Consider the following 72,089-nt stretch of genomic DNA (forward strand, 5'->3'; position numbering starts at 1 on the left):
CTGGGCACATTAGCACTGCCAGCCTGGCACTTTGGTAGTGCCACTTTGGCATCCTGGCCATGTCTAGAAAGGGCAGTTCTTGGGTGCCAGGCTGGCAGTACCAAAGTGCCAACCTGGCATTGTGCCCATACCAAGGATTGGGCCCAGGGGTGCCCTTCCCATAAGAGGTGGGGTGCGGGGAGCCCCATGACCCCCCGACAGATGAGCTAGGGCATTTGGGGGGTGGGGGGTCTGCGTAATGTGTCTGGGGGTTGGGGGGGGGGGCGGGTCATGAGATTGGGGCGCCATTTTTAAATGTCATCCCAAACCTTTCCTGCACTGAGGAGTGGCTAAGTGAAGCCTCGGCAGGGCGTTACCTGTCAGAGCATGAAAATAAGACAGAGTGCTGGTAGATAATGGGGTCGTTCCTGGCACTACAAGTGCCAGGAATGACCCCGCTAATCCGAAACAGATTGGCACACTGTTTTAGTTTTGTTACATTGCACCCATAATGTCTCAAGTGGGATGTGATTCTGCAATAGGACAGCACTTACGGAACAGTCCCAAGTAGCTACACATATTCATTCATGTGCAGGGACCTATCCTCTGATGGCAAAAAGATATGTCCACACATTTTGCCTTTATTGAAGTTACCTTCACAGATTGGGGAAAACAGGCTGTATTCTCTAGAGTTTTTAAGAATGAACGATGACCTCATTGAAACCTGCAAAATATATAAAGGCATATGGACAGAGTAAATGCAGGTAAGATGCTGCCCTGGTTGGAGAATCTAGAACCAGTGGACACAACTTCACAATAAGCAGGGGGGTGAAGATACTTGGAACCAAGATGAGTAGAAATGTCTTCACTCAGAAGCCTGTGAATCTTTGGAGTTCTCTACCATAGAGAGATGTGCAAGCTTAGTCATTGATTATGTTTAAAGCATATTTCTAAATAACAATGATGCCAAGGGATAGTGCGGGTAAAAAGGGATTGGAGTGGCGAATCAGCCATGATCGGATTGAATGGTACAGCAGGCTCTTTTGGCTGAAAGGCCTCCTCCTGCCCCATGTTCCTAAAAGCCTGGAGGACTGGTGCTCCCTGGTGCAATCACCATGGCAACACCTTGAGCAATCAGAGTCAAACATGCCAACTTTGTCAGTTTTACCTAAAGAGCAGCATTATTATTAAAGTAGCAGAGTAACTACTTTGGTTTTGGAGTTCTCACCTGTCTATATTTTTTAATAAGTTCCGCAGGTTTCCAAAACTGGGCAACTGTTAAGGGAAAGTCCTAGCAGACCATTTTCACACAGTAGTTTCAGTCCGGAGGGGATTGGACTCTGTCGGTGGAGAAGGTGGAAGGGAAGTCACCTTTGAACCAGCAAAAACAGTTTTCACAGAAATGGATCATACGTAATTAATGTTTCTTCAATTTCCTCTCCCCTCCTAAGGTGCTGATTTGTTCTATGGAATGATTCCACAGGTATCACCTTTCATGTCATTTGTGAGCATTGGCAACCTATTCAGTCACGGTGCTGGGGGAGGGGTTCACACCTTGAGCCGAATCCTATTCTCACAATTCGCATTCACTTTCCAGCAGGGGACACTGGATCATCCTCGCTGGGAGCCCCGGCTGATTATATTTTGCAACCTGGCGAGCTTTGAGCTGAGGCTGCTGCACTCGGAGGAAATACGGCTTTAATTTTGATGCCAAGCAGACTCTCAAAAGAGCTTGCTCACAGAAGACACTTCCAATTCCTCAATTAAAGCAGAGTTTTCTCAACACTGTCCTGCTCAGCAAATAACTGCCCTGCCTGCCTGTCCAGCCACAGGCACTACCCCCAGAGTAATTCAAGTGGTTTTGGGACCTCTTGGTTAGCACTGCTGCCTCACAGCGCCTGGGTTCAATTCTGACCTTGGGTTACTGTCTGTGAGGAGTTTGCACCTTCTCCCCGTGTCTGCGTGGGTTTCCTCCAGGTTCCCCAGTTTCCTCCCACGGTCCACATGATGTGCAGGTTAGGCGGATTGGCCATGCCAAATTGCCTTAGTGTCCAAAAGATTTGCGGGTCAGGTGGGGTTACAGGGAATGAGGCGGGGTTTGGGCATAGGTAGGGTGCTCTTTCAGAGGATCTGTGCAGCCTTGAAGGGCCGTTTGGCCTTCTTCTGCACTGCAGGAGTTCTCTGGTTCTATTTGATCAGGTGCTGCGTGAGAGACATGCCTGCCCTTTCTGTCGTGTGCGCTGAGCCATAAGCAGCTGAGTGTCAAGCTATCAGCAGGGCCGATCTTCAAAGGGAGGGGGCAGCACCGAGCTTCAGTGCGAGAGACAGCGAGCAGGGAAGTTTTAGCAGAGACTCCTTACTCGCTGCTGCTACAGTCAGACCGGGAAGATGGGCTGGCTATTCCTAGGTGAACCTCTCCCGACATCATCATTAGCATCACCCGTGGATCTGCTCTAGTCTTGATGGTGAACGCTCTGGCCTGGCAATTAGCCAGACTTTCAACGGGGAGAAAACAAAGAGATAATAGAGAGAGAGAAAAAGTTCAGTGACTTACTTAGTGGAGGAGGAGGAGGTGGGGGCTGGGGGGGGGGGGGGGGTGTGGGTTTGGAAGTTGAGAATAAAAAGTGGAGCTGGTGTTTACATGGGTTTCTTGCTGGGGACTAAGGCGCTCCTGCGACTGGATGAAACTGGGGACCGAGTGATCTCAACTTAATCAATGCATCGCCATTCAAACTCGATAGCTGTGTGGCTGCAGTTGGAATTATGTGTCATTATCATTCTGTTCACAAAAGGCAAGTAGTCGGCTGGACTGTCAAATAGCTACTGAAGTGTCTAATCTCTCCCATTGAACAAATCGCAGGAAACATCCTTTCTAACTTTGTTTTAATGAGAGAGTTGAAGAAATGTATCTTTCTGAGATTAAGTTTGTATTATTCTATTTCATCTGGGTGTGCGGGTTTAATGTGCATTCTCTGATATTTGCCTCGTCTCGAAATATCTTAAACCGAAGTGAGAACACGTCGAATATATAGTGGAATACACAGGTTCAGTTGCTTTAACGAATAGATCAGCCTTGTCTTAATGTAAAGTGGAACATTTCAACTGTAGTTTGCACCAGACCTTGCGCTGTTACCCCGCTGGTCAGTGATTAAGGAGTAAAGGATGGAATGAATTGTGACAGGGGCTCGCTGTGGAAGCTCACTAATGAATGCTGAGGGAGTTTCCTGGAGTGTGGAACCAGATTAAAAAATACGATTAGATTATTGACCAAGAAGAGCTTGAACTCCACTAATTGCATGAGAATATTTGTCAAAGGTTCTTGGAGCAAATTAGAACAAGAGAGCCTTTTTCAAAATTCAGGCACTATTTTGTTTTCTGCTTCCCCCCCCCCCCCCCCCACTTGATGTGGTTTTATTTTCCCCCTTCTCAAATTATGAAACTGAAATCCAACTCTTATAAATTTGATTCTTCACTTTATTAACTCCGACTGCTTCTCCGAGGAAATCTGGAAAGGTCTTAATTTGTTACAGATGAAAGCCTCGCTAATTCAAACTCTTTCCAATGACCCGAGTTAAGCCAGCCAGGCTGGCAATGATCTGATGAAAGGGGTTGTTTCGGGGTCAGTCATTGTTATAAACATTGATTCAAGTTTACAAAGCGTGTGGAAAAAAAATTGGGTCGAAGACACGAACCATTAACGTTTCCTATTTCAGCTACTTATCCACTAGGTTCTCGTCCTTATCATCATTAATAATAGCCCAGAAACTGCACGCTGTGATACTTGCACACTAATGTTTTGCACATTTATGTGAAATTACCTGCTCCAGATTGAAAGCATGCAGCAGCACTGTTAAAATAGCAAAGTAACTCTATAGGAACATGCTAAGACTTTGAAACCAGTAGCACTCATTGTAACATCTAAATTAATTTTGAACCACAAGTAATTCTGCTCTTTAAGTCCCAATGGAGCTGGCTGCCGCACCTCCCTCCCTTCCTCAAATTCACCTTGCAACCAAACATTTGGAGGCTCCCTCCCTCCTTTACTCCCATATCTCCTTCTTTGACTTGACACCCATAGGTTTCTCATTTTGCAACTGTGAAGAGATGTTCACCATTTGTCTACATTAAAGGCATTATATAGTGCACGCCAAAAGCATTTCCCTCATCTATCAAATAATATACTTAAAATCCATTATTAAATCATAGGTATAATCACTGGTGGTGCAGGACAGGTTGGAGCAAGAGGACGTAATCTCATTATATTTGGATGTTACATGTTCCCACTCTGTCCCCCACTCCAAACTCTATAAATGCCCCATTGCCTTCTCCAATTTGTGAAGTATGGTGGAGCCTCTGAATGAAAAATTTGAAAACTTATTCTCCATTTCAGTTCATAAAAAAGCTTTACATTTTGATGTGGTGTCGAACTTTCCTTGAGTTGGTTTTACACAGACTAACAATAAAGTTCAATTCACCCATTTTTAGGGCTGTGCATTCCTTAACTAATTGTAAGTTCTTGATTCCAGTCTACCTATAATTTGTCAAATGCCCCTCTGTAAAACATGCACTCAATAAATGACAAAGATGTACAATGGTCCCAGGTTCAATTCCCTGCTTGGGTCACTGTCTGAGCGAAGTCTGCACGTTCTCGCTGTGTCTGTGTGGGTTTCCTTTGGGTGCTCTGGTTTCCTCCCACAAGTCCCGAAAGACGTGCTGTTAGGTAATTTGGACATTCTGAATTCCCCCTCTGTGTACCCGAACAGGTGCTGAACTGTGGCGACTAGGGGCTTTTCACAGTAACGCACTGCAGTGTTAATGTGACAATAAAGATGATTATTCTTATTATGAATCAGGAAATTTCAGTAAATGAGATCCTTAGCCTCCAATGAACTCGGAGACCATGGAGAATTGATTATAATATTTTGTTTAAGAACGCGTTATTCAATGCTGGTGAAAATACAGAAGTTTTTTTAAAAATTGCATATTCTGGAAGAGAAAATGAAACGACAATTCCAAGAGGTAGCTCAGTGATGTGCCTCTCAACCAGAAAGCTGCTGATCTTGACTCCTAAAGCTGTGGAGACCTCTCGACACTTGTGTGGTCTGGCAACTGTGGAAATAGCAAAAATAGGCCTCCCTAACACTGACCATCTTTGTCCAGTTTCTGGAACGCAGGTGCAACATCTGGCTGCATTGGGTGGCACACAAGTTGAAAGCCCGCTTTACGGGACCAGAACTGTAAAAGGGACTCTAATTTTGTGCAATCAACTTGACTTTGTAACTATTTAAATTTAAGCTGTGAAATTGCACAGCAGACACCGTGCTGCATTTTCAATGCTCTGTATCGGTGGACCAGAATATAATGAAGTACCCAACAGCAAAAATGGCTCTGGTCCCTCATCCCTATTCTTGTCACAGACTATTCACATGCTTTGTCCCACTCATTTATTTTCACACAGTATTTCCCATTCTCATAGTCCCAACATTTAAAATGTCCTACACAGCATCTAATCACTTTGACCTGCGTTAATCCATACGACTCTCACTCCTGTTTCTAACCATTTTCTTCAACATTTCATCTGTGCTCAATGATTTTTACTGCAGTCAGTTCCTAACCACTGTTGGGAAAATTATCCTCCTACTCACTGGTCTCACTTGAGGCTGATTAATGTGATACTCCTGCCCTTCAGCTCTAGCTTCACAGTCCAAGTTAAACTAACTGCTCACATCCACATTCGTTGCCATTTTTAAAACTGCTCTCCTGTTCCTTTTTCTTGCATCTGTAATTGGCCACTCATTCACTTCTTCATTTCAACCATGATGTGGGGTGGGGGGGGGGGGGGGGGGGGGGGGGGGGGGGGGAGATATGGAATGGAGGTCGGTGCTTGCAAGCAGCTACGGTTTAATTTAGCCTATCACAGCCACCCGATAGTGGAGGAACCCAGAGCTACGTTGGCACAAAACTGGGTCAGAATTTTATGTCCCAGGTTCGGCTGTGCGTCGGACCCGGAAACGCATGAAATTGCGCAAGATGACGTCGGGTGCGCGTCCTGATTTAATCGCGCTCATGTACAATATTTTGGTCAGGAGCCGCTCGCGAGAGTCGGAAGCGCATCGAGAAGCCAATTTGAATGATTTAAACAGCAATGAACCAGAATTTTAACTTGCCCATCTGGTTGGCGGGCAGGCCGATTGTCAAGGCGGCCTTTACGTTTAAGCAGCAACCTTAATCAAGGGCGGGCCGAAAGCTCAGTGCTCAAAATTTAAAAATGTGGCTGGGGACTGAGGTCTGTCTATGATTTGTTATGGGAGTGGTGTTTTCAGAACCCCAAAATGTATCATGGAGTTCAACCAACCTCTCCCTTTAATGTATTGTTACTTTTGAAGCACACGGCTTGGTCTCCAGGTGTGGTATTACAATTATGGACACGTGGGTTTTTAAACACTAAACAATGTTTATTCCATGAATTCAACTTAACCTTCTTAAATAAACATTGGATCCCTTAACACCCCTTACTTCAAAGATAACCCCGAAAATAATACAACACTAAATAATCCCTCAAAATGTTCCTTCAAACCTCCAAACCTTTAAACAGAAACACATCAGGTTAAATACATTACTATTATGAGTTTAAATCGCCCAAATGATTCAGAGATAGTCTTTAATGGCAGAGATCATGGCAGATCCAGCTTACTGAAAACACAGATGCACCCAAGCTCTTTTCCTCAACTGGCTTTTCCTTTCAAACAGCTCACAACAAACCAGCCTGGCACTTTTCAGCTGCTCTCTCTCAAACTGAAACTAAACACTGCAAAATGGCTGAGCTAAAAACCCAGCTCCACCCACACTCTGACATCGCTTCAGTAATATGAGCGGCTCCATTTCTTAAAGGTACATTGCTTAACCATCCATTTCTTAAAGGTACTCTCACATGACAGATTGCACTTCCCAGACACTCGTGGCATGGCTTTTCCATCAATATTTATTTTTCACAAGGGCGACATGGTGGCGCAGTGGTTAGCACTGCTGCCTCATGGCGCCCCGTGGTCCTAGGTTCGATCCTGGCCCTGGGTCACTGTCCGTGTGGAGTTTGCACATTCTCCCCATGTCTGTGTGGGTCTCAGCCCCACAACTCAAAGATGTGCAGGGTTGGTGGATTGGCCATGCCAAATTGCCCTTTAATTGGAAAAAAAAGATTTGGTTACTCTAAATTTAGAAAAATTGTATTTATTTTTCAGGTGAGCAGCTCCCTGGACAGCTCCATAGTCGTTGTCCCCCTGAGGGAGCACATTGGAAGCGCCAGCCTGCACTCCCCCTTTTCTCGCCGCACGCCATTTCCGGAAGCGCTCAGCCTTTCACATGCGCATTTCAGGCTGGTGGCTGTTAATTGACCATAAATCGATCTGACTGGGACAAATCAGTTTACTAATCTGGGTTGAAATGAGTGATGAAGTTAATTGGCCAACCAAAGGGAAATTGTGCTCTGGGTTTGATCATGGGCGGGAGCGCACTTCATCTCCTCTTCTGGGTCCACCGGGTGCACGTGCCTGACAGGCAACGTATTCAGACCTAGGAGTAGGTCATACACCTATCCTGTTGTGGAGTGCGGAGAAGAAGGGTTTAAGGTGCAGCCGGCTACAGTGTAGGGGGTGCAACATAAGTCAGTGTTGTGCAGTGTGGGTGGAGACAGCACAGGAAGGTGGAGTGGAGGTGACACAGTGCATAAAACATAAAGGACAAGACTTGGATTAAAATAGAAAACAATTGTAAATAAATAGCTCTGTCTCTGCCAACAAAAGTAACAGATGAATAATTATCAGGATTAAAATACCCCAGTCCTAAACGAGTGGCTAGATGAGGCTTTGGAGGTTTGTGCACTCTCTCCAATGCCTCAACTTTACCTCTGCATGCTCCCGGCAAAGTCTCTCGATATGTTTGGTGCCTTTCCGAATACCCCTTCTCCATTTTGATCAGTCACTAACTAGGGACTCCTATGAGTCAGTGGGAATATTTGATTTATCAGAATCCTTTGAGGTTTCTAAAGGTTTCCACTATATTCCTGGGATGATATATAGACTACTCCTGTTGCTTATGATGCTTATGAGGGAAAGCTAAGGTCTACCAGTATTTCAATTTGTTATTAATGCAAAAAAAATTCTTCCGTGGTGGAGCTCAATGGAAAAGGATTTCAACTGCACTCACCAGTTGTTGCCTGACTTATGATAATAAATACTGAGTCAAACACTTAAAGGGACAAAACTTCCACTTTCACAATAAATAGGAGAATTTTTCATCATAATTATTAAACCATTTATCAGACCCAAGGAATACCTGGTTAATTATTGAATCATTTGGGAATGAGATTTAATTGTTGAGTTATGCCCATGCTGATGTACTTTAGTAGGAGTCTAAGCGTACAGGAGAAGTAAAGGATAAGACTGGAAATAAAAGTAATGTCGGCGATGTCGCGGTTCAGTGCGTGTGTATGACATGTTATCGGCCCAGGGAATAGTAGCCCAAAGGATTGCACTCATGGGGCTGGGGTTTCTGCATCTCCCCCATCCCCCATGGCAAGTTTTCCTGTGGCAGAGGTCGCTTCCCATTGGTGGCCGGTGGGATCTTCCGGTCCCGCCGATGCCTCAGCATTTTGCACGGCTTGTCTGTGTCACTGCCGAGGAACCTGCCATGGAAGGACTGGAAGATGCTGCCGGTGGAAGGGGTCAGGAAATCCTGCCCATGATTTTCACTTGCAGTGACTTAGCAGCTGTTCAACCAGGGGCGTTGAGCGGAAGATCCAGAATTTCCCCTCGGAGAGGGAAAACCAAAATGACTGACCAACTTACCACCCACAGATTGGAGAATGGTGTTGGCAACAACAGTGAGGTGGTCACTTACACTTGTCTGAGCTCAAAGATGGTGCCAGGATTTTCAGCTTCTGTCCTCGTCAGATCATGACCTCCTGCCCATTCAGCTTAATAGGTAGACAGAACTGAAATATGCCAGCCCATTGGGTGAAACAAGATAGGACATGAGAGTGAAAGGGCAAATAGAAGAAAAGATTTCAAGCTAGAATATTTAATGGGAGTCAAGGTAATGCACCTTTTTTTTCCACTCAAGTGCCTGATCATTGCTCACTCAGAGGTGATTTTGCCCAATTGCCTCAGTCATGAGTCACTTTATAATGATGTGTAGCCACTATTGGTGAAATAGGCCTAATAATATTTAGGGGAAAAAGAAATAGGAAAACATTAACCAGAAAGAACATGGATGTCATCCAGGAAATGCTGGTTGATTCTCCTGCCCCAGACTTCATTAACCCCTCCCTCCTCTCTCCACTACCACCACCACAAGATCCTACTGTAAAGAATATTAAGGGGCCTTAATAACTTGGCACCCCAAAATGAGCACAATTCCAGTGATGCTTTTAGAAGTGAAAGATCCAAGGATTGAAATAAATCCTTCCTGAGGATTTAACAGAATAAATAGGAAGACTATGGTTGTTAATCAGCCACCACAGTGCATCTTGCCTCCAATTTCGCTCCATTCCAGGGCCCAAAAGTAAATCTGGAAAGAGTGAAGAAGGGGACGGGGTTGGGAGGGATATGGTGGGCTGACAGAGGCCTGGGTCTATATGGAGCCAGGGGAGCACTACTGCTCCTGGGGTGTGTTTTGAGTAGACTCCCTTAAAAGACCCTAGGTTTAGCTGCTCTAAGCCCAAAACTGGGCAGGTCAGTTTATTAATCTTAGGAAACTGAAATGGTCTGAAGCAAGGTGTGATGAATGTAAGAAATTGCCTTTTTTTTTCAGTAATGTTATTGAACACCAGGTTAAGATGCACACAGACAATATGACTGTTAGACTGGTGATTAAGGTGTTGTAAAAATGAGATAATCATTGCTTTGCAGGTGAAGTGTTCTGCTAATAGATCTTGAGAACTATTTACTTGTTTACAGATAGCTAGCTAATGGAATATTGTTAGGTTTGAAGGACCGGAGTGTAGATAATTTATGAGGGCTATTGTGTTTGGTCCTGACTAAACAAGTCAAGGGATACAGAATCATAGAATCATAGAATTTGTACAGTGCGGAAGGTGGCCATTTGACCCATCAAGTCTGTTCTGACCCGAGAGCAACATGGTGGCGCAGTGGGTTAGCCCTGTTGCCTCACAGTGCCGAGGTTCCAGGTTTGATCCCAGATCTGGGTCACTGTCCGTGTGGAGTTTACACATTCTCCCCGTGTTTGTGTGGATTTTGCCCCCACATCCCAAAGATGGGGCTGTTTAGCGCAGGGCTAAATCGCTGGTTTTGAAAGCAGACCAAGCAGGCCAGCAGCACGGTTTGATTCCTGTAACAGCCTTCCCGAACAGGCGCCGGAATGTGGCGACTAGGGGCTTTTCACAGTAACTTCATTTGAAGCCTACTCGTGACAATAAGCGATTTTCATTTCATTTCATTTTTCATGTGCAGGCTAGACCACACTAAATTGCCCCTTAATTGGGAAAAATGAATTGGGTACTCTAAATTTTTTTAAAAGTCTGTACTGACCCTCTGAAAGAGCACCCTGCCCAGCGGCGTCCCACATTCTATACCAATAATTCAGTAACCCCATCTAACCTTTTGGTTTTAGACACTAAGGGGGAATTTAGCATGGCCAATCCACCTAACCTGCACATCTTTGGACTGTGCGAGGAAACCGGAATACCTGGAGGAAACCCACGCAGACACGGGGAGAAAGTGCAAACTCCACACAGTCACCAAGGCCAGAATTTAACCCAGGACCCTGGCACTGCGAGGCAGCAGTGCTAACCTATGTGTCAATGTGCCGCCCTATCTTGTAAGAAGAGACAAAAGAATGCCTTATGCTTTGGGTTTTGATACTGTTGTTAATGGGAGGAGCCAGGTCTGTCTGAAGAGTCAGTAGGTCCCAGAGTTCTAATCGGAACAGAGGTGTTTTACTTTGGTCTTGAAAAAGGTTCTCTCTCCAAAGGTTCTGCACAGTGAAAAGCAAGTGAAAATTGTTAACTTTATTCATGAGTGGTATTTAACATGTATATTGTTTCACTAAATTGGAATTTGGTGGCAGGTTTAGGAATTAAATTAAGATTTCTTCTTTTATTTATGAACTGTTATAACTGTTAATTGTAAAGCTATTTCTCTGTTGCTAATGTAGCTAATTCTGTGTTTAAGTTAAGTTTGTTTTATTATAAAAGATACCTATTGGTCAGTGTTGTCACTCCTGTGGTGCAGTAGCATTTCCTCACAGTTTTACAAAATGAAAATAGTTGTGTTCTCATTCCGGATCCTCAGAAGGATAGTCTTTGACCAATTTACCAGGGCTCAAACACCCATGTCGACTAGGTGCAGGCATCTGCCCTGCCAAATAGATTTTTCTTTAGTCATTCATGGGAATGTGGGTGTTGTTGGTTGGGCCAGCATTTATTGGCCTTGACCTGAGCCAAATAGCTATGGTTCTGGAGTCACATGTAGGTTGATTTCCTTCCCTAAAGGGCATTGGTGAACCAGATGGTTAGAGAATAGCAACGGTTTCATGGTCATCATTAGACTTTTAATTCCATCTGTCATGGTGGGATTTGAACCCAGGTCCCCAGTGAATTACGCTGGATCTTTGGATTACTAGTCAGTGATATTACCACTACACCACCACCTTTTATCCCATTTTAGACCTATAAATTGAATACAAGAATAGTTAATTTAGACCCCTCAATTCCTCCTACTATCAGGCTTAGAAATGCAGCAGTTCTACATCTATAAATGGTCTACAAACCCATAAACGTACTTCTCAGCAGATATCAATCTGAGTTCCTTTAAAAAATGCCAATCTTCTGCAAATTGACAAGCTGCTATGGGAGTCCATGGTGAAGTCATGTTTTCTAACCTTAATCCTCCAAGTGTTTTGAATGATGTGGTGATATCCTCTTTCACTATGATCATTATCGAAGCTTGATATTGCAGTTTGTTTACTTTAACCATAAATTTTATACTTCGTATAGTTTTAAAGCCTATAATTTGTGAATTCTGTGCCTATCAAGATTAACAATTTTAGTGTCTAGGGAACAAAAGTGTTTTCATTGTTTGCATTAGTTGACATGAAGCTTTTCCAGGTCAGGCATTGTGTGGGTCAGATATAAAGTTAAGCTCACTGCCAATCACTGGGCCCTAACGCAGCCTCTGAAGATACTTCCATTCTGGGAGTTCTGAGTCACTTGATCAATCCAAATGTTCCCTGGACCAACTGGTCAGTTTTTTCAGTGAAGCTTGTAGGCTTGAGCAGAATACCAGGCAGACACCATCATAACACAATTATTTGGCAGCAAAGATATTGGCATTCATTCTTTGAATCTTTACCAGGAGCAGATTGTATCAAATGCACAGTTCTGTAGGTCTGGTGTCTGCTGTCAATTCCCCATGCACAGATATTGGAACATGCTGTTTGCTGGAGGAACCTCATATGACCCTAACCCAAATCAGAATGGAGAAATGGGTCAGTGGTTTCACTGCACTGGGTTCCCTGCCACACAGGGGACGACCAACCAAGGGATGTCTGGATTCCATTCTAGTTTGCTCTTGGCAACCTTGTAGCCTCTTTATTGCCAAGTTACTAGATTGAGCAGATAATTTGGAAAGCTCCTTTGTTCACATTCCAGGAGAATCTGTTAAGATTGGTTAACATAGATCTGTCAACATAGACCCCACTAGGACCTGGAGTGAGACGACTCAAACTCATTGTATTCAGCATCCTTATGGCCATCTGGAAAAGGAGACTTTTATCCATCTGGGGAGAAATTAAATTGGGTGCTAGATGCAGTGATCTAATTAAAATGTGCACCCAGTGCCTTTTGAAAACTTGTTTCGAAAGAGTTTATCTATTCCAACAGACTTTACAAGCTAATATTGTCATTTTCAAACATCATTGTCTTTAGGTGTTGGGACCTGGCGTGCGCACATTTCAAAGTGATAGTTTTGAAGGATTGTGCCAATCTTGTGATCAAATAGTCCTTTGGAGTTGCTAAATTAGCTGTGTTTAGCCAAGGCAGTGGATCATCGTATAAACGGGCCTTAGCTCACGTGGGTTATATGTTTCCGTTACTATAGTTGTCTATTGCCTGTACAATAAAAAAAATGGTTAAGGATACATCTGTCTGTTTGTTCTACTGTCACAGTGATGCCAGCAGCCTTCTGGTTGAGCGGGATCTGAATGACTGGTTCACATACGTGTAAATAACTTCATCATTGGTGTGCAGGAGGTCCTGTGCACCTCCTGCACACCTTGTGTGACAGCATTTGTTTGCACTGCTCCTTGTGTGAAGAAGGGTTTCCTGACACCACATTGAATGACTGAGCTCTAATTTTAAGGTTCTATTTTCTTGTTCTGCACTTCCTCACCGGAGGAAGTAGTTCCTGATTGATTAAATTGATTAAACAAGATGGCGCCGGAGCGAGGCGCCTCGCTGCGAGCTCTCCCCAACAGATCCACTTTTTACTGAACTTATACTCGTTCTAATCTTTTATTATGTATTTTCTTTTATTCCCTTTTCTTCCCATGTACTTAATGATCTGTTGAGCTGCTCGCAGAAAAATACTTTTCACTGTACCTCGGTACACGTGATAATAAACAAATCCAATCCAATCCAATCCGATCCACGGCACGGCCAAGATGTTACCTGGGCACCTTGGCACTGCCAGCCTGGCACCCTGGCAGTGCCCTGCCTGAGAGTGCCACCTGGGCACCCTAGAAGTGCCAGGGTGGCAACCAGATGGCACTGCCAGGATGCCTGTGTGGCACTGCCAGGCTGGTAGTGCCAAAGTGCCGGTGTACCAGCCTGCCCACAGGCCGATCACCCGGGGGGCCCCAGTTTCCTGGGAGGCCCCTCAAGTGCGGTTCCATTTGGTTCACATTTGTGGAGACCAGTGCTAAACAGCTCTGGCTCTGGGTCTCCGAGGCGCTGCGTAGATCCGGTGCAGACATATTCAAGTGAGGCTAACTGCTCACGAATATGCAAATCTGGGGGGCATCCAGATTGTGTCACCTTGCGAGATTCCGTCAGATCCTGCAAAGTATAACGAGCCGGATAAATCCAATAAAATGCCTCGTGAGTCAAGCATGGCGTGGCCGTTAGATTGCGCCCAAAGTGTCCTTCTGAAGTACAAGAACTAATTGCGACAGCCTGCTGCTGCTCCGGCTGGGACCTTGGCAAGACCTGGCATCAGAGCTAGAACTTTTCTTGGCTGGATGATTGACTTCCAGGTGCTGGGTTTGCCAACCAAGGCAGGAGGGAGCCTTGTGCAGATTTTTGAACAAGCAATGCATTATCAGAACAGCGAGAGATAACCTGGAATGGTTGCAACTGGAGTCAGCACAAGATACTTGTGGAATTTTGGAGGATTCCTGCTGTTGTCACTTTCAGTTTCTGAGATAGACATGCAACAAGAAGCAGGAAATAACATTCCTGGGGCTTCTTTCCAATATCATAGTGGTTTTCCTCTGAGATACAGTTAAGAGAGATTACTCTGCAGGGACATCACTTTACAGGAAGCTGGATAGCTTTTACAGAGACTTCTCCTCCACATCTTGTGGTGCCTTCATTATACTCCCTAATGAAGAGAGGCTGTGTGAGGAGTGCACTGATGATTAGAATGAAGTCATGCTGTGGGATATTGGTAACAGATGCATCAATGTATTCGTTCAAAATTCCACTATTTTAACAGACATTTTGAATCAGTTAACACTTCTATTAGGGAACAAGAATGCGGAATTTTGCAGCAACTGCTTAACCCATTGAGTGCCAACAGCACTCTGCATGTACATACCTCCATTTGGGCTGCATGGTTTTAGAAGACGGCTCACCATCACCTTCTTAAAAGCAATTAGGAACATACAATAAATGCTGGCCGATAGTGATACTCACATCCCATGAACAAGTTGAAAAAAAAGCTGATATCACTCAATCCAATTTAAACCACAAAGTATGTAGAAAGACAACAATAAATAGCTATGGTGGCACAGTGGTTAGCACTGCTGTCTCACAGCACCAGGGACCAAGGTTCAATTCCAGTCTCGGATGACTGTCTGCATGGAATTTACACTTTCTCCCCGTGTACACATGGGTTTCCTCCCGGTGCTCCGGTTTCCTCCCACAGTCCAAAAATGTGTGGATTGGCCGTGCTAAATTGCCCTTTAGTGTTCAAAGATGTGCAGGGTAGGTGAATTGGACATGGTAAATTACCCCTTAGTGTCCAAAAGGTGAGGTGCATTTACGGGGATAGGGCAGGCAGTGGATGGGGCCGAGGTAGGATGCTTTTTTGGAGGGTCATGCAGGCTCGAAGGGCCGATTGACCTCCTTCTGCATTGTAGGGATTCTATGTCACACAGAAATAATCTACGTGGGCTTAGAAAGGAGTGACGGAAATTGAAAGAGGCACATATATTTGTAGAATGTTGCCATTTCCCAGGGACCCATATTGGTGCCCATGGTCTAAATCTCTGGAAGGAGTATACAAATTTGCTGCATTTCGGAGAGAGGGGGAGAAATTAAGAGAGATAAAATAAATGTAATTTACAGGCTTTATATTGCCTCATATTTATTTATTTTGTTCAGCGACTTGCATGAGAATTGCTAATTGCCTGAGAAAATTCCTCCTCATCCCTAGTTTCTAATTCTGTTTTCAGATCAGTCACAGGCTATCCTCTTCCCCTTCAACTCTTTTCACCCATGTCTTATAATAACAAAAAAACAAATGGAAAGAAACTAGTGGAAAGATTATGGATGTGCAGTTGCAAATGAGCAAGATTGTGAAAGATTCTTCTGACACCACAAGAAAGCCTGCTATTGTGCTCATTGAGAAAATGGAGATGACCGAGCTCAAAACGGGAAAGGCTTTTTCAACATGGAACTGGCTCGGGTAGCTCTAAGACGAGTAGTTATCATTCACAACATTTTTTTCTTCAGTCACCTCTTGAAAGGATCCCTGCAAAATTGTCAGGGAAGCTTTATTACATGTAACAGTGACTTTATTTTTTGATTTGTCCTCACGATGCGGGGACACAGGCAAACCAGGATTTACTGTCCATCGCCGTTGCCCTTAGGAATCAATAGCACAACACAAGCCTGGTTGTGTGGAGCTAGATGGCTCCTGTCCCTGTAGGACATTCATGAATCAGTTGGGTTTATGCCAATTACAAAGCGGTTTACATGATCACTTCAACTTGCAATGATGTGCGATGAACTCTTACTCGTAGATCAACCAGTGCAGCGTTATAACCATTAGGCTATTGCACCATATTATAACTTACTTTTTGTTGGAAACCATTACATTTCTTTTTTTTTTTTTTTAAATTTAGATTACCCAATTATTTTTTCCAATTAAGGGGCAATTTTAGTGTGGCCAATTCACCTACTCTGCACATTTTTGGGTTGTGGGGGCGAAACCCACGCAGACACAGGGAGAATGTGCAAACTCCACACAGACAGTGACCCAGGGCCGGGATTCGAACCTGGGACCTCAGCGCCGTGAGGCGGTTGTGCTAACCACTAGGCCACCGTGCTGCCCAACCATTACATTTCTTATGTGTATTGATATTGTCACAGAGGGGGCGGCACGCTAGCACAGTGATTAGCACTGTTGCTTCACAGCGCCAGGATCCCAAGTTCTATTCCCGGTTTGGGTCACTGTCTGCGCGGAGTCTGCACGTTCTCCCTGTGTCTGCGTGGGTTTCCTCCGGGCGCTCTGGTTTCCGCCCACAAATCCTGAAAGACGTGCTTGTTCGGCGAATTGGACATTCTGAATTCTCCCTCAGTCTACCCCAACAGGCGCTGGAGTGTGGCGACCAGGGGATTATCGCAGTAACTTCATTGCAGTGTTAATGTAAGCCTACTTGTGACAATAATAAAGATTTGTTATTATTTGTTATTATTATTAGGACACCTCCTTCATGTCCTCGCAAACAGTATTATTCATTTCCCTTTAGCTGAGCATGTTTATATTTGTAGTGTGAGCTGTAACTTTGGGGGAAATCCTTCTCGCTCTTCCGAGGAATCAACTAAATTCATAGCACAAAAATTGCAGCAGCGAACACTTAACATCTATTCCATTGAGAGGTGTGCGTCTATATCATCTTTTATTAATGTGTTGGGTTAACTGTGTTGCGATCAGGCTTTTTAAAAATGCTTTAACCAAAGAAATGCCTTGAGCATCTCTGACCCCCTCGGTTCACGGGGCAGCACGGTAGCATGGTGGTTGGCATAAATGCTTCACAGCTCCAGGGTCCCAGGTTCGATTCCCGGCTGGGTCACTGTCTGTGTGGAGTCTGCACGTCCTCCCCGTGTGTGCATGGGTTTCCTCCGGGTGCTCCGGTTTCCTCCCACAGTCCAAAGATGTGCGGGTTAGGTGGATTGGCCATGCTAAATTGCCCGTAGTGTCCTAAAAAGTAAGGTTAGGGGGGGGGGGGGGGGTGGTTGGGTTACGGGTATAGGGTGGATACGTGGGTTTGAGTAGGGTGATCATTGCTCGGCACAACATCGAGGGCTGAAGGGCCTGTTCTGTGCTGTACTGTTCTATGTTCTATGTTCACAAACATAAGAAATAGTCCATTTGGCCCCACAAGCCTGCTCCGCCAGCTAAGAGAATCATGGGTGATCAGGTTCTGGCCTTAACACTGTTTTCCTCCCTGTCTTGCATAATCCTTGGTTCCCTTGTCGACCTAAAATCTGTCAAACTCAATCTTGAATAGATTCAATGAATCAGCCTCCATGGCCTTCTGTGGAATGGAATCCCAAAGACTGAGGACCGTCTGAGAGAAGAAATTCCTTCACATCTCCTTCACTTATTTTAAAATTGATTGTAGATTCCCCCATGAGGGGAAATGACCTCCCAGAATTTATCCAGTCAAGCCCCTTCGTATTCCCTCATGTTTCAATAAGATCACCTCTCATTCTTCTAAACCTCAATGAAGAGGGGCTCAAGCTGCTCAAACTGTTGGCCAGCCTATTTGTGAGTTATGAATATTTATTTCATATGTCCATTATCCTCTATTTGTTAACACATTTTGGAAATGTTAAACATTGCACCTCCAAAAGAGAAATTATAACCTTGTTTTCAACCCAACACTCCTAGAAAGAATGGTGTATGTTCAGGTTCAGTAGCTATTTACACCCTGCTTGATTATACTCTCCAGTTGCAGATATTTGACCTGAACCTAACCTGTTTTTGGTTTGGTCAAACCAGGGTTTGAGGTTGGATATCCTGATCTGTGTTGAGTTAGCTTGCCTGAAAGGGGGGTGGGGGGGGCGGAATATCGGGGCTGCTGCTCAAAATGGCGTCCTGATCTGTGAACAGTCGCCAGCAGGAAATCTCTAAGTGCGGCCTCAGCGGGTGAAACATCCAAAGCCGAAAGAAACGGTAAAATGCTGTTGAATAGCGGGGTGATTCTTGGCGCTACAGCCGCTGAGAAACAAGCCGCTGAGACGCTGAGTGAACTTAAATGTTGTCCGCTGGATCATGGCCCATGTCTTCATAGAGATTAAGGTTATGTTAAAAATATTGGAATGTTTCAGATACAAATTTCTGGATCTTGGTTGAAAATTGTGTGGAGTGAAAAGTTCAATGGAAATTCCTAATACAGGATTAAAGTAACATTTTCGTTTAACATAGCAAAAGTAAACTGATTTGAACAATCATCTCTTATTTGAACGATCATAATCAACCAGAATTCAATGTTGAAAAAATGAAGTCAGCTCATCTCCTAAAATTAATAATGTAGGCAAGAAGTTTAAATAAAGAAGTTTAAAGTTTTAAAGAAAATGTAGGAGATGTGCAGCAGGACAATAAGTATAAAGGTGTACTCCCGGAGGCTTCTTAAGTTGAACAAACAACTTTATTTACAAGTTTGATTCAGTAGTTGCATTCTGCAAGCCAGTCCATTATACACTCTCCGTCTCCGACTAGGTTAATTTGGTTTGGAGAGATTCCACGCACTAGGTGTTGATTGGTTGTGACCCTTACTCGGTCAGGTTGGTCTTAAAGTGTGAATCACCACAATAAGCATTTGAAAGAAAAATGATTAGAGCGTTGGGTGTAACCACTGATAATTAAGGACAACCAGAATGTTAACCTTTTCCTCTTTTCGTAGGTTTGATGTAACCGTCCAACAATTTTTCAGAATGTTTCTTTCTCGCCCACCAATTGTGGTTTTCCTTTTTTCTCTCCACTTTAAATGTTAAAGTGACTGAAATGTTGGTACTGAACCAGAGTGCCACAGAGTGATGAGGCACACAATGGGCCCATGACTCCTCATCCACAAATTCTTGACTGTAGGCTGCTTTATTGCTATGGGGGACCGCGTCCAGTCCTTGGCGGATGGGCGTAACCTGAATATAAATTTGGTAAAATAGCTCAGACTATTGCCTGGAAAAACTCTTTCTTTGATTAAGATTCTATGGCACGGAGAATGATGATAATGGCAGGTGGAGTGCAAGACCCATCAATGGAGATCTGGCGACATTAGAATAAAATAAGTGTTTTTCGGCATTATTGAGGCTGACGTCTTTCCTCTAATTGAAGGGACCACTGTCAGTAGTCCACACTTAGTTTGTGTAGCTCCGACAGTTCAAATAATGGCTGCTCGCAGGAAGTGTGATGTGACAGAGCCCACAGTTGGATATTACTTGGTGATCTCACCATATGGCATGTGTGCCCTCCTGCTGCTGGTAGAATATCAGCAGTGGTGGGTAGGCAATGGGCACAGTGCCCCTTGCCATGCCACCCGATTTTATTCTCCCTCTTCCTGTGTTCCATTTTGGTATTTCTGAAGTATTGGTAAATAACTTTTGCCACTTTTTAATATTACCAATTTTGCTCCTGTTGCCTCAGTTTTCTCTTCAGGCCAGAGCTTTCAAAGGTTTTGGTGAGAATAGCTCCACTGTTATCAGCACTATTGCTCCAAACCAGCTGACAGGGAGATTACACCGTAAGTCTTTCAAACTCTTCCCTCATCTCAGTTTTACTTTCCACACCCAACAGCTGGCAGCTCCCCTCTGATTTGTTGAATCCTGAGGAGGAAGGGGCGCTCAGCTCAAATTGTGAATCACTGCAGCAGCCCAAAGTTGAAATGTATTTCATCGTGTCGGAATTGTTTTAATGTTTTCCCGTTCTTTTGGAGGCGATGATAACATTCCAAATGATCTGAAAATGCCATTCAGTGGCTCTGTATTTTGAACCTTCAACTAACAAGGTTGCGGATGGTTCCAGCTTGCTCGTTGTTTGAGGCTTTGGATTTCCCTCATCAAATGCTCTCACTCATCAGAGCCTTTTGTCTTTTTCAGGTGAAATCCGATGCTATTGTGATGGGCCACAGTGTGTTGCGACAGGCTATATGTGCAAATCCCAGCTGTCTGCCTGCTTTACTAGACTACTGGACCCTCAGAATGCCAATTCTCCCTTGCTGCATGGCTGCATGGACACTTTCTCCAACACGACCGAGATCTGCCATTCACAAAATTCCTACCACCATAAAGGACACTGGTCACTCTTAGAGTGCTGCTGGGAAGATATGTGTAACTATAAAGGGCTACAGGAAGTTTTGCTGCATTCTGGGAGTAGCATGTCAGGTAATGAATCTTAAAGCCCTAAAAGTGCCTGGTTCGTTCGAGAATAACTTCAATAGGATTTTGTCACCTCATCCAGAGAATAAATATGGGATCACACTCCACTGGCACATGGGACAATATTGCAATTCACTGTGAAACGGAATGTTCCCTGTCGGATTTTCCCAAACATTTTCTACTGTTTTTTGATTAACTTTTCTAGTTTTGCCTCATGCTTCTCCTCACCATGCTTTATTGTCAATTTTTTAAAATGAATTTAAAAACTTCAATAATTACATAATCTGTAGATGGTATGAGCTTTGGTGTGTCAGAGTAAGGTTGGGAATTCTACGATGGGCATTTATTTACGGCCAAAAGAAAATGTAGTGATATAGGAACAGGAAAATAACATGTTGTCCATTTGACTCATTCCATCTGCTAAGTTCAGTTCTCGATCCAATCGAGTCATTTGTCCATCAAGTTCACACACATAGGGCAGCACGGTGGCCTAGTGGTTAGCACAACCGCCTCACGGCGCTGAGGTCCCAGGTTCGATCCCGGCTCTGGGTCACTGTCCGTGTGGAGTTTGCACGTTCTCCCCATGTCTGTGTGGGTTTCGCCCCCACAACCCAAAAATGTGCAGAGTAGGTGGATTGGCCATGCTAAATTGCCCCTTAATTGGAAAAAATAATTGGTTAATCTAAATTTTTTAAGAAAAAAAAAGTTCACACACATCACTAGTACACAGTCAAACATCATCAATCAGACAGGTTGTGAAAAGGTTAGATGTTGCCACATTTAGATGTGGCCTCTTTAACTTAGAATGCTGCCTGCTGGCTCTATTGTTAATGTCGCAGAGTCATAGGTGCAACTACTGGGCCAAGATGGGGATGGATTGGAGATGGCTTTCCTCTTCCTCCAAATATCCTAACATTGCATATGTCGCCCTCTCCCCCTTGGTACAAATTAACCTTCATGTTCCCCCTAACCAGCTCGTTTAATGTGTTGCACCCCTATTCACAAAACGCCTTTACATTTACATCATCATACAGTACATTAGTTAGGGTTTCCAACCTCCAGGATTAGCCCAGGTTCTCCAGGAACTGAAAATCAATATCCAGGACTATGTGAAACTATGGAGAAAAAAAACCATCAGGACTTTGAAAAATATATTGTTTTTTTTCATTTTCTTTGAACATTTCGCTTCACCAGATATTAAAAATGGGAAAAAAGGCTGTTTGGCTGGCAGTTAATTGTCATCCATAGAATCATAGAATTTATAGTGCAGAAGGAGCCCATTCAGCCCATCGAGTCTGCACTGGCTCTTGGAAAGAGCACCCTACCCAAACCCACATCTCCACCCTATCCCCATAACCCAGTGACCCCACCCAACACTAAGGGCAATTTTGGACACTAAGGGGCAATTTAGCATGGTCAATCCACCTAACCTGTACATCTTTGGACTGTGGGAGGAAACCGGAGCCCCCGGAGGAAACTCACGCACACACGGGAAGAACGTGCAGACAGTGACCAGCTGGAAATCGCGCCTGGGACCCTGGAACTGTGAAGTAATTGTGCTAACCACTTTGCTACCGTGCTGCCCTTAGTGTTAAATTATCCAGTTGGTTAATGAGTCTTTTTCTCTGTCCAGTTGAAAGGCAGTGCGTCACAAGGATAGATTATGTTGGGTGACCAATGGCTGGAGAGTGGGGGGGCAAGTCATGTGATGAAACCTCCAGGAGTACATTTAATCAAAGTTGGCAACCCTAATATTACAGTCTAGGATTCAGTTTCCCACTAACCTATATTTTCTGATCAGAACAGATTTAATTTCTTTAGTTTATCTTCATAGCTCAATGATGTAAAGTTAGGAATTATCCATTTAATTTCTCCAAATCCTTTCCTTTGCCTCTATATCCTTTTATATAAGTACAGCGACCACACTGTACACAATACTCCATGTGTGGTCTTGCTAATGCTTGATAACGACCTTAGTACTGTACCCCTGCTGCAGGAATGACATTCCACAGTTCCCACAGCTGAGTGGGAACACGGTTGTTATTTTCTGGTGTGCTGCACAAAAAGCTCTTCTTGGGGGAAATAATTGCGGCTTCATTAGATTCTATTTAGAAGTTAGAGGCAAACCTCTCTTCATTCCCTGACAGTACTCCTCCAAAGCAAGATCTTCGTTATGAGGGGACACCAATACTGTGGAGGACACAAAGACGACATCCTGAAGTTGGTGTCCATGGAGCCTTCAGAGGAAAATCAATGGGAAATGTAAACCTCTGCCTCCACGGGGGAGACTGCCATTTTGTTTTCATAACTCTGAGCTGTATGGACCATTCCCTCATCAGGTTGGTCTAAACCCGGAATGAAGACAAATTGCATTTATTTTAGTGTTTTTAGGGCTGGTTTAGTACAGTGGGCTAAACAGCTGGCTTGTAATGCAGAACAAGACCAGCAATTCCTGTACCGGCCTCCCCGAACAGGCGCCGGAATGTGGCGACTAGGGGTTTGTCGCAGTAACCTCATTGAAGTCTACTTGTGACAATAAGCTATTATTATTATTACTCATTACCTCAGGACATCCTGAAGTGAATTGTAGCCAATTAATTATTTTTTTAAGGGTAGGCACTCTTGTTATGTAAGAAACTTGGCAGGCGGTTTGCACACAAGGTGCCACAAACAGAACTGTGGCAATGACCAGATAGTTTGTTTAGTGACCTTCGTTGAAGAATTAATATTGGTGAGCACATCAGGACAATCTTTATACTCTGCTTCGAAATAGCAACATATAAACTTGAATCTGCCTTAGAGCTCAGATGGGGCGTCGATTTAATGGCTCATCTGAAGTTCATACCTCTAACACTGTAGCACTCCCTCACTACTGGACTGGAGCACCCACTTGAGAGTTTTTCGCTCAAGGCCCTGGTGTAGGACCTGAATCTACGAGCTTGTGATGTGGAAGCAAGAGTGCGCAAGAGTCATGGCTAATAGTTAGAAAACACAGATTGCGATTACAACCTTTCATAAACTGCACAACTTGCACAATCATTTCTGCCAGTTCTTTGTCGCCACTTTAGGAAATCAATAGGATTAATTCAGAGCACCAATTGCTGAACAGCTTCCATGAGAAGCAATGAGCATCTTCACCATCCAGTGCCCCAACTAGTTCCCATTGGTGCCATGAGGCATTAGTTTAGATGTCCTCGGGAGCGGCACGGTGGTGCAGTGGTTAGCACGGCTGCCTCATGGCGTTGTGGACCCGGGTTAGGTCCCGGTCCCAGGTCACTGTCTGTGTGGAGTTTGCACATTCTCCCCGTGTCTGCGTGGATCTTACCCCCATAACCCAAAGATGTGCAGGGTAGGTGGATTGGCCACGCTAAATTATCCCTCAATTGGAAAAAAAAATTGGGTACTCTAAATTTATAAAAAAATTTCAGATGCACTCGATGCCAACCAGAGTAACATTAATATATCCTGTTTACACTAACGAATCACAAACTGGGTAAATCCCTGTAATAGTACATTGCCTTGTCATCTTGCTTATATCTATGGTTTACAAACTTTTTTTCATTGAATCACCCCTTTTCTAACGGATTAATTGTCACGCACCCTCATTTGAAATGTAATACGCAATATCAAAGTGGGGATTGTAACGAGTATTTTAATAATACATTCACGAAAACAGGAAATTTTGAGTAGCAGTTTGAGTAGCAGTATTTCACTGATGTGGACAGCAATGAGACAAACCCGAGATAAAGAATAAGTGTGATCCCGCTAACATTCCAGTGCCTATTAACAGAACTGCTTTAATGTGGTTGATGATTGGATATATCTGCCATTCGACAATCAGTTCACAGACCTCATCCAATAACAACTGCTATTGGCCAAATTAGTATCAACACCAGTCTTGCCCTCTTTAGTTGTTCAACTTCTGCAAATTCCCCATAACCTACAAATTTCATCTCTGCCACCCATCCCGTTTCCACCCCCCTCCCCCAATTCTATACGAGCACTCAATTGAATGTGATCTTCTCAGGAATATAAACCTGAGCAAATCAGTCCAATTTCTCAGTGTTATTTAATCCTGCTAGGAATTCACATGATTTCAACATGTTGAATATTTAAGTAGATTGAGAATTTTTCCATGATTACAAGAATGAAATCACCAAGGCATTAATATGAATAGAAAACCCTGGACGTATTCAATGGGCCAGATGACATTAGAATGCTATTTGTTCTCTGCATGGGCAGAATCTTGTGCCCACCTCCGTGACGGGTTTCGTGACGGGAGTGGGCATTTAATCAGACGGGAAAATGGCAGCACGGTAGCAGTGGGCAGCACAGTAGCACAGTGGTTAGCACAATTGCTTCACAGTTCCAGGGTCCCAGTTTCGATTCCCGGCTTGGTTACTGTTTGTGCGGAGTCTGCACGTTCTCCCCGTGTCTGCATGGGTTTCCTCCGGCTGCTCCGGTTTCCTCCCACAGTCCAAAGATGTGCAGGTTAGGTGGATTGGCCATGCTAAAATTACCCTTCATGTCCAAACAAAAAGATTATGTGAAGTTACGGGAATAGGTTGGAAATGTGGACTTAAATGGGGTGCTCTTTCCAAGGGCCGGTGCAGAGTCGATGGGTGGAATGGCCTCCTTCTGCACTGTTGATTCTATGGCAGCAGCCACCACCTCCCCCATGGCACTGTTCAGTACAGGCCTCGGCAGTGGGGTCCTCTGTCCTCAGGGTCCTTGATCCCGAGGGAGGGCTGGTAGCTGACCTGGCAAGTGCCTGAATGGCACAGGATGTGGCAGGCCTTTCCCGAGAAGAGGTAGCAGCTTGGGATGTCTCGCTGGTTCACCAGCCAGCAGCCAAGACCCTCATCACCTTCACAAGATTCCAGCCCATGATTTTAATTTGAATGTACCCAAGTAACAAGTTTGCAGGTAGCCTCCCACCTCCCCTCCCACTGATAGTAAATGTGAGGCTCACTGCTGAAAACCATGGCAACCCATGGTTGCCCATCACCCTGAGGAAGGACAAGATTCAGAAGCTCTGGGATGGACATCTTGTCAGTTACTTGTGTGACACAAACACCAAATACTTTTAATTTATACTAATTCTGGAGTATCCGTACTGCCACTTGAGAACTATTGGGTTCGGTGGACAACTAGAGGACATTTAGTTGTCAAAATCCGACATGGAAATAAAAATGAGCCAACCCAAATATTGACTTGAGTGCCTCCATACCCAAGAGAAAGTAGAAAAGTAAATAAATAAAAAGCTGGAAATGGAGACATGTTACTAGCTGTTGAAAAGTATTACACAGGGAATGAGGAGCATTCATAACAAAATTGGAAGCAATAGTTAGCAATGTAAGGGGAAGAAGGCAATTAAAGGAAATTTGCCAAAATCTTTACTGGCTTGTTTTCAAACTCCTTTTTTCCTTCCCTCCTCCTCTATAAAATGCTATGATGTTCCTGTCAGAATGAGGATATTATATCTCAATGTAGTGAGCCATATGTGGAAATGTTACCTCTGTGTGATGCCCCCACAGTGGACTTTAGAGAATTTGACTCAGCACAGGGCTGGTTTACATTATAAACAAGCAGGGAAGTTGGGTCTTGTGCAGAATCTTTCTTTTCAGATTGTTACGCATTGGAATCTTTTGCAAATTATTAGTAAGAATTGTTTACAGAAGCAGAAAATGCTGGAAAATCACATGTAATGCATCATCAGAAGCCTGACTTAATTGATTACATTCTGCCAGTCATAAAATACAAGTCATCCAGAGTACTGTGACTTGAGTCCACAGTCACCAGCCTGTTCTCATCTCCTCCCCTCTTCCTCTTCGCCCCTTTTTCTCAACAACTTTCACAGGCCTCACGCAGAGCAGCGACATTAAGATTTTAGTCCTTAACTTCAAAGCTTTTCGTCGCCAAGTTTCTCCCAGTCTTCATGATGCTCTCCACTCCAAAACATTTGTGCATATATTTTTTAGTGCATCAATACCTCTGCTTCCTCAATCTCTCCGTCCCTGTAATAGTGGCTTATCCTTTACCTTGCTTCACCCTTCTGAACCTCCTTCCCTGGAATCCCTGCCTCACCAAATGCACAATTTTGATTCAGCCGCCTGAAATGTATAGCTTCCCGACAGGAATGCTGACACAGGTTGAAACGTTCCTAAAGGTTGCATCTCAGGGCTTCCTTCTGCCAACTATCCCCCCATTACTCCCAATCCCACCGTTAGTTGCCCAACATGCCCGTCCTGGCTGTTCCCTGCTTTCCAATGGCCCATCAGAAAGCAAAAGGACTCCTTGTTGCCCAATTTGATGATTCTTAGCTGTTGGTATTAGACAGAAATAATCAAGGAAAGCACAATGACCATGAGGTTTTTCTGAGTTCCTCGCAGTATGGGTCTGGAGAATAATCCCTAATACCTGAAGACACCACGTCAATCCTGAGGGGTTTGGCAATGCTATTTTCAGTATTTTCATTTCTATTTGCTTTAGTTGAGCGAGATACATAACAAACCGATGGATCGATATTGCCATTTTGTGTTATTGCCCATAGTCAAAATCTTTCAGTGCAAATGGTATGTTAGCCTTCATCACCAGGGGATTTGAGTACAGGAGTAAGGATGTCTTGCTGCAATTGTATAGAGCCTTGGTGAGACTGCACCTGGAACATTGTATACACTTTTGGCTCCTTATCTAAGGAAAGGTGTACTTACCATAGAGGGAGTGCAATGGAGGTTAACTGAACAAACCCCTGGGATGGCATGGTTGTCTCCTGTGAAGAACTGAACCTGAATTCTTCAGAAATGGGAGGTTTGAAACTAGACTATGGGCTGTGGCTGGAAGAATAAGAGGTCATCTCATTGAAACTTACAAAATCCTTACAGGGTGTGACAGGATAGATCCTGAGGCTAAGTGCCGACACCAATGGAGAGTCCGTGGCGTTTCACAGCGGGAAAATCGGTGCGGAACCCTCACCGATTCCGCTTCCAGTGAAGAGCTAGCACCGGCGCCGTGTGAAACACCCGCAGAATGGTTGGAGAATCGGCGGGTCCCGTGTGGTGCTGGACACTCTCCACACATCCTCCCTCTCTATCTGCAGCCGACATGCCAGGCTCACGACCGCTGGGACCACACATGGCTTGCACGTCGGAAACCCGGCCCATCAGAGGCGGAGCATCGCGGTTGGATCGGCTAATGACATACCAACGGAATTGCGACTGCGTGCAGCGCATGTCCCGATTTGGAGAGGGCGGAGCATCGCGACCTGGTGTCAAACTGCCGCCATTCCCCGCCCGATTGACATTCCCAATTTCAGCGTCGGGCTACCGAGAATCCCGCCCAAGATGTATCCTTGAACTGGTGAGCCTAGAACCTGAGGACGTTGTCTTAGAATAAGGGGATGCCATTTAGGACTGAGATGAGACGTGATTTCTTCACTCAGAGGATGGCGAATCTTTGGAAGTTCAATCATTGAGCATGTTTGAGACAGAAATCAACAGATTTCTGGTGACTAATGACATCAAGGGACATGGAGATAATGGGAACAAATAGTGTAGAGGTAGATGATCAACCATGGTCTGATTGAATGGAGAAGCAGGCTTGACGGACTGAATGGCCTACTCCTGCTCCTATATCCCTAAGCTCCTACCTCTATACTCTGAGATAGAAGAAGGTACATTTCACTAGACAAACAAAGCAACCTTAAACTATCACTCTTGAAACAGAATCAATAAGAAAAAGACTAATTTCTGTATAATATGAAATATACCAGCGGCTGGTGGCAGGTGATAGCAGTAATGAAATCTCAAGCCCTCGGCCTTGAGCTCTGACATGAGGAATCTCTCCAGTAAACCAACATTTTGTGCGGGTATCCCGTTATCCGAAAGAACACCAATGGAAAAGTGATCTGACTGCTGAGTGTAATAAAGTCAAGTGGAGCCCTTTGTGTGTGGGTAGCAGGCAGAATGTGAACCGATAGCAGCTGCAGCCCACAATACCACTTCAAACTTGCCAAATTGTTTCTTTTGCTCTGAAGATACTGGTGGTGTAGCACATGCACAGCCATAGAATAGAAGGCAGTGTGATGGACCTTGAGTTCAACTCTGAGAGGATGCAGGAAGAACATGCAAGATTTTCTTGTCAGAATGTGTATCTGCATGCATGTGTGCGTGTACAAGCAATTTATATACATCTATATGAATGTATGCACATGTGTGTGCAGCATTCCAATTTTGAAATGTATATAAAATCTGTAAAGACTAACATCTATAATCTTAAACATCTTTGGGTTCCAAAGACTAGCAGAGCTGATTCAACGAGGAGAGGGTTAATGTGTTGCAAACTGTAATTGTCTGAAGATGGGTCGTTGATATTGAACACAAACATCCTGTCATTTTTATTTTAAATACTAAGCTTTATGAAGTTTTTCTGAAGGAACACGATTTTACAAATATAAATCTTTACAAACGGAGTCTGTTTAAAGTAATGAATAACTGCAATTTGAATGTTAACCATCAGCTTAAACTGTAGCAGTTAGAAACCACTGATTTATAGGCCATAGTGAACCAATTATATGGCTTTAATTACTTCACTCTGATCCGCCTTCTGTTTAAAAGGCCTTTAACTGTTACAGAAATATTTTTAACCAATGGTTCTGCTTCTTAAAGTAGAACTTGACTTGTTTAAATTGTGCAGTCACTGGACTGAACCTCCTTCATGGAGGTTCAGATTGTGGATCAGTTGCCTCCATGTTTGATAACTATGGCCTAAAGCTATGGACTTGAGGTGAACATGCGAGAGGCTGTGTCTTCCAGCTGAGTCCCCTGTCTCGTATGGAAGTGATGGTGCGCCGGATTGTATTTCAGAATACCAAGAATGTTTGTGTGTTAAAACTCATTGATGCTCAGATACGCAGGTATTACTGTGTGATGAAGCTCTGGCTCTCTCATAGTGAGTTCCTGAACCTTGGCCATGCTGTATTTGGGGCAGGGGCTGAATAGAAGTGAGACACTTACAAAAGGAAAGAGGGAACAACAATTGGAGGCCCAGTCACCCTTGGCCACCAAATGTCTGCCACAAATAGCAGTGATAGAGACTTTTATGATAGTCTTAATTTTCACCTTCCCTCTCAGCGATCAGCCTATGTCCCAGGGAGACATAAAAAGGAAAAAGAGAAAGGGAGATAAAAATAACATGGAATGTTTTTACAAAAACCCGGGATAGATTATGACTGGGAACAGGCTTTGAGTGCCTACCTGATGTATTGCAACGGCCAGCTGTCTGGTAGTCCTGACAACAGCAAAAAACAATTTGTAGGGTCTTTAACATAATAAAATGCTTCAAGTGACTTCACAGGAGTGCCATAAAGTCTTATGGTGTTATTAAGGCTTAAGATCAAAAGCTTGGTCAAAGAGCTATGTTTTAAGGAACAACTTAGAGAGGAGAGAGAGAGGTAGAGAGGTTTAGCTTGGGAATTTTGGAGCTTGGGGCAGCAGAGTGGCACAGTGGTTAGCACTGCTGCCTCACAGCGCCAGGGACATGGGTTCAATTCCGGCCTTGGGTGACTGTGTGGAGTTTGCCCGTTCTCCTCATTTCTGCGTGTGTTTCCTTTGGGTGCTCCGGTTTCCTCCCGCACTCCAAAGATGTGCAAGTTGTGAGGATTGGCCATGCTAAATTGCCCCTTGGTGTCCAAAGGTTAGGTGGGGCTACGGGGATGGAGCGGAGGATTAGGCCTAAGTAAGGTGCCCTTTCAGAGGGTTGGTGCAGACTGGATTGGCCAAACGGCCTCCTTCTGCAATGTAGCGATTCTATGATTAGCACCCAGATGGCTGAAGGCACGGCCACCAATGGCGGAACAATTAAAATTGGAGATGCTCAAAAGGCCAGAATTGGGGGAGCATCGATATCGCAGAGGATTATGGGGCTGGAGACGATTACAAAGATAGGATGGTAGGAAGCAATGGAGGGATTTGAAAATGAGGATGAGAGGGCAGCACGGTGGCACAGTGGGTTAGCCCTGCAACCTCACGACGCCAAGGTCCCAGTTTCGATCCTGGCTCTGGGTCACTGTCCGTGTGGAGTTTGCACGTTCTCCCCGTGTTTGCGGGTTTCACCCCACAGCCCAAAGATGTGCAGGCTAGGTGGATTGGCCATGCTAAATTGCCCCTTAATTGGAAAACATTAATTGGGTGCACTAAAATTAAAAAAAAAAGAAAATGTGGATGAGAATTTTAAAACGGAGGTGTTAGATAAACAAGAGCCATTGGATGTCAGTAAGTTCAGTGATGATGAGTGAACAGGACTTGGTGCAAATAAGAACATGGGCAATAGAGTTTTAGCTGACCTTACGTTCACAGGGGGTAGAATGTGGGAGGGTGGAATACGTTGAAATAGTCAAAATTAAAGGTAACAAAGGCATGAACGAGGGTTTCAGCAGCTGAAGAGCTGAGGCAGAGATGGATTCATGCAATCTTACAAAGGTGAAAATCGGCTACCATTTGTGGTCTGAAGCTCAACTTGAGGTCACACAGGACATCAAGGTTGCGAACAGTTCAGCTTCAGACAGCTGCTAGGGAGGGGATGGAATCGGTGGCTAGGGACCTGAGTACATCTCGCGGGGACCGAAGAGAAGAGCGAAGATGATTTTCGTCTCGCCAAAATTTAATTGGAGGAAATTTCAGCCCATCCAGCACTGGATGTCAGGTAACAGTTTGATAATTTGAGAGAGGTGGTGGTGAAATAGAGCTGTGTGTCATCAATGTACACTTGAAAATCGCAAATCGACAATGTGTTTCGAGATGATGGACAGAATGTACATGAGAAATAGGAAGCTGGTTTAGCATAGGGCTAAAGAGCTGTCTTGTAAAGCAGACCAAGGCAGGCCAGCAGAACGGTTCAATTCCCGTCCCAGCCTCCCCGAACAGGCGCCGGAATGTGGCGACTAGGAGCTTTTCACAGTAACTTCAATTTTCATTTCATTTTTCATTTGTTTTCATTTTCGGAGGGGTCCAAGGGTCGATCCTTGTGGGCTGCCAGAAGAAATGGTGCCGGAGCAGGAAGCAAAACCATTGCAGTTGATACTTTGACTATGGTTGGCTAGACAAGAGTGGAGTCAAATGAGAGCACTGATGGTGAGGCCTTAACCGGAGGAGTCTGGTGTGGTTAACCAGATTGAAACCTACAGACAGGTTAATGATGAGGAGGGATAGTTTATCTCTGTCGCAATCAGAGTTACAAAGGATGACATCTGTGACTTTAATAAGAGTGATTCAATACTGTGGGAAGGCGAACAAAGAACCAAAGGCGTGACAGTTGGGATTTTGAAAGTGCAGTTGCCAGTGAATTAATGGAAAGTTGTTTTCCCCCCAGGTGTGAATACTGAAAGAAGTAGGCTTGGCACGGTAAAAAGGGATCTGGGTGGAGAATGATACAAGAGAGTGATCAGAGGTGGTCTTAACTGTAACCAAAGAAAAAATGCTGGAAAATCTCAGCAGGTCTGGCAGCATCTGTAGGGAGAGAACAGCTTTGACAAAGGGTTATCTGGACTCCAAACGTTAGCTCTTCTCTCTTCCTACAGATGCTGCCAGACCTGCTGAGATTATCCAGCATTTTCTCTTTTGGTTTCAGATTCCAGCACATCCGCGGTAACTTGCTTTTATCTCGTGGCCTTAGCTCTATTGATGCAGAGTCACTTGAGTTGGCAAGGTCAATATGGAGACCAGGAATCTGAATTGGGGAGTTTTTATGGAGGTAAGAGAGAATAAGAATCCCTACAGTGCAGAAGGAAGTCATTTGGCCCATTGAACCTGCACTGACCCGCTGAAAGAGCACCCTACTTAGGCCCACTCCTCCACCGTATCCTGAGAACCCAGTAACTTCACCTCACCTTTGGACACTAAGGGGCAATTTAATGTGGACAATCCACCGAACCTGCACATCTTTAGACTGTGGGAGGAAACCGGATCACCCGGAGAAAATCCATACGGACATGGGGGAATGTGAAAACTCGACACAGATAGTCACCCAAAGCTGGAATCGAACTCAAAACCCTGGCCTGATGAGGCTGTGAGGCAGCAGTGCTAACCGGTGTGAGGGGAGATTGCATGTTGAGTTGAGATGGACACTGAACTCACCGAGGGTGAGATGTTGCTCGGTGAGGGAGGCTGAGGGAGGAAAGCAGCGAAGATATCGCAGTGATGGAAGGACCCGTCTATTTTGAGGGCCAGGCCTCACTAGCATAGGGTTATCCTGTTGCCCCCCCCCCAATGGAAAATGAACATCCAGCTCTTGCAGGAGCATGCAGGGGGAAAACTGTTTGAAATGTTGTTAAACTTTGATTTGCATTTAGAAGGGCTTATCGTCTGACTCAAATAAATGTTCTGACTGTGAGCAACTAGGTCCTGGGGCGAATAGGTCAGCCACACTGCCAGCTGGAACAAAGCAGGAATTTGTTCCCACCATTTTCACAGAACTCCACCCTCCACATTTCCTCACAATCTGCTCCACAGTTTGCAAGCTCCTTGGTATTTTCTTCCATAACTTTCTCTTGTGAGGGTGGGACTCTTGTGGTTTGGTTCACTGAGTGCTGGCAGCCATCTGGTCCTTGGTTCATTGCCTGAAAGGCAGTCTTGATTTGTGAGTCTGCAAAATTCATATTGGCAGGCAAGTTGACTGGAGGGCAGGGGAAAAAGGAATCACAGCCAAGCTCAATCGTGTCCTGATCCAATGGCCACAAACACTTCCAAGAGATCAAGGGCAAGAATTTTGCCTCAGTTTCCTCTATAAAGAAGGTCAACTGTAATATCCCCATTTGCTACAAAGGCAGGGATGGACCAATTTTGCAGCTCGGGATCAAATTTGGGTTCTTCATTGTTAGTTCCACTGTGTAGCACTTGGGTCATTCGATGGAAGCATGCATTTCGCTAAGCACTATTAAGTTTCCCTCATTCAGGCCCATCATCACTGTAGACTTGAATTAAAAGATTCACACCTCCCTGCCTGTCAGTCTCAGCAATGATGTGAAAAAGAATCTAACTTACAATGCAGCGCTGGATAAAAGTCTCCAGTTAAACTGCAATGGGCAGTATGTCACACAACTCTGCACCAATTTGGAGATATACGCATGTACTCAAATAAAATTGAGAAAAATCTCTCCTGTAGACCAGACTAACAACCCCTGTTTACCTTGGGAACCAGGAAACTTTTAGTTAACCTGGAAGTTTAGATCTTATAAGCTTTATGGCCAGGACTGTATGGCCCTGGCACAGCGTCTCTCCCCTGGAGGATGCAGTGAGCCACTTAAAACTCCATTCAGATCAGAGGGACCATAATATCCCATCGGGCGGGAAGGGGCTGTGAAATCCTGGCCTATAATGCAATTGCAATGATTGACAAAATAAATCAAGCAAATTGTGATGACTGTGATGAAGAGTCCAAAGACTAGGGGACACGGTTTTAAAAATTAGGAGGATAAGTGCCTGCGGAACCTTTTCACCCAAATGTAAGGTTTCTCTGAAAAATATCATGGCAAAGCCACTGAAGAATAAATGTCCTGATGAGACAACGGTATGTGTCTTCGGAGGAAGTAGGAATCGAGAGATGTGATATGAGAAACATTAATGGAGTTGATTGATTGAGGAATGACAGTCCTGTTGTATGTAATGGCCTTTTCTGGTGCTGACTACTTTCTATGTTGAGCCTAGTCAATCAGCTCTAATGACTGGATTTTGGTAGCATATTGGCAGGAGAAAAGTTATGAAGCAGAGAATGAGTTAAGTGATGTTGCACAAGTATAAGTTGATCCCTTACCTCGAGTACTCTGTGCCTGTTTATAAGCGTGTCTGATTATTGAGAAATTTTATAGCTAAGATGCTACTCTTTTAATGGAACATTGCAGTGTGAACTGGTGGGAAAATAATTGTTTACGAATAAACCATAAAGGGAATGCCTCCCAAATATAAGGAAAATAAAAATTCCCTGATCAGAGGCAGTCTAAATACTGTTCTTAGCAGAAAAATTAGTCATGTCAGTAGCTCATGAAATAATAAATATTTTGACAGTAACTTCATGATTCATCATTTTGGTGTTTAAAACATGTACCATTTTAGTACAGATTCACAGAATGCACGATTTAGGGATCTAGGACAGGAGTTCTACAACATCAACTTTCTCCTTGAATGGAAAGTGTTTTGAGTAATCATCCTCAGGGACGCTATATGATTTGAACGAATCCAACGGAACCAGTCAGCTTTCACTGACCTGGGTGCATTGCTGTTTCAAGGTACGGCTTGTAGTATCCCTCCAGCTTGGAGGATGTGCACTGGCCTGGCCAGAGTACAGTGTCCAATTTTAGCCAGTGAGACACAAAGGTGAAATATTCAAGCCTTGGGGGAGCAGTGCAGAGCAGAGATATGTGGATGTCAATGGGCTGGGTCATGAGGAAAAGCTGGAGAGAGTCAGATTCTTCAACCTCAAGTGGAGGTGGTGAAATGACAGTGTACCTCATAAAGATCGCAAATAGAATAGTTCACTTCAGAACATTACTTACAATTCAATCACACAATTAGAGTAAGAGCTGAATGTTGTTCGCTCCCCTGTGGCTAGTTTGGTGGCAGAATGTTGTGGAGGGTGGGATTTAATGTGGCAGGTGAGGACCGCACTGCCTTCGCACCTGCACCCGGATTAGGTCTGTGGTGGTAAAGCTCGAGAACCGCCTTCTTGCCTTGCTGCCAATTGAAGCCCTTTAAGTGGCCAATTAATGTCCACTTAAGGGCCTCATCCTGGCACCACTGGTATTAACCCGGCAATGGCAAGTGGTGGATTTGCCCCAGGAGAGTACGGCAAACAAACCTGTGCAGGGTTGCTTATGAGCTACTGTGTGTGTATGGGGGAAGGGGGGGGGGGGGGGGGGGGGGAGCTGGGGGTCAGGTACCTTGTTCAAAGGCGCACAATGCCTGATAAAGGGACCAGGCATTGGAAAGGAGAGCCGGTCGAGAGCCAAGGATTCCTGTCAAATCCTTGCCCCCCCACCCGTCTCCTCTGTCTCCCACTCTGCGACCCACTTCCATCATTCACCTGTGGCCTGGATCCTGCACCGATCCTAGATCTCGGGTGGGTCTCATACTGGCAGGAGGCACTGCCTCCCTGTTGGTGCTGCCATTCAATAGAGCGGATGACCTCTGATTGGCTGGCAGCTTTTGGTGGGCATTACTCCTTGATTCTGGGGGAAGCCCACAGTTGATCTGCCAAGTGGCTGAATGGCACAAAATGTGGTAGCTCTTCCTGAAAAGAGCAATGAGAGGCTGTCACCAGCTCTCTAGCCAGCAGCCAAGACCTCCATTGCCTCCACAAAGTTTTGTTCGAGGACTAGGGTTGCCAGCCATGAATAAATTTATTCCTGGAAGTTTCACCATATGACTTGCCCCCTACGCTCCAGCCATTAGTTGGCCAATCCATTCATAAGACCATAAGACCATAAGACATAGGAGCGGAAGTAAGGCCATTCGGCCCATCGAGTCCACTCCACCATTCAATCATGGTTGATTTCAACTCCATTTACCCGCTCTCTCCCCATAGCCCTTAATTCCTCGAGAAATCAAGAATTTATCAATTTCTGTCTTAAAGACACTCAATGTCCCGGCCTCCACCGCCCTCTGTGGCAATGAATTCCACAGACCTACCACTCTCTGGCTGAAGAAATTTCTCCTCATCTCTGTTCTAAAGTGACTCCCTTTTATTCTAAGGCTGTGCCCCCGCGTCCTAGTCTCCCCTGCTAATGGAAACAACTTCCCTACGTCCATCCTATCCAAGCCATTCATTATCTTGTAAGTTTCTATTAGATCTCCCCTCAACCTCCTAAACTCCAATGAATATAATCCCACGATCCTTATATTGCACTGCCTTCCAACACCAACTGGAAAGCAAAAAGTCCAATTTTTTGGTAGGTTGTTGCAAAAGGTTAAATCTCACAGGATCCAGGGCGCAATAGCCAATTGGATACAAAATTGGCTTGGCGACTGAAGCCAAAGGGTGGTTGTGGAGGGTTGTTTTTCAAACTGCAGGCCTGTGACCAACGGTGTGCCTCAGGGATCGGTGCTGGGTCCACTGTTATTTGTTATATATATTAATGATTTGGATGAGAATGTAGGGGGCATGGTTAGTAAGTTTGCAGATGACACCAAGATTGGTGGCATAGTGGATAGTGAAGAAGGTTATATAAGATTGCAACAGGATCTTGACCAATTGGGCCAGTGGGCCGATGAATGGCAGATGCAATTTAATTTGGATAAATGTGTGGTGATGCATTTTGGTAGATCAAATCAGGGCAGGACCTACTCAGTTAATGGTAGGGAGTTACAGAACAAAGAGATCTGGGAATACAGATTCATAGCTCCTTGAAGGTGGAGTTGCAGGTGGACAGGGTGGTGAAGAAGGGATTCAGCATGCTAGGTTTTATTGGTCAGAATATTGAATATAGGAGTTGGGACGTCTTGTTGAAGTTGTACAAGACTTTGGTAAGACCACACATGGAATACTGTGTTCAGTTCTGGTCACGCTATTATAGGAAGGATATTGTTAAACTAGAAAGAGTGCAGAAGAGATTATGAGGATGCTATCAGGACTTGATGGTCTGAGTTATAAGGAGAGGCTGGAAAGGCTGGCTGGAACTTTTTTCCCTGGAGCTTGGGAGGCTTAGGGGTGAACTTGTAGAGGTCTATAAAATAATGAGGAGCATCGATCAGGTAGATAGTCACAATCTTTTTCCAAAGGCCGAGGTTGTCTAGAACTAGGGGACATAGGTTGAAGGTGAGAGGAGAGAGATACAAAAGAGACCAGAGGGGAAATTTCTTCACACAGAGGGCATGAGCATCTGGTACGGGCTGTCAGAGGCAGTGGCAGAGGCGGGCACAATTTTGTCCTTTGAAAAGTAGTTAGACTGTTACATGGGCAGGGTATAGAGGGATATGGGCTAAATGCAGGCAATAGGGACTCGCTTAATGATAGAAACTGGGCGGCATGGATCAGCTGGGCCAATAGGCCTCTTTCCATGCTGTAAACATCTATGACTCTATGATTCTAATTGGACGATGCTTGACTATCAGCCAAACAAACCTTTTCTTCCATTTTGCATATACCCGGCAACGAGAAATGTTCAAAGGATATGACAAAAAGAAATCCATTTTACTCTCCTGATGATTTTCGCTAAGATTGTGCACAGCAGTGTCCTGATCGATCTTCAATTTCAGGCCAAACCTGGAGGGTTGGCTACCCTGCCCAAGACCTGCTCAAACTGGTGAAACAGAAATTTAAGACTGTTGTCAAGCATTTTTCAACACAGAGAGAGTGATCAACATGTGGAATGGGTAATTAAATAGTGAAGCCAGAAACTTGAAATGATTTAAAATAAATAGTATGAAAATTAAGGAGTCTCTATAATGACAAGTCTATCCCTATTGTTGGATTGGAGTCCAGACACTGAAGACACAAGTATTATTTGAAAATTGTTTAAGTGCTTTTCAAGAGATACACCTTAATTTGACTTCTCATGTACATTAAGTATAAACTGTGATAGTAGATTTCATTTGTTGGATCCTTCTGAAGAATTAATCATTGTAAATGTTGAGTTGACAGAGCTGAAACATATGACACATTTTACATGGCTGTCAAATTGCTTGTTCTCACAGTGATGCAAAAATAACAAATTGGCGGGATTCCCCCCCCCCCCCTCGGTGGTATGTTTTCCAGTCACGGAGGCAGCTCGCCATTGGCCGCTGACAACATCTTGGATACTAAGGGGCAATTTTCTTTAGCATAGCCAGTCCACCTAACCTGCACATCTTTGGACTGTGGGAGGACACCGGAACACCCAGAGGAAACCCACGCAAACACGGGGTGAACGTGCAGACTCCGCACAGTTACCCAAGGCCAGAATTGAACCAGGGTCTCTAGCGCTGTGAGGCAGCAGTGCTAACTACTGTGCCACCATGCCGCCCTTTAGGAAACTAACGTAACAGTGAAGAGGTGTTAACTTTAATCTTTGCTTGTTTAGACTGGATCCTTCAAGATAGTATTGTGTTGGAGAGTGTTTTGAGATAATAGAGCATGATGTTCTTGCAACTCACCACTCTAGGAGCCCAATTCTATTGGTATAACCCTTTCCAACAAAGCTTTCCACTGTTCTTGATGCCCTAGAAACCATACCATTTACATTAAAGGGCTATTTATCTAGCAATGGATCACCTCTCTCTCTCATTCTTTGCCAAATCTCTCCCTCCGACAGTTCATCTGAAAGTGCTGCCTCCGTTTTGAGGTGTGATTCTGTTGCCCCATTTTCCATCAGTTACTGACTACAATGATCATTATTTAGATGAAAACACATCAAGAGAAAAAGACTTGTGCTTATATGGCATCTTTCCTAACTACCAGCTACCTTGAAGGTCTTCACGACCAACTAAGCACTATTTTGGTGTGTTGGCCCTGTTATAATGCGTAAGACACAGAAGTCAATTTGTGCAGAGCAAGTTCCCATTAACAGCAATATGATAATGACCAGATTGCACGTTTTTGTGATGTTAATTGCTTGATAAATATCAACCAGGACACCAGGACTATCTCTTCTTCAACATTGTGGCACGTGATTTTTATGACTACCTGAGACAGGGCCTCACTTTAATGTTGCACCCAAAAAGGCAGCACATCTGAGAGTGTGGCACTGGCCCAACACTGCACTGGGTTACCAGCCTTGCATTTTGTCCTCAAAACCTCGAATGGGACATGAGCTTTCTGACTCAGAAACAAGGATGCTACTTACTGAGCCATAGTTGACACTCTAATAAATAATGGTGGGTTCGTTGGGGGGGGGGGGGGGGGGGGGGTAGGGGGCATCAGAGCTGAGGCCTCTGCAGAAACCAACGTCACAAACTCTTAATGCTTAAGTTGTCTTGGTGCAAATATCTTTGCTGCTCCTGTGCTGTGCAATTCATCCCAAAGAACAAGAGCTGATCGGATAGGTTGGACCCAAATGGTGTCCTACACTGCCCTCCCGCGCGGCCGGAATCACGTTCCCATCCAAGTAAACAGGAATTTAAATGACCCGTCGCATCTGCTGGCAGGAGACTTATCGTGGCGGGATTGCAAAATCCTGGCCTATGATTTTAAGGAATTTTGCATTGAGTAGCATATATTAATGCTGCATAGTGACAGGCACAGAACAGTTAATTTGTGTATGCTTTCCTCTCTTTCATTGGAATAGTCAAGCTTCTGCATTGATTAGAAATAAATGTGAGTTGCGATAAATAGCTAACATGATCTTTCGTCCGATTTCAGACCGGCGTGCCAAGAAGCAGAGGACTTCTGGGAATAGGAACCCGGCCCACCAGCAAGAGACCAATGCTAAGGAGATCTGGTTCCGGGCAGCCGTGATAGCTGTGTGCATTGCGGGTGCTTTCATCTTGGTGCTGCTAGTCATGTTAGCTCTGCGGATGCTACGTAGTGAGAACAGGCGCCTGCAGCGGCAGCATGAGCAGATGATCTCACGGCTGCATTATAGTTTTCAGAAGCCTCCCACAGAAAAATTCCTGGTAGGAAACTTGGAACTTGAAGCCACAGCAACGGCTGCCAGAGACCATGAAAACTATTGCATAGTGCATAACAAGCAACAGCATTTGGACACGTACAGTGAAAAACCCAGCTCATTTTTTCCTTGGGATGTGCACAGTGCTCAAAAGAAGCCAATCCTGGTGTGATTAGGAATGTTTCTGCTTAACCATGAACTTGTCTGGTAAACACCAAGGCCCACATTTAACCATACGTGTTTAAAATTGACCTCTTTTTTTCTATGAAAACGCAGTCATGATTAATATTGAAACAATTGGCAGCACTGTTTTGTAGTTTATGACTTGGTTTGATGCCAGTTTCTGATTTGCTGTTTTTGATACCCTGGCACAGTTTTACCTGCCAGTGTCCAACTTCTGTGATCCTTCGCAGGGGGAACGGAGGGTGGGATGTAGAGTCCAATGTTTTTCTCTGATGTACTTGCCAGACTGTAACCTCCAATGAGACCCTGCTGAATAAGAATTTCAAATACTGATGGATGATGCATGTCAGGCTTATTTACTGATACACACCTTCTGAATAATAATTGTATTATAATGTATATTATGATTACAAATTTTGTAAACACGGTGATCTTTTTGGTATCTTTATCTGATTACACTTCACACAATCTCTCTGGGACAATCATCACCTCATTCTCTTACCCTGTCTAAACAATCGACGGTGGTGACTCATGCGACTGGATTTTACGAGTCTTTTCAGCCTGAGCTGGGAGATGGGAATGCCAGCAACATGGCACAGGAAGGCAATGGATGGTGTGCCCATCATCAACCTGCCACCATGCCATTTTTCCAGCAGTAGGAACATTGGCAATTGACAAACGCACTTGGAGCTCATTTGAGCCAATTCAATGGCCAATTAAAGGTCTCTTCTTGCCATTCCATTGCTGGCATTTTGTCAGCAGTTGGGGTGGAGGGAGGGTCCTCCTCTGTGCGACGAGATTGCCATGCAGACCCTGGCAGCCGCCCAGTGAGCTCCAGTTGGGGAGGGTGGGTATGTGTCCTTGTCGTTGGGCAATCTTTGGAACATGGAGAGAAATGTCCGCCTCCATGGTAATGGCATTGACATGCTTGCGTGACACCCCGTCCCAACTCCAACCCTCACTGGGCCCTGTCTGACTGACCCCAGCATCTTTATGATTTAATTTACCTGACTGTGAGGGTGTACAACCATCAAGACATCCTTACCCTGCAGGCACAGCCCCAGGAGTGGCCATTGAGCGGGGTGGGATTGTTAAGCTTGGTGAGGACAGTGGACTCATAATGCAGCGGCCCAGGCTCAGGGGACACAGGTTCAAAACAGCAGTTGGTAGCATTTAATTTCAATTAATAAAAAGTAAAATCTCGAATTGAAAGCAAATTATCATCGATTGTTGTAAAAACTTATCTGGATCACTTATGTGGGCGGCACGGTGGAACGGGGGCACAGTGGTTCGCACTGCTGCCTCACAGTGCCAGGGACCGGGGTTCGATTCCGGCCTCAGGTGACTGTCAGTGTGGAGTCTGCACATTCTCACCGTGTTTCCGTGGGTTTCCTCCTCCACGATCATCCTCAACACCAGTGCCCCACTGTGCTCTCAGCCGCCTACTATACTCCTTATACACCTATGACTGTGTGGCCAAATTCCACTCCAATTCGATTTTCAAATTTGCTGATGACACCACAGTAGTGGATTTCAAACAATGATGAGACAGAGCACAGGAATGAGATCGAGAATCTGGTGAACTGGTGCGACGACAATAATCTCTCCCTCAATGTCAACAAAACGAAGGAGGTTGTCATCAACTTCAGGTGGCAAGATTTCAGGTGGCAAGATGTTGTGATGCCCACTGTACTTTTCCAACCACTTGCCTGTGACCAAAATGGGGCTGTGCCGATCTTTGATGATGAATTATGTTAAGCATAGGAAAAGCCAGGAGGATTTCACATCCCAGCCTGTTCATTGTTACTGTTAGATCCCTGTCTAGCGTTTAAGCAGCATTGTTTAAACCAGGGATGTTCAGCGAGAATACCAGGGAATATTACAGAGCTTTTAGTTAACCACAGAAAAGCTATCAGCATAATTGATGACAGCACATCCAGACTCTGTCTCTCCTCACAGACAGAAATACCAGTTATAAGAGTCAGTCCAGAAACAAATGAAACCCTTTTGTCTTGACTCAAATTGTATTAATCAGCACTTTTTTAGATTCTTAAAGAGGGATTTTTAATTAGTTTTTGTTTAAGTTTACTGAGTGTAAATTGGCAGGTAATTGTACCTGAGGCTGTGCGCTCATTGAGGGATTTTGATTTTATGATAGTCGAAGAAGAATTGCAGGCATTTATCAGGTATAGATAGGGTGAAAGTTGAATTACATCTGTGCAGATCACTAGTTCGGGGTAAAATGGAGGAAAATGGGCACATCATCACAAGAGGGATATATTAGTCCTGACGGGGGTGCAGTCTAGATTCAGCAGAAAGCTACCAGGGTTAAAAGGGTTACATTATGAGGAAAGTTTTCACTGGTTAGGCTTGCATTTCCCTAAGTATAGAAGATTGAGGGCAGAATTTACTGCCCTCCCTTGTGGCATTGAATCAGGCGGGAAGTTGGCTGGTACGGATTCGCCACTTGCGTGCCTCCACCCTGATTAGGTTCCTGACGGGAAGGCAAATGAACAGGCATCCTGCCCTGCCATCAATTGAGACCTATAAATGGGCAATTCATACCCATTTAAGGTCTCATGTATTAAACCAGCAGCAGTCACGGGCTCGGCATTTAGATAGCACAACAAGCAAACCCTGACATGTTTGGTTGTGGACTCCAAGGGAGGGCTCGTTCAAAGGAACTCAATTCCAAATCGAAGGACCTGACATCAGGAAGGGGGTGGGGAGGCAGCTGGGAGCTAAAGGCTACCCTTGTTACCGACCTGGCCTCGCCTCACCCTGCAGCCCCCAGCCCATGAACCTCCTCCCGCCATCATTCACCTGTGATCTGGGTCCTTGACAACACTGGGTCCTGGATGGTGTGTGTGGTTGGGGTGTTGTCATGCCAGCAGCAGCTACCGTCTCCCAGTGGCACCGCAATTTTGTAGAGCTACCAACATCTGACTGGCCGGTAACTCTCGGTGGGCGGAACCTGTGCCCCCGGCGTCCTTGATCTCAGGGATGCCCTGCCGCTGGCATCTGAAGTACCGAAATGGAATTTAAATCTATGGGCCTTCCTTAAAAGAAGCAACATAAGCAAGGCTCTTTCCAGTCCAAGACCCCAGTCGCATCCATTAAATATCACCCTAAGGGATGATCTAATTGAGGTGCATAACAAATCCAAGAAGTTGATAGGGTGGATTGAGAGAAAATATTTCCTCAAGTGGGTGAGTCCAGAACAGGGGCATAAACATAAAATGAGAGATTATTCATTCAGGTGTGACACCAGATAGAACTTCTCCATCTGAGGGAAACTAAATTCTGAAACAGTCTCCCCCAAAAATCTATCGAGGCTGCATTGATTGAAATTTTTCAAAACTGAGATTACTGGATTTTTGTTATGTAGTTTTAAAGGATTAAAGAAGCAAGAAGAGTGGATGGAATCGAAAATACAAATCAACTATGAACTAATTGAATGGTGGACTCAAGGGGCTGCACGGCCGACTTCTCTTCCTATGTTTTTAAAAGATATCCAAGCTTTGAAAGTGTGTCGCACAGCCTTACATTTATCCATAACTAAAAAATATACCCACATTGGGGGCGATTCTCCAATATTGGGCCCAAGAGTTCGCGCCGTCTGTGGTAGTCACCACTGTTGTATTGTATATACTGCATACGAGGGTATTACGGTAAGGCCCCTGTACTACAGGTACGGGGGTAGATCCCTGCCAGCTGGCTCCGCCCAATAGGCGGAGTATAAATGTGTGGGTTCTCCGAGCGACAGCCATTTCGGCAGCAGCTGTGGGAGGCTCCACATCTCTGCGTAATAAAGCCTCGATTACACTCTACTCTTGTCTCGTCGTAATTGATAGTGCATCAATTTATTACGCAGAGATTTTACAATGATGGATCTCCGCATCAAGCCGGATCACCTGCAGCTGCACCCTCAAGCAGACAACGCCAAGTCGGCCTTCGCACATTGGCTAGCTTGCTTTGAAGCCTACATTGGATCTGCGACAGACCCACCCTCAGAGGCACAGAAGCCCCAGATCCTTTACATCCGGCTGAGCTCCGATATCTTTCCCCTCATCCGGGACGCACCTACCTACGCAGAGGCCATGGCGCTACTGAAGGAGAACTACACTCAGCAGACTAACAAGATCTATGCCAGGCACCTCCTGTCCATGCGGCATCAACTCCCTGGTGAGTCTGTGGAAGATTTCTGGCATGCCCTGCACATCCTGGTGAAAGACTGCGTTTGCCAGGCTGTTTCGGCCACTGAACATTCTGACCTGATACTTAGAGACGTGTTCGTTACGGGCATAGGGTCGGCCTACATCCGCCAGCGCCTCTTAGAAGGGGATACCCTCGACCTCGTTGCAACCAAGAAACTAGCGCTCTCGCTCACAATCGCCTCACGCAATATACAGGCGTATGCCCCCGACCGCATGGCCCACTCCTCCTGGGTATCATGGACCCCACCAGCGAACACCCCACCGTGGACCCCGTCAGCGACCTCCTCCAGCCAACCTCAGGCCTGCGCCGCGCGGCAGCCAACCAACCCCGGGTGACCCAAGTGCTACTTCTGCGGACAGTCAAAACACCCCCGACTGCGCTGCCCGGCACGGAACATGCTCTGTAAGACCTTTGTGAAGAAAGGACATTTCGCTGCTGTGTGCCAGGCCCGCTCGGTCGCCGCTATTGTCCCGGCACCCCCCATGTGTGACCCGCAGGCGCCGCCATCTTTCTCGCCTCAGACCACGTGCGCCCTGTGTGCGCCACCATCCTGCTTCCCTCACAACACGTGCGGCCCATGGGCGCCGCCATCTTGCTCACCACCTTGCTCGCCTCACAACACGCGTGGCCCGTGGGCGCCGCCATCTTGCCTGCCTCAGGACATGTGCGGCCCATGGGCGCCGCCATCTTCCCCGCCTCAGGACATGTGCGGCCCATGGGCGCCGCCATCTTCCCCGCCTCAGGACCCCTGCTCGTCGGCCACCTTATCGGGCCGCTCATCGCCTGCAACCGCCGCCGACCAACCACGTCTGGCCCAAACCTCTGCGCTGCCTTGCTACTCGGCCTGGACTTCCAGTGCGACCTCCAGAGCCTAACCCTGAAATTTGCCGGGCCACTACCACCCCTTACCGTATGCTGCCTCACGACCCTTAAGGTCGACCCACCTTCCCTGTTTGTGAACCTCACTCTGGATTGCAAACCCGTCGCCACCAAGAGCAGACATACAGTGCCCAGGACAGTACCTTCATCAGGTCTGAGATCCAGCGGCTGCTGCAGGAAGGTATTATCGAGGCCAGAAACAGCCCCTGGAGAGCCCAAGTGGTAGTGGTGAAAACTGGGGAGAAAAACAGGATGGTCGTTGACTACAGTCAGACCATCAATCAGTACACGCAGCTCGACGCGTAGCCCCTCCCACGCATATCTGATATGGTCAATCAGATTGCACAGTACCAGGTCTTCTCGACAGTGAACCTGAAATCTGCCTACTACCAGCTCCCCATTCGCAAGGCGGACCGCCAGAACACCGCGTTTGAAGCGGACAGCTGCCTTTATCACTTTCTTAGGGTTCCCTTCGGCGTCACTAACGGGGTCTCGGTCTTCCTACGGGAAATAGACCGAATGGTTGACTGGTACGGTCCGCGGGCCACTTTCCCGTACCTGGATAATGTCACCATCTGCGGCCACGACCAGTAGGACCACGACACTAACCTTTACAAATTCCTCCACATCGCCAAACTCCTCAACCTAACCTAAAACAAGGAGAAGTGCGTGTTCAGCACGAACCGATTAGCCATCCTTGGCTATGTGGTTAAGAATGGAGTCCTAGGGCCCGACCCCGATCGCATGCGCCCCCTCATGGAACTCCCCCTTCCCCACTGCCCCAAGGCCCTCAAACGATGCCTGGAGTTCTTCTCGTACTACACCCAGTGGGTCCCTAACTATGCGGACAAGGCCCGCCCACTGATCCACTCCACAGTTTTTCCCCTGACGGCCGAGGCTCACCAGGCCTTCAACCATATCAAGGCCAACATCGCCAAGGCCGTGATACACGCGGTCGACGTGACGATCCCCTTCCAAGTCGAGAGCGATGCATCAGACATCGCTCTGGCCACCACCCTCAACCAGGCAGGCAGGCCCGTGACATTCTTTTCCTGCTTCCTCCATGCCTCCGAAATTTAGCACTCCTCCCTCAAAAAGGAGACCCAAGCTATCGTTGAAACTGTGCGGCATTGGAGGCATTACCTGGCCAGCAGGAGATTCACTCTCCTCACTGACCAACGGTCGGTTGCCTTCATGTTTAACAACACGCAGCGGGGTAAGATCAAAAATGGTAAGATCTTGAGGTGGAGGATCGAGCTCGCTATCTACAATTACGAGATTTTGTATCGCCCCGGTAAGCTCAACGAGCCCCCCGATGCACTATCCCGAGGTACATGTGTCAGCGAGCAAGTGGACTGACTCCGCACCCTGCACGACGATCTCTATCACCCAGGGGTCACCCGCTTTTATCACTTCATAAAGGCCTGCAATCTGCCCTACTCCATCGAGGAAGTCAGGGCTATCACCAGAGACTGCCAGGTCTGCGCGGAGTGTAAGCCGCACTTCTACCGGCCAGACCATGCGCGCCCGGTGAAGGCCTCTCGCCCCATTGAACATCGCAGCGTGGACTTCAAAGGGCCCCTCCCCTCCACTGACGCAACACATACCTTCTTAACGACGAATATTCAAGATTTCCCTTCGCCATCCCATGCCCTGATCTGACGTCTGCCACCGTCATCAAAGCCCTCAACACCATCTTGCTTGTGTTTCCCCGGCTACGTCCACAGTGACCGGGGATCCTCATTTATGAGCGATGAGCTGCGCCAGTACCTGCTGAACAGGGACATTGCCTCGAGCAGGACGACCAGCTGCAACCCCTGGGGAAACGGGCAGGTGGAGCAGGAGAATGGGACAGTCAGGAAGGCCGTCCAGCTGATCCTACGGTCCAGAAATCTCCCGGCCTCCCGCTGGCAGGAGGTCCTCCCCGACGCCCTTCACTCCATTCGGTCGCTCCTGTGCACTACGACTAACGAAACTCCCCATGAACGCCTCTTTGCCGTCCCCAAGAAGTCTACCTCCGGGGTTTTGCTCCCAACATGGCTGACAGCTCCAGGACCCATTCTCCTCCGCAAACACGTGCGGCTCCACAAGGCGAAACCGTTGGTTGAGAGGGTACAGCTACTCCATGCAAACCCGCAGTACGCCTACGTAGCATACCCCAATGGCTGCCAAGACACAGTCTCCCTCAGGGACCTGGCGGCAGCTGGGTCCACACACACCACCCCCCTCTGCCCCGGCGCCACCCTCCACCCCCCCGGTGCACCCCACCACAGCCCCCGCTCCAGGACGATCCGTCCTCCCCTTGGACCCACCCGGGGATGAAGATGAGGTCGACACGCACCCGGAGTCACTGACGACCGAACCAACGCCTGAATCGCCACCAGAACTGCGGCACTAGGAATGACGGATCAAGGCGCCCGATCGTCTAAATTTGTAACCTCTTTCTTAAATTTTAAATAACCTGTATGTAAATAGTTTTCCACCACGCCTGCTGGACTCTTTTTTTTTAACAGGGGGTAATGTGATAGTCACCACTGTTGTATTGTATATACTGCATACAAGGGTAATACGGTCAGGCCCCTGTACTACAGGTACGGGGGTAGATCCCTGCCTGCTGGCTCCGCCCAGTAGGCGGAGTATAAATGTGTGGGCTCTCCGAGCTGCAGCCATTTTGACAGCAGCTGTGGGAGGCTCCACATCTCTGTGTAATAAAGCCTCGATTACACTCTACTCTCGTCTCGTCGTAATTGATAGTGCATCACCGTCATGAACACCGTTGAGTTTCACGACGGTGCGAACCGAGCCCGGCTATGTATGATTCTGGCCCCCACAGGGGGCCAGCACTGCACTGGAGCCGTTCACTCCACTCCAGCCTCCGCATGCGCAGTTGGACCAGCTCAATCCTGCGCATGCGCAGCTGGGCCGTGCCATCCTGCGCATGCGCGGGGGACTTCTTTAGCACGCCGGCCCCGACACAAGATGGAGTCGGTGTTCAGGGGCCGGCCATGCCAGAAAGTAGGCCCAGGGGCCAGACCCCATCGGAGCCCCCCCCCCCACCCCGGTGAAGGAGCCACCCTCCCTCCCCCACAGGCCACCCCCCCGACCGTTCCCCACAGAGTTCCCGCCGGCGGCGACCAGGGGTGAACGGCGCCGGCGGGACTCTGTCGTATCGGCGCGGCCGCTCGGCCCATTCGGGCCGGAGAATTGGCGGCCCTGCGATTCCAGTGGCTCGCGACCAGCGCCGCGCCAAACGCGCCGGCGCCAATGGCGTTGATTCTCCGCACCTCGGAGAATCGCGTGCCGGCGTCGGGGCATCGTGGCGCAGTTGCGGCAATTTTCCGGCCCAGCGCGGGTTTCGGAGAATCGCCCCCATAGTCTTAAAAAATTTAATCCCCCCTCAGGAGTGGGCTGGGAGTGGAGTAGCGTTGAATTAGGATGGAAGGGGGAGTTGAGTTGAGTTCCCATCTTCTTCCCCACCTGACACCTGATTAAGTCATGATGGCGAAGGTCGGGGATGTTCCTCCGTCCCAAAGGCCATGAAAAGCCCTTACGTGGCCAACTTGTACTGCAGCGGCAAGGGGGTGGGAGTGTGGGGTGGGGGCCAATTGTACACCACATAGCGAGGTCACCCAGTAAAAGCTGACAGCCTCCCTTGTGGGCATGAGAGGTTTCCCCTGATCAAGCACCACGCGGCCCATGAAAGGGGCACAGTGACAAGGGCCTCTCATTCTTAAAGGAAGCCCTTGCCCTCAGGACAGGCCACTCCCCCTCTCTGCACATTTTGAGGTTCAAGTAGAATCATCCATTCACGAATTCATGAAGAGTTTCAGCATAGTGGGTGAAACTACCTCAATGTTGCAACAAAATTCTTGTGGGTGATGTTGTCTGAAAAATGCTGGGTGTGTTAGATCAGGAATGTCTCATTATTCAGGATCTGGTGCTGCTCAGTGGCTGGATATGATGCAATGATAACCAAGAGCACCATTTTGCTGGAATTGCAGAAAAATGGGCAGAATCACAGAAGATGTTCCTGAAAATACTTGTATAAATTCCCAAATCCAAAGCAATAAATGTGGAAATTGCCATATCCCGTTACTAACAACTTATTCTACAATAAATGAGGAGAATAACAACTGTAACTGTGATGGCTGTGAGGTTATTTTAGTCCAGGTTGTTGTGGTGCTTTGTTCACCTCTGTTCGTTTTTTTTACTCAATAAATCTATGGTTGGAATTTACTGCTTTTCGAAACAATGTAAATGTGGCATCATATGGGAGTTGTGGCCCCACTGTTGTCTGTGGTTGTCCCTCCTGAGTGAGCTTGCTGGAGGCGGTCAATGAGCAGGCTGCCTCTGCGTTTTCAATCCAGTTTACGGAGGGTGGGTGGGCTGGACAGGTGGGAGGGCCAATCAGGTTGCCCGAAGCACAGGGTAGATGATCTGAATAGAGCATGAGAGAGTAGCACAAAATGGAAGCACAGTTGTCATCACCCCTGTCATATTATCCACTCCTGTATATAATGAAGTGCAGACAGGCAGTGATTGACACTCAGGATGACCAGTGAGCACACAGAACAGAGCAGCCAATCACCAGACAGGACACTACCACTATAAAGCCAGAGGGCACTAGGTTTCCCGTTCTCTCTGGACCCAGCCACTGAGACAGTCAGAGTCCACGAGCAAGCCAGTGCAAACACCATGCGGTAGCCAGTAAGTCTGGTCAGGCTAGTACTAGGTCTCCAGTCAGTTCAGTATAGTGTCAACCCACAGCTGATCATGTATATTAGTTATAACGTTGAACAAAATCGTGTTGGATCTTCTCCAGTGTTAGAGGTCTGTCTCTCGCCACACTGCATCAAGTGCAGTCTACGCCGAACCAACCTGCCTAACACATCAACCCCCTCCTGCTGAGCACTATCTGGTGGGTCATTCGGCAGGTGAGGTAAATCGACTTGCAAGTCTTTGTGGGCAGGATTGGATGGATTGGATTTGTTTATTGTCATGTGTACCGAGGTACAGTGAAAAGTATTTTTCTGCGAGCAGCTCAACAGATCATTAATTGCATGGGAAGAAAAGGGAATAAAAGAAAATACATAATAGGGCAACACAAGGTATACAATGTAACTACATAAGCACCGGCATCGGATGAAGCATACAGGGTGTAGTGTTAATGAGGTCAGTCCATAAGAGGGTCATTTAGGAGTCTGGCAACAGTGGGGAAGAAGCTGTTTTTGAGTCTGTTCATGCGTGTTCTCAGACTTCTGGCCTGAGGATTGCAAGTTTACATTCTCGATTAGAATTCCACTCTGGTCTCATGGTGCCCTGACTTCCGACTCTGCACTCACCCGCAGCAAGATCTCACACTCTTTAAAGTCAGCCTCCAAACCCGCCAGCACAGGCCTGAGAAGGCCCTGCTCCATGGGACTGGGACCCTGTTATAAAACCAGAAGCAACTGATGGCGATTGGATTACTATCTGGCTGTTATATTAAATATGTGCTATTCCACTGAGTTTTATTTACAGATATGAATATATTTGCGCACTTTGTGTCGGAATGAAACTTCGACAAGTCAAACTGAATATCTCCCTTGACTAATTCTCCCAATTAAAGAAGGCCCCATATCATTCCAGTCGCAATTCTTCAAAGCAGATAAATACTAACACATTACTGCTTAACAGATTTCATCTGGGAACAAGTGACTTAAAGAATATTGAACTTCTCTGGGTATGGGTGTGTCGTATGGCAGGAGTTAGAGCCCGTGCATAATTCACTCAAACATTGCACAAACAGAAAAAAATGGTCAGCAATCACTTAATTCTACGTTTATTCTACGTGGAATCCTGTGCTGTCCAACGAGTCAAGCTAGATGACAATGGAAACTATAACCAGATTGCACCTGAAAAGCTTGAATACTGTTCATTATTATGAAGGAGTTCAAATACTGGGACATAACAGGGTTGGACACAGCTGTACTTCATTGCCTGTGGTGTTCCCACAAGAGATCAACCCACAAATGACCTATGGGAGAGCTGACTAAGACTTGAATAAATAAATCACCAAATCCAGCTTAAACTGTATGTATGAAACTGCCAGTAGATTCCCCATTATTACTGTCATTTATTATCAGAGACTTGAGCACAAATATCTACTCCCTCGCACACTGAGGAAGTGCTACCATGTCGGAAGTGCCGTCTTTCAGATGAGTGTTTCAACTGAGACTCAGCCTGCCCTCTCAGGTAGATGTAAAAGATCCCAAGTCACTATTTTGAAGAAAAACAGGGGAATTATCCCCAATGTCCTGGCCAACGACCATTTCTCAATCAACAGCACAAAAACAACTTATCTGGTCATTATAATATTGCTAATTATGAGAGTTGACTGTCTTCAAATTGGCTGCTGCATTTCATACAATGACTACACTTCAAAAGTATTAAATTGACTGTAAACACAGATGTCCTGAAGTAAGGTGCTACATCATGTGCTAATGTCCCTCGCTGACCGTGTATTACATGGTGGAACTCCAGGTGTATATTTCAGGTGGGCTGCAGTGTGTTCAAGAAGATGACACTGCGATGAATGGAGCATTTAGGAATATTGGCTTCTGAACATTGGGACAATTTAAGGGTTACAAGCCGTGGGTTATAGTGTGTTTGACTGCAGTGGTCATGTTTTTATAAAGGATTTTGTTTAGTAAAGACCTGGGAGTTTTTCAGGAACAGCAGGTGAAATTGACCAGAGGAATGTGGCTTGACTGGGGAAGTCCCTGGAAAGTTAATGTACTTCTGCAGCCTGTACGTTTGTTTTCAGCTTGAGGAGATAATAATAATAATCTTTTATTGTCACAAGTAGGCTTACATTAACACTGCAATGAAGTTACTGTGAAAAGCCCCTAGTCGCCACATTTCGGCACCTGTTCAGGTACACAGAGGGAGAATTCAGAATTCAAAATGGTACGGGAATTGAACCCATGCTGCTGGCCTTGTCCTGCATTACAAACCAGCTGTCTAGCCCACTGAGATAAACCAGCCCTAAGGTCATGACGGAGCCCAGGAATGCTGAAAAGCAGTTAGGAGAAGCTTCGGCAGAGAGAAGAGGGGAATTCTGATCTGCTTGAAAATAAGTCCACAATTCTCTCAGGGTAGGATAGTTATAAAAGAGTAATAATCTGTAAAGCAGAGCTGTCTTGTCTGGGGACAAGAAAGAAGCTGAAAAACGGCAGGTGAACCAGCTTTTTGAAGATATTCAGCCAGAGTCTGAAGAGACTCTGACAGGAGCCAATTCTGTTTTATAAAGCAAGTATTACTCTAGGCCATGCTAATTTTAAGATGGATTGAGAGCTATATGTTTCTCTATTTGTTGTTCAATGGGAAATTGAGTCAGATCGTGAAGGGGTAATCGGAAGCTGTTCTTTTCATACGCGAAGTTAAAAGGTTTAATATCATATTCATAATAAAGTTTTGTTTTCGAAATACCAAAGCCTATTTCTTCATGCAATCACTCCTGGAGCCAATTATTCTTTCTGCAAATAACTAAAATATTGGGGTTTTGTCCAACATCCTCGCCACTGTTGGGGTCTAGTCTGGGATTGTAATACTGACCAGCTCCGTCTCAGGAGCAATTACGGATGGGCAGCAAATATCTGCCTTGCCAGTGACACATCTCATAAAAAAAGGCTGAGAAGCGGCAACTTGAGTTATATAAATCTGTCAGACTTGCAGTGCACACTGGGTGCTTTATCAAGCCAGCAGATTTTATCTGTTCAATACTTGTAAAATTGCAACATAAAATGGATAACAAATGTGCTGCAAACTTTATTAAAAATAGCTAATAGACAAACTGAGGACTTGGGATCAGTAGCCTCCTTTATTTGGTATTGTGAAAGTCATCAGGGATCCACAAAATGGCTTCCGCAATGTGGGCACTCACTTCTGGAGTGTAGTACCCCAGATGCCATTTTGATAATGGTGTTAATGCACCATTAACATCTGATGGAAGTACGAAGCAGGAAGACCATGACATCAATGAGCATGCAACTCTGATATAAAGTCAGCATTGCCACCTTGGAGCTCCACACTCCCGCTCGCACCATTAACTTCACACAGTTGGACATGCACTAAGCAGCAGGAGGAACCCCCAGCCATGCAATGTAAAGGGAGCATCCATTACATACAGGTTAGTTGTTGGTTGATTTCGTCTGGATGTTACTGGAGTTAGAAATGTGTTTGGTGCTTTTCCTGGCTGTTTCAAGTTTCAAAAGTCTATGGAGTAATATGGCAAGTGCCGAGATACTTCAGCCACAAGGATTCTCATCAAACCAGTTGCTCCCAGACATGAGTGCCCCCTTAGAACTTCCTTCTGTGATCGAGAGTAACTGGGTGAAGGAGCTGAGGTCATGCAAAGCACGTTAAGCAGCTCAGAGGGAGGAGTAAGTGGGGGAGAATACTTCCATGCAGGAGGCACATCCATCCGATGTGTTCAGAGAGCAAACTTTTTTTAAAAATGTCATTTACGGGATGTGAGTGTCGCTGGCTCGGTCAGCATTTATTGCTCATCCCTACTTGCATTTCAGAAGTTAACGGTGAGCTGTCTTCTTGAACCGCTGCAGTCCCTGAGGTACAGGTACACCCACAGTGCTGTTAGAGATGGGATTCCAGGATGTTGGCCCAGTGAATGTGAAGGAACAATGACATATTTCCAAGTCAGGATGGTGAGTGACTTGGAGGGGAACTTCCAGATGGTGGTGTTCCCAGGTAGCTGCTACTCTTGTCCTTCTAGATGGCAGTGCTCGTGGATTTGGAAGCTGCTGTCTAAGGAAGCTCGGTGAGTTACTGCAGTGCACCTTGTAGATGGTACACATGGCTGCCACCGTTCGATATTGGTGCAGGGATTGAATGCTGTGCAAGGGGTACCAATCAAGCAGGGCTGCTTTGTCTTGGATGGTATCAAGTTTTTTGAGTGTTGTTTTAGTCCACAATCTTAGGCTTGAACTTTGTGTCAGCCTGGGTTGTTCAACTCTTCTCGAATATGTTCCTGGAGATTTATCCTGTGGCTTCCCACTTTATTACCCCTCCCTCACACCCCTGCCATTGATCGCTAAGTGTAACCATGTTTGCGGCTTCCTGCCTTTCCATGGCCAACCAGGAAGTGGAAGGACTCCTCACGAAACATTGACTCTCAGTCAAGCAGCCTTATTTTCTCCATGTTCCCCATTTTAACAGCGAACAAAGTGTTCAAGGATTTTCTCTGAAATGCTTCTATGATTTATCTCCTCGCTGCTGCTCGCAGCATCACCCTGGAGATTAATTTTTCATACCTGGAGACTGCAGGGCAAATTGAACCACAAAACCAGAGAATTCCTACAGTGCAGAAATAGGCCATACAGCCCATTGAGTCCACACTGGTCCTTAAAGAGCAACCTACCAAGGCCCATTTCCCCGCCCGATCCCTGTAACCCCATAACCCATCTAGCCGACAAATCCTTGGATATGAAAGGCAATTTAGAATGGCCAATCCACCTAACTTGCACATCTTTGGACTGGACAATTTTGACATTCTGGAGTCTTGCCAACCCTAGGTCAACATTGGCAAGTGAGGCAGAATGTCACTCATGGTGTTATTTTCAGAACAATAAAACAATGGATTGGGCGACAGCATGAATTATCCCAAGTCTTTTCACCTTATCAACCTGGCAGAACAAGAGTGGTGATGGAGTCACAGATACCTTTGTCTCCAACCAATTTCAGAGCACGTCACAGACAGAGAATTATGGACTCTTGCATAGACAGGCAAGAATATACCCTTCAACAATTAAGCAGGCAACCCATTAAACTGTTTTTAGTTTACTGACTGTACTCTGGGTGAACTCCCTGCTGTGATTTAAGAAGTCCCGTTGAATCTTTTAGCATCCTCCTGAGCCATGATTTGGCACCTTATCCAGAGGATAGCAGTTCCAACAAGGCAGCACTCTCTCACTATTGCACTAGAATCAGCCTCGATTGAGGCTCAGAAGCTGAGGAACCACATGAAGCTCATTAAGGGTTTGTGCAGCGCTCCACTTTCAACAATGGAACCCATTTCAATGACAATTAAATGGCTTGTTTCGCTTTTTAAAACGTTCGTCAACACCACTTATGAAAAAGTATCATACAATCAGCAACGTTTTGTAAAAAGTAATCTAGATTTTTTGAAAAGTCCTTCTGCCACCTTTTCAGTCTTATTGGTATTTGAGGAACAGGATTGTGGCTCTTAAAATATTGCACTTATTACTAGGTTTTAAAAAATTGCTTTTCTTATTTTTTAAATTCCTAACGACTGGCCTAGATCTTGGAATAGGGCTTGAAACTTCCCTTTGGTTCAGAGATGAGGGTGGAGGTGGTGGCATATAGGTTAATAAATCATAGAATTTACAGCGTAGAAGGAGGCCGTTCGGCCCATTGAGTCTGCACCGGCCCTTCAAAAGAGCATCTTACTTAAGCCCAAGCTTCCACCCTATCCCCATAACCCAGTAACCCGACCTAACCTTTTGGACATGAAGGGGCAATTTACCGTGGCCAATCCACCTAACCTACACATCTTTGGACTGTGGGAGGAAACTGGAGCACCCGGAGGAAGCCCAAGCAGACACAGGGAGAAAGTGCAAACTTCACCCAATCACCCAAGGCCAGAATTGAACCTGGGACCTTGAAGCTGTAAGACAGCAGTGCTAATCACTGTGCCACCGTGCCGCCCCTATTGTCACTGGACTAGTAACCCAGAAACCAGGGGAATGCTTTGGGAACCCAAGTTGCTCGCAACGACGAGAACCACTATGCTATCTAATGGGATGTTGTTGCAATCTGTGACCTCAGCGGAGAATGCTCCGCCAAGGTAGCACTTAGTCCCGTCTCCTGTACTGAGGAGCTCTGCTTGCCGCAACTCTTCAGTGCAGGAGAAGATCAGGACACCATTTTGAAATGCCATCCCAACTCTTGACCCACCTGCCCCCCCAAGCCGCAATTCACCTAAGGGGGTCCTAGGGAAACCTCCCACAGTCCACCTCACATGTGCAGGACACCCTCAGGCCCAATCCCCAGTGCGGGAAAAATGCCAACCTGGCACATTGGCACTGCCAGTCTGGCACCCTGGCAGTGTCCCTGCCACCTGGTGGTGCCACCTGAGCAGTTCCAGGCTAGCAACCGAGTGGTGCTGCCAGGGTGCCAGGCTGGCAGTGCCAAGGTGCCCCATCAGTACCAGAGTGCCATCCTACCCAGAGGGCAACCATCTGGGTGCCTCTGATCCCCTGGGAGACCATCCCAAGTGCCGTTCCATCTGGTCCCCATTTGTGGGAACCAGCACTGAATGGCATTCGCCTGAGATCTCCAAGGCTAAGGGGTTCGAAGCCAGGACCTCGGTAGATCAGGCGAGCACATATTAGAGTGGGAAAAGCGGTCTCAATCTAATATGCAGATTTTCCAAATACCAATTCTGCCCAGAATGGGCAGGAATCAGATTGCGACGTCTTGTGAAACACCGCTTGATCTCCGGGGCGTGGCGAGCCGGGTAGATCCCGGAAGAGGGATCTCCCGGCATCTGCCGGCCATGTTCGCCCGAACGGGGTTGCAAATCTGCCAGGAGATCACACCCACAGTCTGACTGAATTGTACATATGTACAGAAATAACATATCGGGAAGCTGTCGTATTAATCTTAATTGTTGCCATTGCACTAATGAACTAAAGAGGGAGGGGTGTTATGTACCTGGGAACACCTTCTTGCTAGTTCTACGTCAGGAGTTCTGGCAAGCGGTGCTCCTCAGTCCAGGAAACGGGACTCAGTATGGCTTCAGCAGGGCATTCCCTGCTGAGGCCCCGAATTGAAACAGAGTCCCGATAGGTAGTCATCGTGTTTCTCAGCGTTATGAGCGCTGGAAAAGACCCGGCAAAACCCCTCATCACGGGATTCTGTTCCAATTGGATGAAAAGGTGCTGCACCACCTTAGAATCTGTCTCTGTAGCGGCACCCAACCGTGGTGATCATTCACCGGCCGACGAGAAAGACCCGACCAACTGGAGGAAGAGCAGAGCCAGGAACAGACCAGACCAAGGACTGTACAGATAAGGGCCAATATCTCTCTGGTACTTGCTCGTCACTCTGAAGTTAAGTTAGCTTTGTAGTTTAACTTATGTTGTATGTGTGATTAACAGTAATAACTGTGTGATGGTACATAAATAGTGAATTATTCTATGAAACAGACTTGTAGTCATTTGTCCACCGTATACGGGTCAAGACACACTGGTTTAGGCACAACAATAGGGACAATGTGCAACTCCACATGGACCTGGGGCTGGGTTCAAACCCAGGTCCTTGACGTTGTGAGGAATGTTCCATTATCTAACACTAGCGTTCCACACTCTAATAAACACCACATTAGCTTATAGGGTCATAGAAACCAGGACGGAGATGAAGTATGTAAACATCAAGTGGGCAGGTTTAGTCACTCATAGAAATTTTAAAAAATGACACAAGGCAAGATTTCTGGCCCCAGTGCGGCATGTTTTCCAGCGACAGAAGCGGATAGCCATTGGCCAATGATGGGATTTTCCAATCCCGTCGATGTCTATGGAATTTTGCATGGCTTGGACACCATGGCAGGTGGCGGGATCCTCTTCAGCGAGATGGAGTCGCCGGAGAAGATTCCGCGTGGGGGCTGGAATTTCTTTCCCAAAATACATTGCAACAAGCTAATTAGAAGGAGAAAAAGGATGAAAGTATTGGAAAGTTAAGAAGAAAAATGAGGGAAAAGGGGACAAGCGTTTGTGACATAATATGCGAAAGCATTTTTGTTATCAGAAATCCATTCCTCTTCCAAAGCCTGAACAAAGTTTGGCAGGACTAAAGGGGAAGTGTCACTCTTTTCAGGCATTTATTTTTGGAAAAGGCTGCCTTGAATATTGTACCAAACTATCCTCAGGACAAATGTGTGTTCATGGACTGCTGCAGTACTTCCCAAATATTATATTCACAGAAACACTTCTTGAGGTAAACTTAACCATGTCATGGCAAACTTGTCAAACACATTGCCATGCAATTATAGCCCAACCCTTCAGCACTAAGTAAATGTTGGATTCTATAAACACCTATGATTTGTTGTAGATTCCATCTTGTCTGAACACTTTCTGGAATGCTCTTTGCAACACACAAAAGAAATAAAACTTGGCCTGTCACGTTTTATTGCTCTCAGACCACAATGCAATATATATCTTTGTAATTGTTTTAAAACGTGACAGACATTAGGCAATGAAAACGAATATCTCTGGATAAGTCCTGAAGCTTCGTTTAGGGAGCTCTGAGAGCTGATTTTGGCTCTAATGTTTGTTGAAACAATCTTTTGAAATCCTGTGTTTTTATGGCAAGATCTGAAGATTTGGAGGTCACTACTACTCTGACTTTTAAGAGGGTGGTGCTATTATTGTAGACTCTCTTTCAGGACACTTTGTCATGTTTATAAAAAATGGGATGAATTTGGAGGGTGCGGTCACGGTGGTGTTCAATTGAATTTTTGCAGGGTCGCAAAAGCATGCAATCCATGGCCAGTAGTGGATTAACCATCCATCATTCACTTAGTCCAAGCCTCCAATCTGTTGACTTCAAAGGAAAGGAAAACCCGGAAGGGTCTAAAGTGGAAGGCAAAACCAATAATGCGAGGCTTTGCAACCCCATGCAAGTTGATTAGGACAACAGCTAAGGAGTGATATTGTGCACCACAATATGTGATAATACCTGGGTTGCAAAGGGAAGATCGCAAAGGATTTCGACTCCCATCTCTAGTCTGCCTGAATTGTAGGTGTGGGTATTCCATGAGGACCTAATTGTCTTGGCAAGTGATGCTAACCACAGATGGATAGTCCACTGGCATCTATTATCAGAGTAAACCCTTGAAAAATAGATGTTTAAGGAAGGATGATTTGTGGTTACTTTAAAATGTTTGGAAATCTGTATTTGTTTTACAAATGTTTGAAAAGGACTTTTAAGAATTTGTATCACTTATAAAGGAATCAGTTATAATTTTGGGGTCATAGGAAATGCTGGTCCATGTGACCTTGTGACCCATGGCCTGGAAGCAGTACCAGGAAGTAAAAATATAGAAACTGTGTGGCAAACGGAAAAGATGGAGCGGATCTGGAGTGAGGGGAGGAGGTCAACAAACTGAGTAGAAGAACTCGATTCCTGAGCAATCTGAAAGCATGTTTAGCACTGCTGTTGCTTTTTTCACTTCTGAGGAATGGAATGGCTAGAATCAGCCACAATGTGCAAAGGTAAAGACGGTTCTGCGATACCCATGCTACTCTGATTTACAGGAGCTGAGAGTTGAGAACATGCCTGATACGCCATTAATAATACACGACGAATGATCAATGTAACTGAGGCTTTAATACACTCAACAGCAAGCCTCCTGCCTCTGGACCCGAACTGGGTCCGGAGGCGGAGACTTGCCACTTTTATACAGAAGTCTGAGGGGAGGAGCCACAGGCGGAGCTAGCCTGGACAAGCCCAGGCATGTGCAGCACATTGAATATAATACAATAACGTGGTTTACCACAATCCCAGAAAAAAGGAGTATTGAATGGGGAATATTGCATGGAATGAACCCTATTTATTTAGAAACTGCTGAAAAATCGGCTCAGTCCTTGAAGGAAAGGGACTGGAATTCTGCTTGGAAGAGCTGTGAACCTGAAACTGGGATCTTACAGGTGGAGCAGATTCCTATCAGCTCCAAGAGAACTTTTTTGCTGTATCTAATGCGTGATTGAAAGTCAGTACCAACCATGATTTGCCTGTTAATTTCGATTTATGATGAAGTAGAAGATACAAAAAGTAAAATCATGACCAATAATTTCTTCATTTTTGGAGTCAGTTGGTAAATTTTGGTTTACAAATCCCCATTTATTTTGTAACATCTTGCACTGGGCATTATAAATTAAGTTTTCAGATTAGCTTTAGCTGAACACTATTCTGATGTTGAAATACGAATCAGAAAATCTAAGCCTCGACATCTTCATAGTAATGGTAAAAGCTTGAACCTAATCTTCAGAACATTGATACACAGCTTGAAATTGCGTATAACAAAGAAATAAATCTGATTTATCCGCTATAAATTACTGGGTCTGATTATTACTCAGCATTCGACAACATATAACATAACGCAGTGGTGGGCAGCCTGTGGCCTGGGGGCCACATGCGGCCCAATTGAGTTCTGAGTGTGGCCCACAAGATATTTTGCTGGCTGTTGCCCATGCGCAGGGCTGCCAAATTCCACTGGTTTCCATTGGTGTAGCTTTTGTGCTACCAGTATAACTGAAGTTATACTTAAATAAAGCAAGGGCTCGGGAAGTGAGGTGTGCCCACTTGAATGAGTAAACACTTTCTAGAACTTGTTATGAATTATTCAGTGTGTATTAAATGTATTCAATCTTATTCAAGGTCCATGATTAGTGAACATGCCCAATTTCAATCTTGCGGCCCACTCACTAGTCTAGATTGCCCATAATTGGAGTACATTGTAAGACCAATGGTTACCCGTTCAATTCCCGCGAGTTCAATTCCCGTACCGGCCTCCCCGGACAGGGGCCGGAATGTGGCGACTAGGGGCTTTTCACAGTAATTTCATTGAAGCCTACTCGTGACAATAAGCGATTTTCATTTTCATTTCACATATCGGCGCAGTTCACTGACAATTCTTCCCTTGCTGACGCATACCTCCCTGATTGAAGCAATGACCGTGAGCTGTAACTGGAATAAACTCGTGATTAGAAAGGAGTTTCAGAATGAAATACTGAAATATCTGATCAACTCAGTGCTGACAATGAGCTAAATGCTATTAGCTGTGACATTTTCATTTGTTCTCAAGCATTAGAGTACAGATATATCTTAAAACTAGGCGTGTAACCAAAGTGCGCAAATAGCAGGCTTTTTGAGATGATCTTTCATTTGATGGCAGGATACCACCATGGCCATTAAAGAATTTGACTGACTGGACAAACGCTTGTTAAATACAGACAGCTGCAGCCTCTTTCCTTGGAACGTTTTGAGGGTTGAAATACTGTACATAAAAATTCAATTTGCAAATCCTTCAGATAGCCAGGAAAGAGCAAGGAAGAACATTTCTTCATAAATCACATTGGCATGTTTCCCCCTCTTTAATGCATTCCACAATAATCAAGAAAATAGCACATTCCCCATTGGAGGGAGAGAGAGAAAATTTAAGTGACAGGTTGTTAGGTTTAGTCTGAAGTTTGATGTTTTAGAGTTTAAAGTGAGCAATAATAATAATTAAGAGTGTGGTGAGGGGCCTGCGAGCTACAATAGTTTAGATCAATGCTCTTTCAATTGTGGGAACTGAATTCTCTCCTCTGATGATTCTGAAGGCTAAACTAGCTTAAGTCGGATACCTTGACATTGGGCCGCCCTGTGGCTCCTACTTTTTCTGCCAGCTTATTCCTACCGTAGATGCAACGTCCTTTGGTTTGCCAAATGTCTATGTCACAAAGATCAAAGCGTAGAGGAGGGAAGCTACTGTGGCCTCATACGTCCTCAAAATTGATTCTTAATAATAGCATATTGCTGCCTCTTGAATAATTCAGACTTTTAGCCTCCTCTCCCCAACCCAGAAGACCATTTCTGTTTCTATTCACTCCCTGCGTGAAGAAATTCTTCTCTTGTGCTCACGTTTTTGAGTTTCTACCCATGAGCTCTTGTCCTGCGGTCATGATGTAATTTGAAATAATGTTCAGGATCAACACTTTCCACCTGCATTTTCCTCACCTCACCAAGATCGCTTCCTTTCAAAACCGAGGAGCTTTGATTTTTCAGACATTCCCACACAAGTCCCTTGGGACTCCGATCAGTCTCCTCGTTTGAAGAAAATTACATTGAATGGACTTTTACCTTCTTGATTGTGCAGCACTGTGAATCTGAGCTGTTGGGCGCGATTCTCCGCAAATGCGGCGAGTCGTAAAGGCTGCCGTGAAACTGGCCGTGTTTCACGGCAACCTCCGCGCTCCCTCCCGGGACCCGATTCTCCCCCCCGGGCGGGGCTAGCAGCAGGGCCCCGTGAAGCACGGCATCGCGGCCTTAGCAACCATCGCTAAGTCCGCGCGCCAAGTGTCACGACGGCTGACGCGCACGATGACGTCATCACGCAGACGCATCAAACCCGCTGCCCACCGATCGTAGGCCCATGCCACCCTTGGCACGACCGTGGTGCCGTAAAAAATGGCGAGCAGCGATTCGTCTTGTGGGGCGGCCGTGGGGGGGGGGGGGGGGGGAAATAGCGGGAGGGCGTGAAAATTGTCGGGAAGGCCCTCCCGCTATTCTCCGACCCGTCGTGGGCAGCGGAGAATCGCGCCCGTTGTTTCTTACAGTTACCAGGCTTGCTTCCCAGCTTGGGTCACTGTCTGTGCGCAATCTGCACGCTCTCCTCTTGTCTGCGTGGGTTTCCTCTGGGTTCTCTGTTTCCTGCCAGGTTCGATTCTCGGCTTGGGTTGCTGTCTGTGCAGAGTCTGTTTGTTCTCCCTCTGTCCGCATGGTTTCCTCCGGGCGCTCCGGTTTCCTCCCACAAGTCCTGAAAGACGTGCTGTTAGGTAATTTGGACATGCTGAATTCTCCCTCTGTGTACCCGAACAGGCGCCGGAATGTGGCGACTTGGGGCTTTTCACAGTAACTTCATTGCAATGTTAATGTAAGCCTACTTGTGACAATAAAGATTATTATTATTATACAACAAAGTTAGCTCTTAACTGCCCATTGATGTGGGAATCTTTGCATCTGTTATTTGAGTGTCGCTGACCGTCTGCTTCAAGAGCTTATGCAACCAGGCTGGGCCTGATCAAGAAGAAAAAGCCTGCGTACAATCCTAAAAAAACATTCAGGTACAGACCTGCCGCAACAAGCAAAGTTTAAAAACGCGACAACAATCAGCAGGTTTGCTGATTCTGCAAAAAAAAAATAACTGCCCTCTTGATTCAAGCGATGACCCAAGGATGACCTTGCAATATACTGCAGGTTGAGAAATATCAACCCAGCGGAATGCAGTTTGTAGTGGGCCTGAGAACAGGACAAGATTAACCAGAAATTGCTGCCCCATTCAGAGATGTTGTGGTCGGTTAATTAAAAGAAAATATGATAAATTAGCTGGAAACAGTGAGTTGTGTCAGCATTTGGTGGATTGACGGGAGGGGGTGGGAGGAAGATTTTCTCTGTTTGCAATTTGTTGTTCCTACTTATTTGATGATTTTCAAGTTGCTAAACTTTCTTAAAGCTTGTTTACAATTTATGCTGAAGAGGAAGTTATTACTCTTGTTCAGCTTGAGCAACCACAATTACAACCTTACTGCACATAATAACAGGAGGAATTTTTACTCCCTATTCTCAGTATTCATCTTTTCAACTCTGCTACTCATTATGAACTGAAGAACATTTTCCCCAGTCTTGCATTTATTTTTCTCCTGATTCTATTTATACCAAAAATCCAAGGACCCGTCGGACATTTGTGCTGAACCTCTCGGGAAGTCTGCGGAATCTTTGCAGCGTTGAAATTTGAGTTAGATATCCGCCTGTTATGGCCAGTTTGCATTGTCATATTTCTGAGCAGTTTGCAGTAACAATGGTATGAATTGATTAAAATTACAGAAGGGATACTCCAGTCACTACCTGGAAATAACTCTTGAGCACTCGGTAAAATTTATCTTTAAATTTACTTTAAAGGCGACTTTAGCCCAGTTAAAATAAATCCATTGGTGCCTCATTTCAAGCAAAAAAGAGAGTTTAGTTAAAGTTTTTTTGATAATCATTAATTCTTGGGATGCAGGTGACACTGGTGAGGCCATATTTATTGTCCATCTCTGTCTTATGAAGGAGATAGTCGGGTTTTGACTTGCAGCGCAGTTTCTTTGTAGCTGAGTGACCGGTTAGATGATTTCTGAGGGCACTGAGAGTCAACCACCATTCATGGTGGGACAGGAGTCACATGTAGGCCACATCAGGTAGAGTGGCACATTTACTTTCCTGGAGTGTACCAACCTTTTTGACAATCCAACAGCTTCCATGGCAATTCTTCCACCCCCCCCCCCCCCCCCCCCCTCACCCCAATCCGGCATACCTCCTCAACGTCCAATCCCCAAATCATTAGATTATTTGAATTCAATTTTACAACTTGTCACAGTTGCTGTTGTCAATCATGACTCAGTGGATAACACTACCTCCTCTGAGAATGATGGGAGTGGACTTGAGCCCCTCTCCCGAGACTGGGAACATGAGCTAGGTTAATACTTCAGTGCTGAGCTGAGGGAGAGCTGCATTGCCGGAGGCGCTGCCTTTCAGAGGAGATGTTAATTGAAAGCCAGGTGGATGTGAAAAATCCCACAACATTGTTGGATTATCTCTCAACAAGCGCCGCTAAAATAGATAACCTCGTCATTGGGCCAGATCTACCAATCAGCAATGATGCTGCGCACATTGCTACTGACTGCGGAGATCATTGCACTCTTATCTGTTTGCGCACTTTCAGTCGGGGCTTCTGACCCCACTGCAACAATGGAGACTTGGCGCAGTGATCCAGGAGGAATCTGGCAAAGAGAAGCAGCTCAGGAGACACACCCCTTTGCACAAGATCAGCTACCATATTCAGTAGGTGAATGGTTGGGTGAGTGGATTCTTGAGTGGGTTGGTGAGTGGATGAAGGAAGTAGTAAGTGGGTAGGTGGGTTGTTCAGTGAGCTGTGAATAGTTTGGTGAGTGATTAAATGGGTTGGTGAGTGGATGAGTGCATTGATGGGTGAGTTAGTGGGTGTGTGAGTGAGTGAGTGAGTGCAGGTTGGGTTGGGGGTAGTCGGGTCAGGTTTGGGAGGAGGGTGAGTGAGTGGGCCAGAGGAATCTAGGGATTACCCCCAGAAGTCCACCCAGCTACCCCTCTGCAAGCCCAGAACTTTTGCCATCTGGTAACCTTGAGACACCAAAAAAGGCCCAAAAACCATGCTTCAAGAAGCTATTGATCTTAGAATGGCCTTGTTGACACTCCTATTGGTTCCTCATGGAGCTCATACCATTATTTAGCATTAGACCTTCCTCAGGCCTTGCGTCCAGCCTGAGAGTAAAACATGCAGCATTGACATCTCATTGGGATGATCCGTTCTGATGTAACCCTATTATTATGATGTACCTGCCCAGTGTGTGCTAATGTCTACATCCCTGTAATTTGGGCTAACACCTTGGCCTGTCTGCTGGCTCTTACTGAATGTACAGTGATTGCTTGGGCCTCAGGGCTTCATATCTAATTAATTTGCTTCAGAGGCTGTCATCTTCAACCTTGAAGTTCCCAATATGTGTTAACCCATATCTTCAGAACAATAATTTTATTTCCCACTCTCTGTTAATCACTTGTTCACTCTTATTTGAAGCTTAGATTCATCTCTTCAGTTTGTTTGGTTAGCTCTTTGAACCTTAACCATTTTTTGAAGCCTAACTCCGATTCCAGCTGCAGTCAACTCATGTTGGTACAGCCCCCCAATGGGCACAGGTTTGATATAATCTAGTTTTTCCAGTTCACTTTCTCTCCGTTTATTTCTTTCTGACTCTCACCTAAGCTACATGGTTCTGCTTTCAAGATGCACAGCAAGGCTCGAGTGCAAAGCAGAAAACAGGATCCACAGGCCAGTTAGTTCAACATCTGCACAGAGAAAATGTTGGAAGCTATCATTAAAGATGTTATAGCAGGGCACGGCACAGACAACCTGGGATCTGAAACGCATTTGTGATGTAAATTGCTACTAATCGAGATTGCATCCTTAAAATAACTGCACAAATATTGGCGCTTGTAAATATCCAGCTGTAAGACAGGATCATTGAGTGTGTCTTTTAATTTCTCGATGCTCTGAAGTGAGATGTTTGGCATACGACAACTTGCCTGTCACACACATACAAAACTTTTGTAGGGAGAGATGGAGGAAATTAATCCAGGTAGTGAGTGGCAAATTGAGATTTTTAAAAAGTTTTGCAGTTGAATAAATCTGTCCACTGTATTTTCCTCATATTGAAATGAAAATGAAATGAAAATCGCTTATTGTCACGAGTAGGCTTCAATGAAGTTACTATGAAAAGCCCCTAGTCGCCACATTCCGGCGCCTGTTCGGCGAGGCTGGTACGGGAATCGAACCGTGCTGCTGGCCTGCTTGGTCTGCTTTAAAAGCCAGCGATTTAGCTCAGTGAGCTAAACCAGCCCCTATAGACATTGAATTGGTAATAAGGGTGGCATGGTGGCACAGTGGTTAGCACTGCTGCCTCACAGTGCCAGGAACCTCAGGCGGGATACTCCGCGAACCAGCGGGGTGGGCCACTCCGGCACTGAGGAGTGGCGTGAACCACTCCGGCGTCGGCCCACCCCGAAGGGGCGGAATCCTCTGCACCTTCAGGGGCTAGGCTGGCGCCGGAGTGTTTGGCGCTGCGCCAGCCGGCGCCAAAGAGCTTGGCGCATGCCAACCGGCACCGAAGGGCCTCCGCTGGCCGGCACGAGTTTGCGCATGTGCTGGAGCACCAGAGTGTGCTGACATTATCCCAGTGCATGTGCAGGTGGGGGGTTCTTCTCCACACCTGCCATGGCGGACCGTTACACCGCTGGTGCAGAGGGAAAGAGTGGCCCCACGGCACAGGCCCGCCCGCGGATCGGTGGGTCCCGATCACGGGCCAGGCCACAATGGGGGCACCCCCCGGGGCCAGATCCCCCTGCGCCCCCCTGAGGACTCTTAAGGCCGCCCGTGTAGCCAAGTCCCGCCGGTAAGGACCTGTTGTGATTTATGCAGGCGGGACCTGCCGAAAACGGGTGGCCACTCTGCCCATCGCGGGCCAGAGAATCGCTGGGGAGGCCGCTGCCAGCAGCCGCCGACCGGCGGGTGTGATTCCAACCCCCGCCAAATCCCCGGTGTCGGAGAATTTGGCAGCCAGCGGGGGCGGGATTCACGCAGCCCCCCAACGATTCTCTGACCCGTCCGGGGGGGGGGGGGGGGGGGGGGGGCGGAGAATCCCACCCCTGGGCTCAATTCCTGCCTTAGATAACTGTCTGTTTGGTGTTTGCACATTCTCCCCGTGTCTGTGCAGGTTTCCTCTGGGTGCTCCGGTTTCCTCCCACAGCAAGAAGGTGTGCCGGTTAGGTGGATTGGCCTCTTAGTGTCCAAAGATGTGTAGGTTAGGTTAAAGGGCTATTGAGATAGGCGAGGAGTGGGCTTGGGTGGAATGCTCCTTTAGAGGGTCAGTGCAGACCCAATGGGCCGAATGGCCTCCTTCTGCACTGTAGGGATTTTTAAGGTTCTGTGAGTGGTGGGGCATCCTTCGGCCCAAAAAATTAGGGATCAAATAAAAACTCACATAAAATAATACATGAAGTAGCAGAGAAAAAAATGGATGCACATTTCACAAATACATAAGTTTCACAGACTCATAGAATATTTACTGCACAGACATTGGCCATTCGATCCATCATATCCATGCTGGTCGACAAAGAACTACCCAGCCTAATCCCACCTTCCTGTCCTGCAGGTCATGGCACTTCAAGTAAACATCTAAGCATTCTTTTTAATGCAGTGTCATTTTCTGTCTCTACCACCCTTTCAAGTAGCAAGTTACAGTTCCCTGCCACCCTCTGGGTAAAAAAGATACCTTCCTTCATCTCATCTCATAATTTTGTACGCCTTAATTAGGTCATCCATCAATGTCCTCTGTTCCAAGAAAACAGCAACCCTGGCCCATTCAAACTTTGTTCATAGCTAAAATGTTCCAATCCTGGCAACAGCCTTATAAGTCTCCTCTCTACCCTCTTCAGCGCTGTCGCATCTTCCTTGTAAAGTGGTGACCAGAACCGTATACAAAACTCCCCCAAGCTGTAGACTAACTGGTGTTGCACTCGGTTTGAGTCTAAACCTCGGCTCTTATATGCTATGCCTTAGCTAAGAAAGGAAAGGATGCCACGTGCTTTCTTAAACACCTTACCAACCTGTCATACTAGCTTAAGGATCTGTGGGCTTACACTATAAGGCTGCTCTGTTCCTCCAAGCTACTAAATATTCTTCAATTCATTGTGCAATCCTTGACCACATGAAGTTAAATTAAATCCTCGTGGGCACGGTCGTACGGACATGCTGCGCCCGAAAAGCAGCGCACTGTGGCACAGTGTGACCGATAGAAGCCAGGCGACCCCGCTCCCAGGATCTACCCAGCTCTCACCGTCTCACAAGATCTAATGTGATCTCGCTAGACGTTGTGATGTAAATCCCGCACATTGTGGGCAGTATCACTTTCAGGCAAATCTGCATATTAAAGTGAGACAGCTCGTCTCACTTTAATGTGCAGAATCCCGAGGTGCATAGAATCATAGAATTTACAGTGAAGAAGCAGGCCATTCGGCCCATCGTGACGGCACTGACCCTTGGAAAGAGCACCTCACTTAAGCCCATGCCTCCACCCTATCCCCGTAATCCTACCTACCCTTTTAGACACTAAGGGCAATTTTGCGTGGTCAGTCCAGCTAACCTGCACATCTTTGGACCGTGCAAGGAAACCGGAGCACCGGAGGAAACCCCCGCAAACACGGGGAAGAAGTGCAAACTCCACACAGTCACCTGAGGCTGGAATTGATCCCGGGTCCCTGGAGCTGTGAAGCAGCAGTGCTAACCAGTATGCTACCGTGCAGAGGTGTTAGATCGATCCTCATTGCCTTGGAGACTTCAGGCGAGTGCTGTTCAGTTTGGCTGATGGTAAATCATCATCCAATTGGGCAATTAGCCTTTTTGTTATCTAATTAGCGTAGGAAGGCAGTGTGACACGAGGATGGATGTGTTGGACGGCTTATGGCTGGAGCATGGGGGGGGTTGCAAATCGTGTGCTGAAACCTCCAGGAATACATTTAATCACAATTGCCAACCCTAGTTAACAGGGCTAGAAAAGCAATGAGAAATATGCAATGTAGCTTCACAGGGATGTTGCCAAAAATGCACGGTTACAGTTATGAAGAGAGACTTGAGAAATGAGGCATTTGTTTCAGCTAAGCTGAGAGTTTTAAGGAGTAAACCTAGTGTGACCTTCAAAATTGCAAAGAGTTCTGATAAAGTGAATACGATAGGTTGCTTGCACTGGTCGAGTAAGCTGGTTATGAAAGGACGCCAACTTGAGATAATTACAAAAAGAATTGCAGAACAGATTTGAAAAACAACCCGACAGAGAGGGTGGTTCAAATATGGGATTGTGAAAGCACAAACTGTTATTAAAGAATTATTTTTAAAGGGAATTAGAGGGTTGTTTGAAAAGGAAGAATATTAAAGAGTTTGGGGGTTGAGCAGGCAAATGGAATTCGACAAAATTGTGGATCTGGAGGAATACGTAAGTGTAGAATTGAGGACTTGAATGGCCTCATAGAATCCCTCCAGTGCAGAAAGAGGTCATTCAGCCCATCGAATCTGCACTGACTCTCCGAAAGAGCACGCCACCCAGGTCCACTCCCACACTTGATCACCCTAACCCCACATAACCTTTGGACACTAAGGGGTAATTTAGCATGGCCAATCCACCTAACGTGCACATCTTTAGGCTGCGGAAAGAAACCGGAGCACCCGGAGGAAACCCACACAGACACGGGGAGAACGTGCAATCTCCACACAGACGGTGACCCTTGGCCAGAATTAAACCCGTATCCCTGGTACTGTGAGGCAGCTGTGCCACCGTACCCCTCTTTCTGTGCTATACCATTCTGGAATCCTAAAATAGCGCACCTACATTACAAACAGGAAATTAAACATTGACCAGTACAAATCACCATATATTATAGAGCAAGAAACATGCACATGGCTGAAGCTTTTTCAACTGTCCGGCTCAGGTTATTTGATACCCAGTTTACAGAATGAGAATTGCTAAAACTCTCATCAGTGTGGAGCATTGGGTTAATGAAGATCAAAAAATTCTAAAGTTGCAAGAATGGTAATAACTTATATTTAAAGGCCCATTGATAAAGGAAATTCAATAAAGAAAATCTCATGGAAGAATGCCATGGAAAGAAAAATTTGCTTGACCAAAACTGTGTGTGTCCCAATATTCGACCTTGTGGAACAAAAGTGTTTTATCCATCATGTGACTTCACTGATTATGGTAAATTCTTCAATAGTTAATGAAAACACATTTTGCATTTTATACATGCACTTAAATAATAATTAAACTCCTACTTGTCTAAACACCTCACTCTTGTACGATCTACAGCAACGTCCTAATATACTTTGGCAATGGCTCCCAAACCTGTGACCTCCACTATCCTGAAAGACATGGTTGGCAGGTGCATGTCAACACTACCATCTCCCAAGTCACCCCTCCAGTTGCACACACCATTCTGATATGGACATTTGAGAACATGCTGTGGAGACACAAAGCTGTATTTCACTGCTGCATGGTGCTTTGAACTGGTGGGGTTATTTGTGGAGTACCAAGGGGAGAGACTTGTGATTCTTCTGCAAGTTAAAGAAATGGAGGGGCGAGGGGTACCGTATTCGGTGGAAGACCCAAAAATCAGTCTTATGCCAGCATGAGCTTCCAGCAGGATCTTCCACTGGTGCCCACCGTGGTGGGTCGGGCAATCTGTTGGGGGCTGGCGTAAAACTCATTTGCATCCCACTACTGGGATGTAGATGAAGGCCTGACCACCCATGCTCAATTCTCCACGGCGCCAGTGGGATGCATAGCTGGTGCAGAACACTTTTGGGAAATGGTGTCCAGATGCTGTCCAAGGGGCAGCACGGTAGCATGGTGGTTAGCATAAATGCTTCACAGCTCCAGGGTCCCAGGTTCGATTCCCGGCTGGGTCACTGTCTGTGCGGAGTCTGCACGTCCTCCCCGTGTGTGCGTGGGTTTCCTCCGGGTGCTCCGGTTTCCTCCCACAGTCCAAAGATGTGCTGGTTAGGTGGATTGGCCGTGCTAATTGCCCGTAGTGTCCTAAAAAAAGTAAGGTTAAGGGGGGGGGTTGTTGGGTTACGGGTATAGGGTGGATACGTGGGTTTGAGTAGGGTGATCATGGCTCGGCACAACATCGAGGGCCGAAGGGCCTGTTCTGTGCTGTACTGTTCTATGTTCTATGCCGGTACTCACCTGAACAACGCTTGTGACTGCCTCCAGAGTTCAGGATGGAGGCCAATGGCAATCCTGGACCCGGGAACACCACAGCAGTGGATGGGCGTGGGGGTGGGGGTTACTTATAGGTGGATTTTCAAAATTCAACATCTTGGCGAGGGTCCATCTTCCAGCCTCAGATTTCAACCGGAGATCCATCTTCATTGTCAGGGGGTCCAAATTCTTTCTTCAATAGTGGATCAGTGATGTGGAGCGTCTTTGCAAAATGGCTCTCAAATAGGACTATGGATTACGTGCTGTCAGCCATGCCTTGCAACAGAATACAGTACAAAATACCCGGTTGCATAATCAATTAGGTCAGGGCCAGATAATCTGGCGTGATATCCCAGTGGCCTTTGCAGAGGGAAACATTGCACGTCCCCAGTCCCATCACAGGACTTAGTTCCGAGGTGGGAGAATTCCACACCTTACTTTTCTCCACAGCATTTAATTAGAAACAGAAGAAACTTTTGCAATC

The 72,089-nt window shown here is 46.0% G+C and overlaps 1 protein-coding gene across 1 annotated transcript; it reads left to right on the forward strand.

The window, feature by feature from the left end:
- Positions 1 to 2,578: 2,578 nt before the first annotated feature.
- LOC119954240 (BMP and activin membrane-bound inhibitor homolog) lies at positions 2,579 to 40,780 on the forward strand. Its single transcript, XM_038779318.1, has 3 exons — positions 2,579 to 2,771; positions 20,318 to 20,602; positions 39,920 to 40,780. Exons 1-3 carry the CDS (start codon positions 2,696 to 2,698, stop codon positions 40,336 to 40,338), a joined length of 780 nt encoding a protein of 259 aa, XP_038635246.1. The 5' UTR covers positions 2,579 to 2,695; the 3' UTR covers positions 40,339 to 40,780.
- Positions 40,781 to 72,089: the final 31,309 nt, after the last annotated feature.

Source organism: Scyliorhinus canicula, chromosome 19 (assembly GCF_902713615.1).
Source record: "Scyliorhinus canicula chromosome 19, sScyCan1.1, whole genome shotgun sequence".
Taxonomy (NCBI): Eukaryota; Metazoa; Chordata; class Chondrichthyes; order Carcharhiniformes; family Scyliorhinidae; genus Scyliorhinus; species Scyliorhinus canicula.

What these genes read in the sequence shown, in the direction of transcription:
- LOC119954240 (XM_038779318.1), top strand. Translation starts at nt 2,696, where the DNA reads ATGCATCGCCATTCAAACTCGATAGCTGTGTGGCTGCAGTTGGAATTA. An exon ending in TATCATTCTGTTCACAAAAG is followed by an intron (nt 2,772 to 20,317) that starts GCAAGTAGTCGG and finishes TGTCTTTTTCAG; the next exon opens with GTGAAATCCGATGCTATTGT. An exon ending in TTCTGGGAGTAGCATGTCAG is followed by an intron (nt 20,603 to 39,919) that starts GTAATGAATCTT and finishes GTCCGATTTCAG; the next exon opens with ACCGGCGTGCCAAGAAGCAG.